The sequence below is a fragment of the Pinus tabuliformis genome, chromosome 7, assembly GCF_031772625.1.
Source record: "Pinus tabuliformis cultivar Carrire ecotype Pingquan chromosome 7, CPIR1, whole genome shotgun sequence".
Classification (NCBI taxonomy): domain Eukaryota; kingdom Viridiplantae; phylum Streptophyta; class Pinopsida; order Pinales; family Pinaceae; genus Pinus; species Pinus tabuliformis.
Window position 1 is genome coordinate 819,490,889 of NC_142293.1, and position 72,089 is coordinate 819,562,977.

The window sequence follows — 72,089 nt, forward strand, 5'->3', positions numbered from 1 at the left end:
ATACCTTCATAAGATATGAAGAAATGTCTTCATCAAATGATACCCTTGACTTGTACAATCGACTTCTCAAGGATATTTTATGTCTTGAGGTACTCACTACATACAAATTTGTCAATATATCATAGATGACATTTTCCTTGTCCAGTTCTGCCACAAATGGAATGATGTGATCCTTAATTGAATCAATAAGGATCCTTTGTGTACTTATCTCATACTTGAAGTAATTATTTCAATCCTTTGTACTTCTCTTATTTGGTTCTGCAACTTTTCCTTTGATATAGTCCATGACATCATTATTTATGAGAATGAGGTCTATCTTCTTCTTCCATGCTTAGAAGTTACATGCCCCATTGAGCTTACTTCTCTCCTAGCAAAATAAACTCATTGAATTAGATGATTGAGACATAAATATCAAAACAATACCTACTTTATTTTTATGACATATTCAATGTTCCTTCCATGGTAGGCTTGTTCTAAAGATGGTCTCAAGATGCTTGCCTTCATAAATGTCTTTAAGAATTATTGTAAAATGTTGATTCGAGATGCTTTTCCCAAGGATAGTTATTGCTCCTCTTGAAAGCCCTTATAATTCATCTTCTATTAGTGTTCCTTACTTCAAACAATACTTGGATATATTATCAAAGACTTTTCTTATTGTGGTGCCTTCAAAAATAGACTCGATACCAATTTCATGTATTTCATACTTGTGTTATCACTTTGTAAACTTGGCCCTCTAGTTAGTGTTTTTTATTTTCACTGTGATAGTCTTCCAAAACAGGCCTAATATGCTTCTTTGATTGCAGTATTGATCCTTCTTTAGGGTTCTTTCCTTCATTGGACTACTAGCCCACTGATAATCCTTATTCATACTATTTAGGATGAGGTAACAAGTCTTGGTCTTCCTTATAAAAGAGTACAAGACACTTGGCCTAGTATAGGCTTCTTGTTATACCTCTCAGACCTACCTTAAAGATGAGTTTTCTGACTGAAGTGTGTTATTTGGATTTTCTAAACGCCTCAAAACCCTCTATCCCTTAGCACAGGACTACAGTCTTATTCCATAGGTTTTGAATTACGGAAAAATTGTACAATGATAACCCAGAAATATCCCTCTCTTGCTTGGCTCTTGATCTAACTGACTTGTCCTTTAAGACAAATGAAAATAGTCCCTTTTTGCTTCTTTATGAATGTTTCAGAGATATATAAACCTTTGAGCAATACAAGTGTTCTTCAAGTTGACATACACTTTGACCTTAGCTTTGAAACCATGTTGGAAAATCAATTAGGTCAACATGAGATTTAGACTAAATTTTCCTTGAAAATTATTTATTATATTATGGTATTCTTCTTGATTATTCTTATGTTATTATCATCAAATAAATTCCAAAACAATGAATATCACAACTATACAAAGATTAACACAAGATATAGGCTCCAAGTTAGTGAAAAGCCCCTCCAAGGGGAAAACCCAGAATGAACTTATCTTCTTATAGAATCAATTCAAATGAGACTTCCAAGACCCAAAACAGAAGACTAATAATTCACCAAGAACCAATCCAACCACCATTACTTCTTCCCCAATAAAATATCAATGTCTTCCAAGAGAAATGAAACTAACTAAGGCTCTTCTAGCCTCTCGACTATCCATAAAGGAGTTATACCATATGAAATTTTTCAGACTTGAGGAGAACTCAAAAACCCTATACATTAGAGAAATTGTGACGTCTAAAATGGGCTCCAAAACAAAAATTTACAATCAAAAACAACTGTAAAAGAGCCAATAGGATTCAAGATGATGATGTCAACCATGGGGGGTGATTCACCATTTTTGGAGTAAAAAAGTAAAAATACTAAAAAATAAAAACTACTTTTTCAACTCATATCTTCAAATTATCTCCCTATGGTTTTACTCAAATTTTGAGCGATATCACTCCTCGGATGTAGAATTTAGTTCCTCATCCAAGGAGTACCCATGTTGCATACCTTCGATGGACCTTGCTAGACAAAAAAAAAGATAGAAATACATGAAAAATGTTATTGCAATCATGTTTTTCATGTTGTTCTCATTTTTCATGTAGTAAGGTCCATTGAAAGTATGCAACATGGGTACTCCTTAGATGAGGAATTAAATTATGCATCCAACATGTTCTCCCGGTCAAAATTTGAATAAAATCGTAGGGAGATAAGTTAAAAAGTAGTTTTTTCTTTTTTCCCTCTAAAATTTGATGATGTAATCTAATATTACTTTATTATTTCCACTATTATTTTATAATATTCCTTAGGCCATCCATTTTAGACCTCAAAAATTATCTAATGCATACTTCGCACGTATGAGTTGTAGCAAAGACATTTCAAAGATCTGAATTCTTCTAGGGTTTGTTTCTTTCTTTGCTGGGCTCTTCTAGCCTTCTAGGACCTTCGCATGCCAATTCCAATTGCAGATTGAAAACAAGAGATGTGTGCTTGTTGTGTCAAAATAATTTGAATCTCTTTCTTTATATAGCCTCTCTAAGAGGCTCGAATAGCCTTCTTAGGTTGACTTTGTGTAGGTTGTCCAACTTGATCTTTGGAGCCTTCTAGACACTTCCAATTACAAAAACATTTTTTCTTATTTTGATACAAATGCCCGAATTGGACTTTTACAATATGACAAGGACATTTTTACTCATGTAAACCCTTGGATCATTTAATGGATACTTGAGTACCTAATGAAAAATGACTTCAGCATGAAACCCATGATTTACATAAATAAATTTTCTTTTGATATTTATCATTACATCATTAAATGAATCAAATGATAATTATGAAGACTGAAGCTAGTTACATTCTCCAACAGATTCTAGTTATTGAAAATCCATGTATGTGGTTTGAATTGATAACTATAATCTATATCCTATAAGTATGGTTTTCCAAACAATACATCAACTATCAAGAGTGGTAGTATATCACAAAGAACTTATCCTTAAAAGGCTTGATAAAGCGGAAATATTTCACTATTGAGTGATTCCAAGTTCTCATTCATATTTTGTCCAACTAATGTTGTAACATTGTATATGTGGAGTGGTAACAAAACTCAGTTTCCTCATGATGTATTCATAGGCAAATTTATTTTGACCACCATTATGTGACAATCAAATGTAATGGGTTATCTTTCACCCATGTCTATGTATGGAATAGTCTTTTTCTTTCCTCTTTTTTGGCAATGATTGAGCTCAAGAGAGTAGTTGAAGTTGATGCAATTAGAGTCAAAGCTTCTAGATAAAAGTATGTGATAGATTTATTTATATCATCATTCTAATTTGTAACAAAAAATAAAATTAGATGTAGACATGCATGTGAGGAATGCATCCTGAGAATTGCATTCAGATGCACCTTTCTAAGTTGAACTATGGTAATCTCATTATTTTCCCATAAGAAGTTGGGTGCCATGTTTTCCCTAAAAACTACATTCCTTGGAAGGTTTCTTCCCACTATGTTTTCTTTGTTAGTTAGTCTAAGTAAATATTTGGGTTTTGTTGGGGTCAATGGTAAATTAAGTTTTTTTTATCAAAATATTGACTAACTATTTGTGTTGAGAAAAATTTGTATGCCTCAAGCTTGATACTGTAGTTGAATGTTTTCCAAAAAAGGCCCAATAATAAGGAATTCCATCTCCAGTTGTAAATAAGGAGCCAAGACACTTGTATACTTCAAAACATGTAAAATTTATTTCTCCCTAACACCAAAACCAATCCATTAGTTGATGGAATTCATCAATATAACTTTGTACATTTGATCTTTCCATTTCTCATATTGTTGTTCCATATTCTTGGGTAGACGAAATTCCGTTCTAGCATGTTTAGTGAAATATGTCCATGTATTGGCGGGGCCTTCCAACTCATCCTATTTTTTTAACAAGTTTTCCCACAAAATATGTATATAAGCATACATCTTCAAATATGTGATTATAAATTTATTAGCCTCAAAAATCTTATTCATAGAGAAGTAAGACTCCAATTGTTGTATTCATGTCTACAAATGTTGCATTAATCTTTCCCTCTCTACATTTGTACCTTGAGGGGGCTAACGTTATTGAAGGCAGTTCTTTATGTATCATTAATTGAATTTGTTGCACATAATGTTGTCATTGATGACAATCATTGTCATTGATTACAACCAGTGTCATTGATGTCAAATGGGATGTTTATGGAAGTAGTAGTATCTTAAAGGAAGTAGTATGATGACTTGATCTCTTGAATTCAAGCGAATTTAAAGAGGTTTGAACTTTATTGAGATTTTTTATATATTTAAAGAGGTTTGAACTTTATTGAGATTTTTTATATTTATCATATTCTAATGAATCTATGGATGGAGCTCTCTGATACCTTTCCAATGGTATATCCCACTTGGAAAAACTCCATCTGAATGAGAAGTTATGATCATTTGAAGTTGGAAGTTATAATGAGGCCTAAAAATACCAAATGTGTTAAATAATGATCATCTTTGGCATGGATCTATGGTTCTATGATGAAACCTACAATAGATGTTACTTATACGTTTAAATTATTTAATTGATTAAATTTTTTGTATTTTCGTCGACGCCTAACCATCAAAATTCTAGTGAATGATAGATGATATGTCAAACTAACAGAAGTTTAACATGGTACCACTCCTCCACAGTGGCCCAATCAGGCTACGACACATGGCCTTTTGTGATGACATGGCATAACAAGATGATGTGGGGTATTGCGGATGACATGGAGAACTATTAATGTGTCATGTGGCATGTTAGTACTAACTTTTCCAGCTGGCCAATAAGCATATTTTGTGTGACGGGTGGCCCACTCAAAATATGGGCCACTTGGCTAGTGTAACATCACGATGACATCGGCACACATATGCCTAAGTGAACCTTAGATCACAGAAATTTTACATGGTTGCATGGATTGTATCATCCCTAAAATGTGGCTCTCATCGTGTGTGTGTGTGTCTATATATATATATATATATATATATATATATATGAAGGCATGATTGTGACTAAGGGCATGGATCGTGAATAATAATCATATGTGAAGGCCTATCTTAACAGTGAGTATGAGGCACTTTTTTTCTTTGGTCGTAGGGTTGAAACTCTGTAGCTTGATGATTTGGAATTGTTGATTGCCTCGTATGGATCAAACTAGATCATTGTTTTTGGCACGATGACTAGGAATTGTTGATTGGCTCGCACGATGACTTCGCACTATTAATTGGCTTAGATTGGCTCATTTCTTTTGGAATGATCATTTTGCACTGTTGATTGGCTCATTTCTTTTGGAATGATCATTTTTCACTATTGATTGGCTCATACTTGCTCAATTTTGTTGGCATGATCACTTGGCATTGTCGATTGGATCAAACTAGCTCGTTGTTTTTGGCATGTTTACTTTGCACTGTTGATTGGCTCACACGATGACTTGGAATTATTGATTGGATCAGACTCGCTCATTTTTTTTGGAATAATGATTTGGCACTATTGAGGCTTGCACGATGACTTGGCACTGTTGATTGGCTCAAACCGGGCTCAGTGGCTTGGCAGTGTTGATTGGCTCATATTTGGGTCATTGTTTTTGGCATGATGACTTGGAAATGTTGATTGGATCATATGATGACTTAACACTATTGATTAGCCCATATTTGGCTCAGTTATGATGAGCTCAACCGAGTGATTGTCTTGCAAGTCATGATAGGGCATGGCCTCTCTGAATTGACTCAAATAAATTGGCAGCTCCACCCTTGCATGAGGTATTGTATAGCATAGTTGGTTGGCACATTGTTTGTTTTCTGTGAGGTCAGAGGTTCAAACCAATGGATGATTTTATTATTTTTATTTTCAATGTAAATAAACTTTGTTGAATAATTAAGCCACTAGTGCTATCCTTTATGTAGAATGTCTGTCAAACTTTTTCCTTTTGGTAGCACATGCCCGGATTGTGCCATTCTATGGAATAGTTAATTTAATTTTTTATTTTATATGGTTTTTGGGTCATTATGAAGCCAAATTTGATTTTGGAAGAAGCATGATGATCAGGATTCAACTATGAATAGTTCTAAAGGCATGAAAATCCTTGATGATATAATTTTTATGTTTGTAATTAGTTTTATGTATTTTGGGGGCATATGAACATGTTGCAACAAGTGTGATATATATGGCCAGAACAAGTTCCAAGAATAGTTTTATGTTACCAAATTTATGAACATGATGTAGCAAGGTATGAATAAGATATGACAACATTGTGACAGCAATAGGATCAATTTTGAAGATTTATATTGTTTGAAGAGCATGTGGATCCAGTTTGAAATATTATGAAAAGCAGTCCAAACAAATTCGATCAAGGAGGTGGGTGCATCCATTGAGGTTGGTTCCTAAATTGAATTGAAGCCTACAGCAAGTATAATCTTGCACATTTTTTTAGATTGTTACCTCAATTAGGTTGTAGCCTATTGCAAGTGGTTTCTTTCACATTTTCAAGGTTGGTTCCTCAATCAAGTTCTAGCCTATTGCAAGTAGTAGCTTGCACATATTGGGGGTGGGTGTCTCCAATAGTTCAATGCCTACAAATATATGTAATGAATTGAAGAAGAATAAGAAGAAAAATAATTTATGTTTTCTCCCAAAAGTGTTTCCACATAAAAGTTTGTGTCATGTTGTGTTGATGTGATGATGGCTTCTTGATGCATGGTTTCATTTATTGTTATGTTGAAAATTGTTATGGTACATTGCTACATGGTTGTTAATTGATGAAATGTTTTGAAATAATAAGATTTCCATTACACTAATTCACCCCCCCCCAAGTATGATCTTTGGTCTAACATAAGTTGATCCTAGGAAACTAGCGATTCATGCAAGTTTCTCATTAAAATGACCATACATTTCTTCTTTCTGCCAAGCAAGTACTTGTTCTATGTCTTCTTTAGTATCTTCTAGAAGAGTTTTATTATCACTTTTGTCTTCCATCTTGGGTATAAGGTTTCTAGAAAATAAATGCGTATATACCGAAGGAAAGGAATATTGAATAGTTATGTCTTATAATGTGTCTAAACAAGCATATATTTGCTAACTATACAAGTAGAGTTCTAGTAAAGGTAGAGTGTTGCACTCTACTAAGAGTTAATTATAAAAAATAGTGCTCTAATACCATTGATCTATGCCACCTGAGGATAGGGGAACAACAAAGTCAACTAAATGATTTTATCTTTATTATGGTTGAAGCATATAGAAACTAAACTATTTAAGAAAACCAAAATATAAACAACCAAACAATATCCATTGACAACAAATAACAATACCATTAGCATGAGAATTCAATCTAGGAATTGATAATGGAGAAAGACAAATGGAAAAACTTTGAGGCATTGATCAATCATATTGGGATGTTGGCTCTTAAAGCTTATAAGAAAAAACTAAACAAAAGTGTACTTTTTCAATAGACTCATTTAGTAATAGCAAAAGAAAGATATAACAGTCAAATAGAGTGAATATATTTGAACCCAATTGTATTCATGCTTACATACATTTATACATTTTCCAAATAATTTTTGGGTGCCCTATTTGTTTTGTATTAGTTACAAAATGGTTATAAAACTTATTTGGGAAAATAAAGTGACTTCTTGAGAGTTGTTGACTAAAAGAAGGTGAAAAGACACATGTTTCCATGTCATTGGTGTATATGCTAAGTCATAAAATTTTATTCAACATGTAGGATGACCAATCCTTGTAGAGGGATGCATAAATTGATGAAGCAGGTGGCCAACTAAGAGCTTAGACCAAGTGTCCAATAAGGCTATGTTCTAGTTGATGGATGTCTACGAAAAATAATTGTTGGGGACTATGCACTAGTTAATGGGTGTTATTTGAGTCATGGAGTGGATCAAGGACAATCACTAAGGACTTGGCGCAAGGATAATTGGGACCATGTGGCATATCTTAGAATGATAAGCACTTTACTTGAGGATGCTTAGGTTGAGGGCACATTATTTGGGGATGATTGTGGACCTAGGACACATATCTTAAGGAAGATCATTGGAGCATTGGATGTTTGTCTCAGAGTTTAAATGGTCATTGTGATGAGGATCAATTGGAAACATGGAGCCCATACTTAGAGAGTGCATAACTTAGAGTGAGGTAATGTCACTTAGAGACCTTCTCTTGTGGATTATATCAGGTTATTTGTGGATGTAGTCCACTTTACTATGTTGGCCTCCCTCACCTATTTTATATAAGTAGAGGTGATATATATTGGATTGCTATATAATTTTTCATCCATATCAATTATTTCAATGGAAAATTTGGAGGAATCATCTTACATTAGAAGTTTTATTTCCGGGGGCTAGTTTGGAGAATTAGGGCCTAAAATTTTCTAGAGCCATTTTGAGGCCTTAAATCACATTTTTGGGGGTAAAGAATTATCTCCAAAGTGTAGGAACCTATGGCATTATTTTACACTCATATACCTTTTCAAAAGTGCAATAAATATGTTAATCAAAGTTTGTATGTAAAATGTATGCCTCCTAAAAGTTGACCTATCATGACTGACCACCATAATTCGAGAGGATACCACATCAACCACCATTATTGATGGAAAAGGGGATAGCCATGTGAATACTATGAAGAAGAATCTTGAAGGGTCAAATTTGTAATTCTAGATGAGAGTTAAAGGAGTCAAACTTAACCCCTAGTTGACTACCAAGCTATGTTATAATTAGGCCACTAGGAGGAAAAGGGGTTTTATTTTTTTACGATTGTATATTGTTTCACAATAGAGAGTGTGAGTGAGAGAGCATAACAAAGATTTTTTAGTGTTTCTAGCATCATATCAAGCTATAGGTCTCAATGAACTCCACATACAGTGCCTTCTCTTTTGTCCTTGCATTATTTCCATTATAGAGAAAGAGAGTGCAAGGTAGCCTCGCCTTCCAGTTGGGTTTTCTCCCATAAGGGTTTCCTAGACCATAGCTTATGTTCATTATGGTTGGTGTGCGATTGTAATTTGTTTTTATATTTTCCTCATTTTTTCTGTTACGTTCATAAGAAGAAATACAATAAATTACAAATCTAGAATCTAAGTAAATTAACCCTCATATTATAGATTTCATTATATTTTTATGATATTTGTTGTGACGGAACTATCTAGTGGAATATCCATGCAAATTTATCAATCAAGAGGATAGTGTATTTCGTATCTAATGTACTCATTATTATATCTTTGTAATTATCTTGAAGAGTTCCCGGTGCTTATGTGATGTAAGAGAGGAAGACCTAGGATTTATGATGTAAACCATAGGAGACATAAGAATGAATGTTAGTGTGAGGGATGATCAATTCTTACTACTTTTGTGATGAAAGAGAGGGTTTATGTCATTTAAACCCTAGAGAAAGAACACACACACACACACACAAGTCATTAGATCATGGTATCTTGTTAATGAACTTGTCTTAAATATTTTGTACCTATGTTGTTGCAAGGGAGGAAGGCACTAGGGTATATTTTAGAGGAAAGAATAAATATGACATGATATGCTGAGGGTTAAATGTCCTTATATGAGAAGGTCTTAGGGTTTGTGGTAAAAAAACACTAAAGGAGACTCAAAGTGTTTTTCTTAGAGAGATTTTGTGATGCAAGTGAGAGATCAAGGGTGGTCTTGTTGGTGATGATGTTAGCTTGTTGTTAAGAATTTGGAGTAGTTACGAGTAGCTTGGTGTGTTGTATTAAAAGTATTAGTTTGTTGGTTAGGGTTTACCATGAATGGTGGATGCCTTAGTAAATCATTTATCCCAAATTGTGATAGGCTTGATGACATGGTGTACCAACTTGTAACTTTGTGTATTGCATCTATGAAGTGTACCTTGTAGTCCAAACTTTATGTACTTGTAGATCTGATTTCCAACTTGTATTCTCATGGTGATTGAGTAGATTCAACAGATGGTTATGTATGTTGATTTAACATAATGAGCATAAGTTGTTGAGCAAATTGATAAGTAAACATGGGCTAATTTAGGGCAAGTGAATCTTCTCATGTCGAAGTGCATTATCTTGGTGTTTATTTTCTTGGGATTATTGTTTTTTTGGTTGGGCATGTGTGAAATATATGTGATTGTAATTTATAGTTCAAATTCAGCCATAAGGCTAAAAAATTCACTAGAAATATATTTGAGGAACCTAAAGTTTTGAGGTGAAATTTGAGTTTGTCTTAGGCATGCATTTTTTGATATTACTAGTTTGATCTATAATTCACAAATATTTTGGCCTTTAATGGACATTGACTTGCTTCATCAAAAAAAACAAGTATCCTTTCCCTTAATGAGCATATGACTTGTTTTTCGTGAGCAAATGTTTTGGCCCTCAATTGTCATGTGATTTGAGCTAGCTAGCAATATCTCCAACAAACATCAAGGGGAAGTGTTGAGAGTATAACATTAGTATGGGTATGAAATAACCATATGGTTCTACTAAAAGATTAAAAGTTCATATCAAGTGAATGAATTAAAATGCCACATTGAAAGAAAATATATTAAAATGCCACTTTGGTGGGGATCAATGGCCAAATTTTAAATAACATTTAAGTGATAAAGGGACACTATTAAAATGAAAATTAAGTAAAGATCAATAGCTAAGATTACAAAATGTTTGAAAATATTAGTGGCCCCTAACTAGATGTCAACCAAATTGACTTGCTCAAAATTGAACTTTCCCAAATCTAGAAGTATCAATAACATTCACCTAGTCACTTAGAAAGATTTGATATACCATAAATTTATTTTAGAGAAAATTCAAAATATTCTTTGGTGGAGAAATGCATGCACTTATGTATTATTCAAATACTATTAAGAGAGATTTTCATGGTGGGGTTCATTATGCTCTAGGGTTTTCCACTTACAATTTGTGTATACATGTTGTATGATTAAGTTTATTTGCTTATTAATTAATGCATCCTCTCTCCGTATAATTTTAACATAATATCACAACTATTAGATTGGTTTTTAATAGAAATATCACACCTTGGAACCAATATTCATGGAATACTTTAACTATAAACAATGCACAAATTGTTCAATTGCATTTAACAAAGTTGAGTCAAGGTGGACACACTTGGAAAGTCATCCAATTTCCACTATCGTATCTATTACCTACGCAATTCCCCAAGGTTTTTCACTACAAAAAAATCCATCAACAATAGACTATTAATTTTAATAGGAACCTAACCCAAGTTGGCACACCACTACCAAGAATGTGATGTCCTAACATCCTTTTGGCTAGTGTTCATTCTAAGTTAACTTTGGTTTCGATTAGAGTGATTTAGTTTCATATCAATTTACTTATGTGCCCATCATCAAATTAAGCAGTGGTTAGCATCTCTTCCCTCCTTTTAATTGGTAAATCCATAAATTGACATAGTCATTGGAAATTGTCAGTTTGCGATGTCTAAAAGTTGTGAACTAAAAGGTTAATCTATGTGACAAAGTATTGTCACATTAATGTTAGTGTTTTATGATGTGTGTGGATGTTTTTAACATACTAACACATCTCCATTTTTCCTTTTCTTAATGTAATTGTATCTTGGCTAATATTGAAGAGATTTGGACAAGATTATGGTAGTTACATCATATTTATGGTATTCTTTGTGTTGAAGGGAATAAATTTATATAAATATCATAATAATGAATGTTAGAAGCTCTTAAGTGAGATTCAAGTGGTAGACCATTATAATTATTAAATTGTTATAAATTTTGTTGAGATGTTTCTTTATCCCAATTACCTATATATGTGCTTGCATGATTCTTTTATAGTAACCACCATTTCCTTTTGGTTGAGGTTTGGGTATATTTCTCAATGGGCCCAATATACTAATTTTTTAGTAGCCATTGTCAAACATTCTTAGCTAAAGTTGAAGCATCCTCCAACATATATCCAATATGTGTTTTCTCAATGTAATTGCATCTAAGCCAACATTTAAGATCTTTGGACATGAATATAGTAGTTAAGTCATATTTATTGTATTGTTTGTGCCTAAGGTAATAAACTTGTATAAATATTATAATAATTGATCTTAGAATTTAGTGAGTGAGAGTTGGGTGCTAGACCACTATAAGTATTCTCTTGTTGTATTTTTTGTTGAGAATTCCTCCACCTTGATTACTCTATCTATGGGTTAGCATGGTTCTTTTCTAATATTCACCACCCTTTCTTTTAAGCTAGAGTCTAGGTATATTTCTCATGGAGCATAATACCAATATTTATAAAAGCCATTGTTATGGTACTTGAATACTTATTTATTGTGTTTTTTTCGTTTAACATATTATTTATTGCATTATAACTAACTAATGAATTTCTCAATGTAAATTATGTTCTGTAAACTTTTACATAGCCCTATGCATTCTCATAGCAGTGGCCTCTCTTGTGTGTGCATTTCTTAGATTCTACACAGATTACAAGCAAGTGGTACAACTTACAAATAGTCAAGAAGTATATTCAACGAACAAGAAAAGCAGTTGTGTAAGCCCATAATTATTTGAATTGGTGTTAAGAAAGTTAAACATAAATATGTCCAAGCATGGACTTGTAGAATTAGCCATTGCTTCATGAATGTGAGTTGCATAGAATAAAATAGTATGGGTTGTGCATTATAGATGATGATGATGATGATAATAATAATAATAAGCCCTTGTGCAATTTTAGAGTAACAAGTAGCATTGTGTTGCAAGAAGCGTTAAAATCCAAGTCATGGAGTGAACTTTTGAAACCTGTTAGAGTCAGTCTTTGTAGCCTTCCACTAGCGATCAAACATGCTCTTACAAAGTGGTCTTAGGGTGTCAAAGTCAAATTTTGTCATTTCAGTGAGTCTTCAAGTAAAATTTGGTCACTAGGTATTAGGTCTAGGATTGTTTTCACTCCTTCCAAAATTTTCAAGTATTGGTCCATGTCAGCATTCGGTTGAGTGTACCATCATTCAAAGAGTGTTCATCATTATTTCAAGTTCCAATGGGTCATTTTAAACCTTTTTTTGTGCTTCAGTTGTGCATAGGTAAGGCTCATTTCCCTCTCCTAGGGTTTTGTAGGTAATTTTTCTTGGATGGTCAAATCATCAACAAAACTTGTATCTTTAAGCTAATACACCTTCCCCTATATTTAATATACCTTCTTAAACACTTCCCACCATTGATATCCCTCAAATTCATCATTTTCCCACAAACCCTAGCATATTGCTACAATTTGACACTTTTCTAGGTTAGCCCTGTGTTTTTCCCTTTAGGACCTCTTCCCATCACTCAATCCTTAAAATTAACTTTCCCTTACTTCCTAACATTCATCCCCACTTCCAAAAATTTTATCAAGAATTTATAAGCCCCACATCCCCTTCATTTCCCTTTATTTCTACAAATCCCATGTTCCACACATCGGAATAGGTTTTATTCAAATGATATTTTTGAGCCAGAAAATATGAATTTGACAAAAGTGAGAGAGGTTGTTTTCCATAATATACTCAAGAAAAAAAACCTCCTTCACTTTTTACACAAGTCTCATGGTTTGGGAGAAATGTCCAAAACAACATTTGCCTCAGGAGAGTTGTTGCACTTCTAGAGTGACTTTGGGAAAATCAATATTTCTCCTATCTGGAGTGACAAAATTACTTGCTCGATGAGTCAAATGATAACTAGACACAAGGATATTTCCAATGAGCTATCATGAGCTCAATTTTGAGTTGAGGAAGACCTCCAACAGTTGACTGCAACATCACTCTGCATTTTGGAAGCCTCATTCTTCACATTTTGAATAGCCTTGGGAAATTGGACTTATGATGGTTCAAATTAGCTCCAAATGAAGAAATTCCAGGTGTTTTAGAAAATAGACTTGAATACCTTTCCAATTAGCTATCATGAGCTCAAATTGGTTGCCGGGAAGGTCTCCAAAAGTGACCTTAAAGTGGCACTGTGCGTAGATAAAAGTTTTCTCAGGATGCCTATTTTTCCAATTTTTCACTATGATTGTGAATTTTCTCTCATGATGGATATTTTACCAATGTAAATGATGATTTGGAATTTAATTATGGTAGGTAAATAGTTATAGAGGGTAGATTCATTAGATTAAAGTTTTTTTTGAAGGAAATGAATCAGTTTCCCCTCTTTTAGAGGCAAGTTGTTAGGTGGCCTGGAACCCATTTCCTTGTTTAGAGTTTGTTGAAACAGCTCCTCTTCTCATGGATTCGACCCCTGAGGCTAGGATGAGCTGTTTTGATGTATATATCATGTGTTTTCTTAGTCATTTGTTGATTTTGGACTCACTTGGATGCTTAGAGCTTGATTGTACATCATTGTAAGCAGTTTGGCAAGGAAATTAATAGGATTTGCGGCTATTTTTATGGGATCCATGTGGTATGGAGTTTTAGCATAGTTTCTTCTTTTGTAATCATGTTTTTACATGTTTTGTGTATTCCATCATCCATTTCATTGCTTATTATTGAATTTTATCAAGTTTGATAGGTAGAATCCATTGTAACAGTGCTCTGCCTTGGGAAATCATTCAATATTTCATGTTTTCTACTGTTTGAGAAGGATCCATGATTGTCACATAACCTCCTCAAGCTCCACATCAGTATTAAACACCTCACACCATTAAGTTTGTAGTGCTAAAGCCTATGTCTACCTTACCCCATAGAACACCCTGCATTTCTAACCTAATTTCCCAGACCTAAACTGCCCAGCTCCATCTGACCTAGCGAAACACCAACAAAATTCAATCAAAACCTTCGAGCTACTATACCTAGCCTAAAATCCTTTACCTGATCTAGTCATCTTGACTGAGATCCTTAAGGAGAGAGCCCTCTCCCGGCCTAGTAGGGCTAGCTACTAGGCCAAGCTTGGTTCGTGGTTACTCTGGAATTGCCTCCCTTCAGCCTAAGGTCAATCTAAGTGATAACATAGTGGCGACCATACTGGAGAAGTAGTTTTATGTTCCTTAGTAAAATGTATCAAGTTTAGATCTGATTGTTGATGGTGGACAACGATCAGACACCAGAAGGCTGAAATCATTCACCTGGCAACTCCAGTGTCGAAAAATCCCAAGCTTCAGAATTTTTATGGAAACTCCACTCTTCAAGAATCAGTAGCCTGAAGAATTTCTTGGTGAATTAATTATTATCAAAATGGATTCGTTTGCTCGAAGGTATGCTCCCATGAGCCGAGATCACATTCCAGGTTTCCCAAATAAAATTCCTAAGGTAGATTGGCAAAGGAATTTGCCTATGTTTAAAGATGATGATAGGAATGATGCTTCTTTAAATCTAGTTATATTTCACATGCATACTCGCAAGTTGAAGGTTGATTTTCCTGAAGACTGCTTGATGAATATATTCATGGCCACTCTGGAAGGTGAAGCTTGATCTTGGTATGAAATTTTGCCGCCTGCTAGTATTTACTGTTTAAAGGAATTTCATACCATGTTCCTTGAAAGGTATAAAGAATCTTGTCCATCCTTAATATTAGTTGAGAACTGTTGTAAATATGTTTATAGTTTTATTGAAAATCTTGAGAAAGTTTATGAAGATGATGACTTCATGGACGATAAGATCATGGAAGCCCTATATGAAAATCCATTTCAGCAACATAAAGACAGCTTAGAGGATACTTATCAAGATGCTCGGGAAAATTTGCAGCAGGTTCAAGATGTTAGTACAATTGAGAATGATGGAAGCCAAGGTCTTATTTCAGATCTATTCGTAACAGATGACAATATGCAGGAAAATCAAGTTCCAATTTCAGATTGTGATAAAGTCAAGTTGGTTATTTCAGATCTAGATTCAGATCGTGATGATGAAGAGTACCTTGTTTTGAATCCCATGAAGGAGAGCTTTGTTGTTGAGATCATCTGGAATGAAGAAAACAAAGTTATTGACCCAAGTGTTCTCATTTCATTAGAACAAAGCCTTCACGAGGAGGTAATCCAGTCATTTTATGAAAAACAAGATGAGATCTTTGTTCAAGTAAGTGAAAAATCTTCTTTGGATAACTCAGTGGTAAATGATAGAAGTGTTAGTTTTGAGTTTCAAGAACTATCTGAAGTTTTCCCTCGTATGACTGATGAGTGTGATAAGAAACATGACAATCTAGTTGCCATGTCATATGAAGATGATCAACAATGTATTCAAATTGCAGAATACCAGGGAATTAAGGACTGTTATTCAGATTTTTCTTCTCATATTTCATATTTTGAATTGTTATTTCAAGAAGACAATTATCGTTTTAGCAAAAGAAAACAAAAGGTACTATCTCCTCTATCTGAAAATGAGATAGATCAACTCCTGAAAGGTCATGTTACAACCCAAGCTAATGCAGGTTTGTAGTGTTCACATCGTCAAGAAGGTGTTAGTGAAGCTTCTTCCACTTTTGAAATTGAGAAGTATGAGCCTGAGAGAGACAATAGGCCAAAAATCGAGTCAGAATTTCTCATACTAGAGGAATTTACAACCAACACTAAGATAACGGAAGCTTATACTTCTCTATGCCTTCCTATCAATCAGCAACCAACTGTTATTTCAGATCAGAATGAAGGGATTACTTGTATTTTTGCTGTTGGATCTCAAGACAAGCTAGTGTTTCAAGATTTTCAAGATCCCTTCGGCATTCTTTTGCAAGCATTAGAGAAGATGAAAGTTTCCTAGTTTGTTAGCATAATCCTTGGTTTCAATTGTTAATGTGAGTTTCCTACATGTACATCATTCTTCCTGCTTGAGGAAAGTGAGATCAAAATTTCAGTGAGTAGCCATCTGCTGGATTGGTTACATTGGAAGGTTCACTTCACATGATTGTACATATTTCTTCAGTAGGTAGGTGATTGTCATTGGTATTTGAAGCCCTCAAACATCGATGATCTGCTACCATTAATAAGTTTTATAAGTACTTGTTTCAACTAAGTAAGTCTTGAGTCATTTTTCAATCAATTTCGAGTTAGTTTTTAGTCTTCGAGTTGTTTGACCGTATTGCACAATGGATAAGGCTACTTGGTCTATGGTGTTCTTGGCACCTCCAAGGAGCTACCATCCCCAATGGAGCCAATGTTAGAGTTAGTCTTTGCATCCTTCCACCAACGATCAAACATGCTCTTACAAAGTGGTCTTAGGGTATCAAAGTCAAATTTTGTCATTTCAGTGAGTCTTCAAGTAAAATTTGGTCACTAAGTATTAAGTCTAGGATTGTTTTCACTCCTTCCAAAGTTTTCAAGTATTGGTCCATGTCACCATTCGGCTGAGTGTACCATCATTCAAAGAGTGGTCATCATTATTTCAAGTTCTAATGGGTCATTTTACACCTTGTTTTATGCTTCAGTTGTGCCTAGGTAAGGCTCATTTCCATCTCCTAGGGTATTGTAGGTAATTTTTCTTGGATGGTCAAATCATCAACAAAACTTGTATCCTGATGCTTATACACCTTCCCTTATCCTTAATATACCTTCTTAAACACTTCCCATCACTGAAATCCCTCAAAATCATCATTTTCCCACAAACCCTAGCCTATTGCTACAATTTGACACTTTTCTAGGTTAGGCCTGTGTTTTGCCCTTTTGAACCCCTTCCCCTCACTCAATACTTGAAATTCCACTTTCCCCTGCTTCCTAAAATTCCTCCCCGCTTCCAAAAATTTTCTCAAGAATTTATAAGCCCCTCATCCCCTTCATTTCCCTTTATTACTACAAATCCCATGTTCCACACATCGGAATAGGTTTTATTAAAATGATTCTTCTGAGCAAGAAAAAATGAACTTGACAAAAGTGAGAGAGGTTTTTGTCCATCATAGATTCAAGAATAAAAACCTCCTTCATTTTTTACACACGTCTCATGGTTTGGGAGAAATTTACAAAACAACATTTGCCTCAGGAGAGTTGCTACACTTCTGGAGTGACTTTGGGAAAATCAATATTTCTCATGGCTAGAATGACCAAATTACTTTATTGATGATTCAAATGATAACTAGACATGGATAAATTTCCAATGAGCTATCATGAGTTCAATTTGGAGTTGAGGAAGACCTCCAACAGTTGACTGCAAGATCACTCTACATTTTGGAAACCTCATTCTTCACATTTTTACCAGTCTTGGGAGATTGGACTTCTTAGGGGTCAAATGAGCTCCAAATGTAGAAATTCCAGGTGTTATAGAAAATAGACTTGAATATATTTCCAATGAGCTATCATGGCCTCAATTTGGATTCCAGAAAAGTCTCAAAAAGTGACTTGAAAGTGGCGCTACGCGTTGAGCCAGTGGTGCAGCGCATAGGGCAAAGTTTGCTCAAGATGCCTATTTTTCCAGTTTTTCACTATGATTGTGAATTTTCTCTCATGATGGATATTTTACCAATGTAAATGATGATTTGGCATGTAATTATGGTAGGTAAATAGTGATATAGGGTAGATTCATTAGATTAAAGGTTGTTTTGAGGGCAATGAATCAGTTTCCCCTCTTTTAGAGGCAAGTTGTTAGGTGGCCTGGAACCTAGTTCCTTGTTTAGAGTTTGTTGAAACAGCTCCTCTTCTCATGGATTCGACCCCTAAGGCTAAGATGATTTGTTTTTATGTCTATATCATGTGTTTTCTTAGTCATTTTTTGAGTTTGGACTCACTTGGATGCTCAGAGCTTGATTGTACATCATTGTAAGCAGTTTGGCAAGGATATTAATAGGATTTGCGGCTATTTTTATGGGATCCATGTGGTATGGAGTTTTAGCATAGTTTCTTCTTTTGTAATCATGTTTTTACATGTTTTGTGTATGCCATCATCCATTTCATTGCTTATTATTGAATGTTATCAAGTTTGATAGGTAGAATCCATTGTAACAGTGCTCTGCCTTGGGAAATCATTCAATATTTCATGTTTTCTACTGTTTGAGAAGGATCCATGATTGTCACGTGCCATCCTCAGCTCCTCATTAGTGTTAAACACCTCACACCATTAATCCTAAAGTGATAAATCCTTTTCCTACCTTGCTCCATAGAACACCCTGCATTTCTGACCTAATTTCCCAGACCTAAATTGCCCAGCTCCATCTGAACTAGCGAAACACCAACAAAATTCAATCAAAACCTTCGAGCTACTATACCTAGCCTAAAATCCTTTACCTGATCTAGTCATCTTGACTAAGAACCTTAAGGAGAGAGCCATCTCCCGGCCTAGTAGGGCTAGCTACTAGGCTAAGCTTGGTTTGTGGTTACCCTGGAATCGCCCCCCTTCAGCCTGAGGTCAATCTATGATAGGACCCTATAATACTAGTGATTACCCCATTACTATTGTAGTTGTATCCCTTATTAATATTTTTGTGCCCCTATTGTCCCCATATTTTTATTACTATGCCCCATAGAATCCCTCTATTGTTATTTTTGTGGCTTTATATTATTATTGTTAGGTCAGCTTGGTTATATTGTGACTCCTTAGACTCCTATATATAGAAAGGAGGTTTTGTCAATTGAATCATCCAAGAATTTCTCATTCATGTAATGTAAAGGAGGGTTCCCCTCAAAGACGCTGAATTCTAAGGCGTTGATCTATCTTTTCTATCTTTTTCTTGAGCTGGTTTCATGACATTTGGTATCAGAGCTTTGGATTCTAGGGTTTCGCTGTTCCAAATAGGTCATTGTGGCATTTTCGCTATAATTTTTTTCTGTGACGTTTCAGAAGCTAAAAAAAAACCCATTTGAGAAGAAATTGCGCTGAATCTCAGGTCCAAATTTCAGAGCTTTTCACCCTATATTCGCGGAGATATGATCGGAGGAAGTTGGTCTTTTTGCAGACTCCTGAATTACGTTCCAAACAGGTAACCTGGGGAAAATCGTCATAACTGTCTTTCTGAGCATTGAATTGAAATTTCGTAAGAAGGTATAGAAAGAGGACAGAGTGTAGTTTCTTTTATATATTTTTCAGAGCCAAAAGTTGAAACAGTGACTCGTGGCACGTCGTACAAGTTCGCTCTACTGAACTAGTCTATAATCAGGTCACTGTGGGAGATTGTGCATAACTCTTTCTTGGAGAATCCAATTTGGATCAGATTGGTGGCATTGGAAAGAGGACGCAGAGGGCTACTACAGATCACAATTTCAGAATTGGATGATCCGAAATTACAGAGATACATCAGATTCAATATCAGGCTCCTACAAAGTGAAAAAAGGTGTGTAGTTTTTTTTAAATTTTTGCATAAGCTTGGTTTGAAAAATTAGTTTGAAGGATTTTAAATGGCATAGTAAAGCATTATTATCAATAATTGATGCCCCGAGGAAAGAAAATTCAAACACCTAGTAAGAAACCTAAAAGCTCTAGCATGACTCATGAAGAAGAGGAAGAAATGCAACATGATATATCAAAATTACGAGACCAAGTGTAACAAGTGTCACTTGCACAAAAAGGAACAGAATCTAAGATGGATGGTTTAAAGAAAGATGTAGAAGCTAAGATGGATGGTTGAAAGAAAGGTGTAGAAGCTAAGATGGATTATTTAAAGAAAGGCGTAGAAGCTAAGATGAATGACGTGGAAGCTAAGATGGACGATTTGAAGATAGATTTGAAGACAGACATGGAAGAATTGAAGATAAATATGAATAAGGTGCTACAAGAAATGGTCACTAATGGTCAAAGGGGAGTAAGGGAAACTCATGATGAGAACAAAAGAAATTTTAATCATGATTCCATAGACTCTAATTTTGGATCAAAGACCCACCATATTCCAGAAATCGATATGAGGAAGTTTGATGACAAGGATCCCGCAACATGGATATTACAGATGGAGCAATTTTCGATCTCAATAATGTGAAAAGAACACGAAAGGTACGTATTGCAACTTTATATTTGGAACCAAATCAGTTTGTATGGTATCAATGGCTTTGCTCTTGTAAACAAATTATCACTTGAGCAATTTTTACGGAAGAATTGACAGCACATTATGAGGATACAAAAAGCAACACTCTTTTTAGCTAATTGATAAGTCTCAAACAAAAGGGTTCAATAATGGAGCACATTGAGGAGTTCCAAAAATTGAACATAAGGGTAAAAAATATTCCAGAGGAGCATAGGATTGATGTGTTCATAGGGACTTTAAAGGATAATATCCAACATTATGTTCGCCTTTGGAAACCTAATTCATTAGAGAATGCATTCAAGTTAGCAAGAAAAATGGAAAGCAAAATTATGGCAACTAGGAAGCATACTAGTCACAACTATAAAGATGGAAGTGTTGTTACCCCTAGCCTTCCACAACCTATAAGGTTGACACCACAATAATTGAAAGAAAAAAGAGAAAAAGGGCTTTGTTACAGTTGTGATAACAAATACACTAAAGGTCATAAGTGTGCTTAGAAGAAATTATTCTACATAGATTGTGAAGAGGAAGAAGAAAAGGAGCAAGAAAGGTCAAAGGAAGAGGATATACTCCAGGAACAGAGCCTAGATAAAGAAGAAATGAATCCGACCATATCTTGTAATGCATTGGCTGGAATTACCACTCCTCAACCCATCAAGATAGAAGGACAAATCAAGAAGAAAAAGGTAATAGTGTTGATTGATTCAGGAAGTACACATAATTTTATTCATTGTAAGGTAGCAAAGGAATTGAATTGCTTCCTATATCCAGCACCAGAGTGTCAAGTGATGATTGCAAATGGAGGAACGATAAATTGCTCTGGAAAGTGCCATAATATCAAGCTATCCATGGGAGAATATGTATTGACTAGCCCAATGCTTTCCATTCCAATGGGAGGTGTTGATGTTGTACTAGGAGTCCAATGGCTACAATCCTTGGGTACAATAGCTTTTAATTTTCAAGAACTTTTCATGAAATTTTCTGCGGAAGGAAAGGAAGTTGAATTAAGAGGTATTGCAGGGAAACCGGGAAAGATAATCAGCTCTAACGGGATGACAAAGCTTCTAAAAAAGGAACAAAGAGGTGTAATTTCACAATTATGTTCACTAGATGTTTCCACATCGGAATCATCTATTTCTCCAGATCTCCAAAAAGTCTTGGACAATCATTCCAAGGTATTTGAAACTCCCAAAGGTCTCCCACCTATTCATGATCATGATCATGCTATTCATCTGATTCCAGGAAGTGTTCCTCCAAACATCAGGCCGTATAGATATCCCTATGCCCAAAAGAGTGAAATTGAACGTATGGTTGCAGAAATGCTAGAGGCTGGTATAATTCAACCTACTCAAAGTTCTTTCTCTGCCCCTGTAGTATTGGTGTACAAGAAGGATGGATCATGGCACATGTGTCCGGATTATAGGGAGCTCAACAAGCTCATTATTAAATATAAGTTTCCCATTCCTGTCATTGATGAATTATTGGATGAATTGCATGGATCAATTTACTTCACCAAGTTGGATCTTCGTTCAGGATATCATCAAATCATAATGAAGACTGAAGACATTCCAAAAATAGCATTTACAACTCATGAGGGTCATTATGAATTTTTGGTCATGCCTTTTGGCCTTACCATTGCACCTTCTACATTTCAAGGTTTGATGAATTCCATTTTCAAACCCTTCCTTAGAAAATTTGTGTTAGTATTTTTTGATGATATACTAATCTACAGCAAGTCTTGGAAGGATCAGGTTGAACATGTTGACAGGGTGCTACAACTATTGGAGGAGAAACAATTATATGCAAAAAGATCCAAATGTTTCTTTGGAGTACAAGAGGTGGAATATCTAGGTCATATTGTATCTCATGAAGGAGTTAAGGTAGACCCTAGCAAAATTAAAGCCATTAAGGAATGGAAAATCCCCACATCCATAAAGCATCTGCGAGGATTTCTCGGGTTGACAGGGTATTATCGCAATTTTGTTAAGAATTATGGGAGAATAGCAGCACCTCTAACAACATTATTGAAGAAAGATGCATTTTCATGGACTTCGGAAGCAACAAAGGCCTTCGAACATCTTAAAGAAGCAATGTGCCAAGAACCGGTCTTAGCTACACCGGACTTCACAAAAACCTTTATTGTGGAATGTGATGCTTCAGGAAATGGAATTGGTGTTGTTTTAATGCAAGATGAAAGACCCATTGCTTTTGAAAGCCATCCAATCAAGGCAAAGTTTTTACACAAAGCTATTTATGAGAAGGAAATGTTGGCAATATTACATGCACTTAAGAAATGGCGACCCTACCTAATGGCAAGACACTTCAAGGTAAAAACGGATCATGATAGCCTTAAATACTTTTTAGAACAAATATTATCCTCTGAAGAGCAACAAAAGTGGGTCACAAAGATGTTGGGTTATGACTTTGAAATCATCTACAAAAAGGGGAAGCAAAATGTGGTGGCAGATGCACTCTCAAGAAAGGATGAGGATGTGGAAGCGTTGTTGTGCGCCATTTCTATTATCCAACTAGATTGGATAAATGAAGCAAGGGAGGAGTGGAAAAATGATGAATAAGTGTGGGCACTTATTCGAAAGTTACAACAATATTCCAGTACATCTGATACATTTAGCTGGAAAAATTATTCGTTATGGTACAAAGATCGCTTATACCTCTGTAAGAATTCGCAACTCAAACAAAATATTCTTATGGAATTGCACACTTCTCCCTTAGGAGGGCACTCAGGATTTTTAAAAACTTACCACAGGGTTAAGAAGGAATTTTTTTGGGATGGCCTTAAATCAGATATTCAAAAGTTTGTGGCAGAAAGTTTGGTTTTCCAACAAAATAAATTTGAAACAATTAAGACCCCAGGTCTATTACAACCTTTATCCATTCCAAGCCAACTTTGGGAGGAGGTTTCAATGGATTTTATCACATGTTTACCCAAGTCTGAGAGAAAGAGTGTCAGCATGGTGGTAGTTGACAGACTTACCAAGTATGCACACTTTTGTGCATTATCACATCCATTGAAAGACAGTACAGTTTCTACGGCATTTACGGAAACAATTCAAAAGCTACATGGAAACCCAAAGATTATTGTAAGTGACAGGGATCCCATTTTCACTGGAAATTTTTGGACAGAATTATTTTCTTGTCTTGGTACTCAGTTAGCTCATAGCTCATCTTATCATCCTCAATCTGATGGGAAAACTGAGATAGTAAACTAATGTTTGGAAGGATATCTTCATTGCTTTGTATCTGATAAACAGACACAATGGGTCAAATGGTTGCCTCTGGCTAAATGGTGGTATAACACTTCCTTCCATACAGCAACAAAAATGACCCCATTTATGGCACTTTATGGATATCAGCGACCATCCATCACATCATATTTAAGAGAAAATTCTAAGGTTCAAGTAGTGGAACATCACATTGAACATCAACAACAAGTCCTCCAACTCTTAAAGGATAACCTCGTGTTGGCATAGAATAGAATGAAACAACAGGCAGATCAACATCGTAGCGAAAGAAGTTTTGATGTAGGCGATTGGGTATTCCTACGGCTACAACCATACAAACAAATGTCCCTCAAGCAAGCTAAGAAGGATAATAAATTATCACCAAAGAATTATGGTCTGTATAAGGTGTTGCAAAGATTGGTACTATAGCATACAAATTGGAGCTTCCTGCAGCGTCTCGAGTGCACCCAGTTTTCCATGTTTCATGTTTAAAGAAGGTTATAGGTGATAAGCTCCCAGTTTAAACAATATTGCCAGAACTTGACGAGGAAGGAAAAATTATATTGGAACCGGAAGCAGTCACAGAAACAAGAACTCGACAGCTACGAAATCGATCAATCTCAGAGTATCTCATCAAGTGGAAGAACTTATCCGCTGAAGATTCCACATGGGAGGATGAGAATTTTATACAGAAGCATCCAGAACTACTCAAGCGTTGAGGACAACACTTTTTTTGAAGGAGAGGGGCATGATAGGACCCTATAATACTAGTGATTACCCCATTACTATTGTAGTTGTATCCCTTATTAATATTGTTGTGCCCCTATTGTCCCCATATTTTTATTACTGTGCCCCATAGAATCCCTCTATTGTTATTTTTGTGGCTTTATATTATTATTGTTAGGTCAGCTGGGTTATATTGTGACTCCTTAGACTCCTATATATAGAAATGAGGTTTTGTCATTTGAATCATCCAAGAATTGCTCATTCATGTAATGTAAAGGAGGTTGCCCCCTCGAAGAGGCTGAATTCTAAGGCGTTGATCTATCTTTTATATCTTTTTCTTGAACTGGTTTCATAACAATCTAGGTGATAACACAAACTTTTCATGCATAATGAAGATTGATCATGCAAAAGTTTCTTGCACATGATGAAATCAGGTTGTGCCAAACCTTGTCATAAATGCTAACACAATGGTATCATCACAAACAACCTAGAAGTATAATGTAATGCATGCTTGCATAGTGGGACAACTCAAGAGAAGTTCATACAAAATTTCAGCAAACACAGTGAATCATATCCCATTGACCATGTCTCTTCCTCTTCCCCCAATTATATTATAACACTATATGGAATACCAACAAAGGGGAGACAAAACACTTTGTGTTCCTTTCACTAGGTTAATTAAATATATTTTGCAATTGCACATGGATTATTGTCACTATGTTGCTTCATGTCATTCATATGTTGTACATTTTCTTGATTAATAAAAGTTAGAGGTGATTTCTTGTCCAAACTATTACGCTATTTGGATTTACCCCCTTTGTTAGGTTTAAATTAAGTCTATCGTTTGTGTTTGGTTGTGCATTTTGTAGCATTGCTATTAGTTTGAATCAAAACTATATTATGAATTGTAACAACAATTGATTAACACCCAACATTTTTTTTTGTAAGTCAAATTTGTATTCATAGTTTCAAAAGGAAATACATCAGAGGAAAAATGCAAGTAGTCTCACCCTGGCCAGATTTGTTGACTACCGCCAAAATCATATGACAATGAAACAAAAAAACAAAGAGAGACGCAATCCACAATTTCAAGGTCCATGTGCCCCAGTAAACATACAAAACATATGAAACACCTGTATCCATGCTAGTCGTCAGAGGTGATGGAGTCTGGGTTGTCCAGATTTGTACCAGGAGGTGGCGGAGGACAAAAGGAGCATTGGAAATGCTCTTCGAAATGGGCCATCTAGACCTCCAGTTTCTCAACCTTCTCTGATAGCAAATTCTGGCCGCACCAGACCAACACACCACTCTCCAAGGTATGACATTGGAAATAATGCATTTTGCTCAGAGTTTCTATCAATTCGGTGTGCTCCTCCTATCTAACCCACTCTAAATTCTCTAGACGATCCAAAATTGACTGAACCACATCTCGGCAATGCTCCATGTAGCAGCCTTGTCACTGACCGCGGCCACCCTGACGCACCGACACACAACGCCCAGAACCACCACGATGAACCGAACCGCCTCGCTGCAAAACAGGAAAAACAAGGCAGCCCTGAATCCTAGTTGAGCCCCCGTGTCTACCACCTCGAGATGTTGACCCCGCACATCCTAAATGCCCCGACCGGCCACCACCTCTGCCTCCTAAAATCGTGCGGCTCGAACCCTCTACACTTAGACCTTCCGGACTCCCTCCACCACTGTCAAACACTAGCTCGAGCTGAGGCCAGGACTTAGCCATGCCTAGCCTGCCCAAATTAGGCGACACCTGGGCTGAGGACTGCCTTGAGCGAGGAACCAGTCGCATGCTTGAAACCCTGACACCACCTAAGCGAGACAAAGACCACCCTTCCAATAGCTCCCAAACAATTCACACAGGGGTCAAGACCACCAGGATCAGTTGAACCTCCTCTCCCTTTAGCGTCGGGCACCCATAGCTTACAAAGTTCTTTCCCACCTCGAACCAAAAGCATACACCACCCCTGAAGTGACCCCTCACAATTCCAGCAAACCAAACCCACGACAGGCTCACCAATGGCACCACCTCGAAGCCCAGGGCCTTGTGAACTGGCTAGGGAGGCACACTTCAATAATCTCGCTCCACCAAAGGCAAATTCACAACTAGCCCAGACTTAAACTACACCAAACAAACCAAAATCCACAAAAAACCACCCCCGTTAGACGCACATACACCACATTCCTTGCAGATTTGCTCTTTCAAATCCAAATTCAGTAATTGACAACTACCCACGCCCACCAGCAAAGGCAAAACCTTCTATGAAAATGTCAACCCGGAATACCTCTGCAACACCCTCCTCTTCTCCCAGCGCTCCACACATGGTCATCAAAACTCTTTGTTGCAGAATGACCATCGAACACCCCCACTACCTTTCATAACATTAATGCGCTCACCACCCTCCGCAAGGCCCAATGTGACTTGAGGTTTCCCACGCCGGTATATACTATCTCTTGTTCTCAAGGTAATATGGGAGGGTCGTGAGGCCAGCCCACCATCCTATAGCCATGTTCTTACTATAGGCTCCCACGCATTCCCTCGGGAACATCCTCCTCTTCGTTTCTCACCCCCATCGGGGAGATTAAAACCCAAGATTTAAAATGACTAGGAAAGTAACCTTTAAAAATAAAATAGAACAATTGAATGGTAAAACCTGCTATTGATGTCAATTTGGAGCTTTTTGTTTTAGGACATGGGTAGACAACTGTCCTAAAGATGACAGGGCGGTAAACTAAATTTTTCATATAATAAACACTCCATTACTTGTCACAATTCACAACCAAATCAATGGGCTAAGTAAAATACTTACTACTAGATAACACGAAGAAAAAAAATTGTGTTCATTATAACAACATGCAAATAGCATATGTTTATTGAGTTTTGATCTAGCAATAACACCAATGTGTTGACGACCATGTTCTCAAACTTATTGAAAAATTATGCATCTCTTGTTACAATTTGGACAAATGAAGCTATGTGAGTCCCAAGTAGCTTTGACAAAATAAATACCCTATAATTGCAACATTTAAGCCTAGGATCACAGTGTCCCAAAAATGTGTAAGTTAATTACATAGATAAATAAAAATGAACATGAGGATGTGTAAGTTCAAAGTAAATTTGACAAAATGAATACCCTAAAATTTGTGTTTTAAAAACTAATTGACTGAACCAGAAACCAATCAAACTGGTTGGGCAGATCAGGCTTTGTAACAAACCATTCAAAGAATCATACCAGAGGGCCAGTTTGTATAGGTTAGGCACCAAACCATCCCTAGCAAGTGATTATCATGCTAATTGGCCCAGTTATCTCCTCAACCCACGTAGAACTAGAAGGGACCCACGACAATTTTCTCAAGCAATTTTGGAGGAAACGAATGGCTATTTCCCTCCAAAAATAGTCATAAAACTAGCCCTCCCCCTCTAATTTGCCTCACACCTCTCACTTTGGGTTTTTTGTGAGCATTTGTGAGCTTGGAGATTTTTACAACAACCCTAGGTTTCACAACAGCAATCTAACAATAGCAATTTTTTAGGTTATTTCTCATATCAACGTTGCTTTAGAGTTGTCCATTGGAGTTGGCGTCTTTGGGAGGAGGCTTTGGCAACTGATTTTCATTCCAAGGATAGTATCCTCTCCAAAAGCATTGCAGATTTCATTGTTGTCCCTATTTTTAATTTTTTCCCATGTTTCAATTTTCAAGTAAAAGTCAACCCCTCTTTTTAGGCTAAACCAACCCCCATTTTTGTTTTCAATCTATCATAAGTTTTGCATTGCACCTAGTTGCATTTTTTTCCAATTTTCATATTTATTTACCTTGAAATTTGAAAGTCAATCATCCACCAAGAGCCAAATATGATGCATGGATTCATTGTAATGTTGATGACAAAATGTTGTGCTAATATTGCAAGCACCTAATGGGGGTGGGGGTATTTATAGGTTGAAAGAAAACTTAGCTAGTATAAGATGCCAAGTAAGCCCATGTGAAGCACCAAATATAGTGATAGGGCCTATTAGGGTAGAATACAATGAAAAGCTTGAGAAGTTGAAATTGCAATAGAAGCAAAAATTGCAAAGAATCAGCAACTTACAAACGCTATGAGAGCAAGTCGTGTGATTATTTTGATCCTCTAGACTACTCATCTATCCCTTCCACCAATGTTCATGATTCCTTCCATTATGTTCCTACCCCCCTCTTGGGCCTCGTAGTCAAGCTAAAGGTAAAAAAAGGATGAACATTAAGAGTTATTTCACACCTTCCCCCTCTTTTGTGTTTGTGTCTACTTGTGCCACTTCCTCCCAACCAAGTCTAACTCAACCCACCTTAGATACCCATTGGTAAAAGCAATGCAAAAAAGTTTATTTTTAATAAAATTCCAAATGGTGGTATGACGTAGATATCTCATTTAATGTTGCGCACTCTCCTTATCACCAAGCTATGTGGAACTATAGTTGTAGGAAACTGCTTCAAATACCTTAGTATGTATGGTTTGAGAGAATCTCTCTTGCAAAGAGAGGTTTTTTCCATTGATGAATATTTGGAGTTTGAAGTCATAAACCAAAATATATTGTTCCATAGTGTCATAAGAATGGACTAATAGAAAGAACCATATTATCATAAATTTTTGTGTTTCTTGCCCTCAAGAAACCATGTTCTTGAACTCGATACATTTGATAGGGTGAAAGACACAACCTTGTTATTTGAGTTTTTTGGATGAGATCATTAAGATAGTGGGGGAGTAGAATATTGCGCAAGTCATCACAAATAATGTCTCAAACTATGTTCTTGCTAGAAAGATGCTAGAGTCCAAATATAGGACCACATTTTGGACCCCGTGTGCTACACATTACATAGACCTCATGCTTGAGAACATAGGCAAAGTGGATTTGGTAAAGAACATTGGAGCATGCCAAGTGTATGACTAAATACATTTACAAGCACTCATGGGTATTGAGCCCTCTAAAGAAAAACATTGGGGGCAAGGAGCTTGTTATGCCTACCATCACAATATTTGCAATTCACTTCATGTTGCAATCTCTCACTTCTCAGCAACAAAACTTGCAAAAAATGTTTTCCAATCATGATTGAAATGCATCTCGATGGGCTTGTAAACAAAATGGAAAAGACACCAAGAAGAAAAATTTGGACAATAATTTTTGGAAGTAAAAAAAACAAACATCAGAGCTTGTGAAAGTTGGCAAGCCCTTTATTAATATGTTGTGATAGTGGATTGGGAAAAATTTCTCACGGGCTACATCTATGTGGCTATGGATTAAGTGAAGGAGTAGATACGAGCAACCTACAATGATAAAGTTTGAAAATATGGGCCTATTTGAAAGATCATTGATAACAAATGGAAAAAACAATTCCATCATCTTATAGATGCAACCAGGGAATTCCTAAACCCCTAAGTATCATTTTAAAACTCACTTAAAAGAATATCAGAGTGCAAAGATCAAATATGGGTTGTACAAGTGCTTGGAGCGCATGGTCTTTGATGAGTTTGAGCAACTTGAAATACAATGACATATTAGTGCCTTCATTAGGGCCACGGATACCTTTGGAAAAAATATGCCAAAGATGGCAAGAGGTGTGTATCAACCAAGTAAGCAATTCCATTTCTTTTAAAGTTCATTAACTAACTTTAGTTTTTGCCTTTGTAGCGCATTGGTGGGAGTCATTTGGCAGCTAATGTCCTCAATTACAAAAGTTTGCAATTAGAGTCCTTAGTTAAATTTACAATGGGCCACAGATACCTTTCAAAAAAATATGCCAAAGATGGCAAGAGTTGTGTATCAACCAAGTAAGCAATTCTATTTCTTTTAAAGTTCATGAACTAACTTTAGTTTTTGCCTTTGTAGCACATTGGTGGGAGTCATTTGGCAGCGAATGTCCTCGATTACAAAAGTTTGCAATTAGAGTCCTCAGTTAAATTTACAATGCTTCTAGGTGTGAATACAATTGGCTTGTTTTTTAACAAATTCACACAAAGAAGAGAAACCATTTGGAACAAGAATAGTTAAATGATACCTTCTTCATGCAATGCAACCAATTGTTGAACAAATGACCTAATATGGATCCCATTGTGTTGAAAGATATTGATCCAACCTCGAAATGGATGGAGACTCAACCAGCTAAATTCAAGGTTGATTTTAATATTGATGCCATGGAGTTGGGGGGTTGATCACAACGCAAATCTAGTAATCTAACAAGGAGCTAAAGGAAGTGAACCATCAAGCATGGCACATGCAAGCACTAGCCATGCAACTTTTAATCCAACTAGTGCTTCTGTTAGGCCTAGCACTGCTACTACTACTACTAAGGTTGCAGATGTACCTCAAAAATCTGAGTCCTCAAATTTTGAGCTAGATGATGTTTATGTAGCAACTGGTGATGATATTATGTCTAGTAGTGGTCATGAGTTCGATGAGTGATCATGTTTATCAATGATCTATACTTGTAATAAGCTAGTGACCTAATAGCTTGTAGCCTTCTGTCATGGTTTTTAGACTCTGGAGGTCATTTAGAGCCTCATTGATTAAGTATTATGCTATTCATACATATTGCACCCAGTGCCACTTTGATATATTCACCCTTACAAAGTATATAGATGAACAAACTTCGCACATCATGTCTCTAATAATTTGGACTAATGGTTTGAAATCTTAAAAATATTTTTTCATTATATATTCCAATTCCAAATCCAAATCCAGTTTAATGAATACAATTCCAATTACGATTAGTTAAGATTTGTGCCCAAAACCACAACACCTAAGCCCAAATGTCATATTCCAACGATAATATGTTTGTTGACAAACGAAAAGAACATTCCCTTAAATTTTTATGTTGTTTTCAAAAATAGCACGTTTTCATGAATATTTCAAAGTAGTATTCCTTTATAAATTATTTATAGTATTCTTTGTAAATTATTTAGTATTTAATATTGAGGTTCATAGATATTTGAGAAACTTTCTGCAGTAACCAAAATATCATGGTTTCTTCAAATTTTTCTTTAAGGGAAGGTTAGGGTTGCTTAAAATTTTGAAGTGTAATATTAGGATACTTTTGAATCCATCGGCAATGCTTAGTCCAGATTTTAAATTAAAAAATACTAACAATTCTACCAGTGCCGTGACAAGTGATTTATATGACTGCGTTGCAATTTACTACCACTCGATGCAAAGCTTTTGGGCCCAATACTGTCATGTCTGCACCTATGCCTTGGCTCCAATACCGAGTGTCACGTCCGCACATATGCGTTCATAACAAATAAGAATGGACTTAAGAGAAATATAGAGTAGCGATTACTGTTAAGATGCCCGCATCTTAGATTGCTGCTGCCTATGATCAAACTCATTCATCCAATATTTGGAGGAAAATGGTTAAATCTTCTCAACGATAAATGTTAGGCAGCTTGAAACTTTATATCAGCAACTACTTCTCCCTCGTAAATTTTAGCTACAGTGTAGACGAAATTTGGAGTTAAAATGTCTGATGCGATGAGGAATTGTACATGAACCTTCGGCCAGTCTTTACAAGCTAATTCAGTGCAAGTAAAATTCCAGTACTTCTATTTCGCTACTCTTAAAGGAGCATGCAATCATTAAAGAGAAGCCTTTTCTAGCAAACTTGACCTTGGCACCCTCTCAGGTTGCAAAACTTTTCTATTTGCAGAAGCTTCTCCAGAACATTGTGGGGAGATATTTTGTGAATTAGGAAGTTCTACTTGCAGGAGCTTTTCCAAGATATTGCAGGGAAAGATTTTTTGAGATAGGAAGTTCATGCAATAACTATGAAAAACAAATCCATAAATCATGCGAAACTAACAAGAATGCAAAACTAAAAATAGTCTCCAGACTTCCATAATACAGACATAATGGCGACCTTGAAATTTTGAACAAACCTTTCAGTAATACTCTCCAATGTTGCTCAATACCATCTATGAAGTTCATGCAAAACAACCAAGAATCCTATTTTCAAAGAATATTATCTGCAGAAAACTATACGCTGATATTCCATAATACATAGACATGGTAGAGACCTTAAAATTTTGTATGAAGCGCCTTTAGTAGTATCCTCGAATGTTTCTCAAAACCATATGCAATTACACCAAAACCTTGAACACTTGCTCTGCCTGCTTTCCATCGTGTGCTTCCATTTTGCTTAAGGATGGAAGCTACTACACAATTCTTTGACAACGCCAAGATATGACAAATATCCTAAATTTGGGAAAATTGTGAATGAATTATAAAAAATATATCCCGGTTTGAAATTTGAACAACACACGCCTCCATGACATTTATGGTGACAGAATCTGTCCATTTCATATCTTTTAGATGCTCAAACAGTAGTTGTAAAAAATAAAAAATAAAGGGTCAAGAAAAGTCAAAATGTTTTGACAGAGCATGACCAACATGCTCTTATGAAAATTATGGGGCCATGAGTCCTTCAATTGTATAAGAAAGAGATTTGGCCCAATCATATCTATTTAGAACAGTATGCAAGGTGTTCATAACATTAAAATCAGGGTCCAACTTGCGCTGCCAGCCCTGCAAAAACCCAAATTAAATTCTCAGTATATTTGCAAGCAATACAAATCCCTTTCAGGAGCCCATCCAAACATCCTTTTAGTCATGCTGCTGACATTCTGTTTGTTATCATTTTTTGACATGTATCACATACCTCAAGAACCAATGTTGTCACCATTACAGTGCAGACATTCCCATCAATGTTCACTTTGTGGCGTCTCACATGTTCAAGCAACTCTTGCATACACTCTGATGGATGTACTACATCACCTTCGGCTGAACCCCAAAATTTGAATGAAGACTCAACTTCCTAATATAAGAGCCAAGTCAGTGTAAACGACAAATCACCTCACTTGCCAAACAAAATAAAAAAATATATTGCTAAAATGCACAAGAACAACCAGACGTAATATAAACATCCATTGATATCCTGCATCCCTAATGAAGCAATGAGGGAATTTATGGTAAGTTAAGATGCTTTTGTGACCAAAAGTGAAGAAGAATAACCAGTTTTAATCAGGACTTCCCTGCAGTAGTTTTGTACATACTCAAACTCTAGAAGCTGAACTATAAGAAAATCACCAACTTAAACTAGTACTATATATTTCTGCATGCCTGCATTAAAGCGGTATTCTGCAAAATTATGTAAACGCCCACAAAATTATGTACCTAATGAGTTACAACATGTGTAAACAATAACAAAGGTTAGCATGTGACATTATCAACTACTGGCACAAGTTAAAACACCTGAACCAAAGGATGATTATACCTAAGCCTCTATATGGAAGTACTAAATACTCAACTGTTAGGCTAGCCAATGGTTGCATATAGACCAAAATTTTGGTATATCTGCAAATATAAAATACCTGCTCTAAATGCAGCAAATTAATGTAAGAATTTTGAAGCCATAGAAAATATATTTTAATTTTTTTATTTTATTATTTAGTTTCAAGCCAGAGTGCACAATATTGTAAAATTAAAGAGGTCACTCAAGGGCCAAATTATATATTTCACAATGCATTAAATAAGCTCAAATGGAGACGTAGTTTCAGGATAATTACGACTAAAGAAAGCTTTGAAAATGCTACGGGAGGATTTATTATTTAGTGTACCAAATACCTGACCAAAAAGGTTAAAAAGAGGGTACAAAAAATGGAAGGCAAACAAGATTTAACCAAAAAAAGAAAAAAATCAATAGTGTAATTTAGGATTCTAATTAAAGTAACAAATCTCCATGGAAGAAAGTAGTTACCCTGGCATCCAATATGTCAACTTTGTGACAGAAAGCAATAAGTACCAGATATTAAAGGAGGCAAAATCTACCTGTATGAAGGCATTTGGATCTGGACAGCTCTGGTATCTTGAAAATTTCAGTGTACACTCTGCAGCTGTCCGGCCATCCCTCCGTGCAACAGATTTAAAGAACTCCAAAATATTCAGCCGATCATTCCTGGAAAGTTCTGCTGTCATGCCCACATCAAGGAAACTACATGAGGTTTCGATCGAAAAATCCGCTTGCTTGAAGGATTACTTTGTCCCATTCGAACCAGAATATTTCCAGGATGCATATCTGCATGGATGAAATTATCCACCTAAAAAAACGCAAAATATATATAAGAATGACAGTACAATTACTTCAAATATTTTCCTTTGACATGTTCAACAAGACCGTTCCATTGATTCTTCAGTTTACATGAAAAACTACGTTAATAATTTACAGTCAAGTTGCATATCTGGCTTTGTAAACATAAATGACTTAGCATAGAAACATAAGACTCATCCATATCTAGAATTTTGGATGCAATAATAAAAAATGTCCACGTTTTCCTATACAGGTGATTGATTTTTCTAAGCCTCTTCTGCTACAAGAAATGTAGGAATATATAACTTGACTGAAAAATCTTGCATATGCCCTACACATGACACTCCAATATCTCCCATCCTATTTTACTCAATTTGTAAATATAAAAGACAACATTGTTTAGATAGTGTTGAAACTGAGAAAATGTATTAATTTCATTCAGCAAGCTAACCAACAAGGTAGCATGATTTACATTTCTCTAGTATTGAAACTAGTAAATCAGAAGAATTTTACTTCAGCCAGTAATCAATGATGAGCCGGAGACCTGTTATGTGGGCAGCTCACTCGTTAACTGGCACCTACAGCTTCATCAAAACTATGTCTCAATAAACATTCTCGTTACAATAGATGCAGTTATGTGATTTGAGTTTGCCAAATAAACTGAAAAGTGGGTTCCAATATGGCGAAGCAAAAGCATACATGTTTTTCCTGTTTTTCAAACTAAGAAGATACAAGTATTATTTTGAGCAGGGAAACCGAAACTTCCAGTGTCTAAGTAATCTCAGCTTATTAGTAGTGAGTCACAATAATCTCAGCTTATTGGTAGGGGCACTGTTTACCCGTTCACTTACATGCATCAACTTGTATTCCTGTCAGTTTACACCCAGCTTACATACTTTTAGATTGACCAACTAAATTCTAGCATGTTCTATACTTTCAGTTCTTGCAATTTGGAGATAAATGTGCCAGTGTTCCCTCTCTTTAATGCCCTGAAAGTGAATTTAACAACACAGATTATGTCATGCTAGAAGTGCAAGTGCAAGACTGATTTTATTGGTCAAGGCACGCCACTACATCAGCACATAAGAAAAATGAATGGGCTGTTAAATTTTCAATTCATGGTAAGCAGCTCTGCAACCTAAAACCCTAGAAAGCAATAAAATATAAAAGTCACAGAATTGCTGGTTAATATGCCAGATCTACAAACCAGTGTTATTGGAACCAGACCGAAACCGGTGGAACTGGCCGTTTCGGTACCAAACTAGCCTTTTTTCACCAAACTGGTTGGTGTTGTACCAAACCAGCCAGTTCCGTAAAATGTGACCAAGGATGTTCCAAACGCAGTTTAAAAAAAACAAGAATTTTTTAGTGGGACAACCTAATATTCAAGCCTATGACCTTACTATTGCTATGCAATTAATGGTAATGCTAAAATAACTTTCTCATTTATCTTTCATTTTCATTCTTTTACTTAAATTTAAGTAAAAGGTGTTAAATTTCCATAAAACTCTACAACTACTTGGATGAATAACTGAAACTAATTAACTTTCACCAAGATACAGAGTTTCTTAATAATTCATATGCAGCAGAATAAAAACACAGAGATAAAAACACATCACACAAATTGACACACTTTTCTCAGGAAACCCAACAGGGAAAACCTGCTTGCTTGATGTGGCTATTTTATTGATTGTTCTTGGAGCAATTGAATCTATTACAAAGCAATCTGTCTCTCTTGAGAAAGTGTTTTGCTTCTCACACAAATCTCAGCTAATACAATTGATCTTGGCCTTCCTTGATCACAACTTGATCTTGGTTCCTACACACAATTGACCCTCTGTTGCCTCCTTGAATTGTTCAGCAAATCCTGCTGTCTTGCTTCAATTTTGCTCATCCTTCCTTGCACACTTGGCCTCCTTATTCCTCGTGTTATTCTCCTATTTCTTAGTACACTTGAGCTCCAAGTTGTTAGGAACCCAGCTCCATACAACCTATGCACAACCAATTCTCCTAAATTCTAGCGCACATGTGCTCCTATTCTTTAGGACACAATTCATGTGCTCCACAATCAAGGCTCTCTCTCTCACAATCTCATGAGCTTGCTTTGTCTCACAACCTTGTGCACAAAAAATTGAAATTACTTGTGCCTTTGTCCTTCCTTTATAGATTCGAATCATGCTAAATAGGCAAGTACAAACCTAGAACTCGAGTTGTGATTGACAAGTTAACTAAGTCGAACTGGTTCTCTCTCCAATCATCAGTGGAGTCATAACTCGTCCTTCTTGCACTCAATAACTAAAGTCCCAACTCACTCTATCTGAACTTGTCACTGCCACTCGATCGTATAGTCAAATTGATGAAGACTTCCACTTAACTGGACCTCCAATACTACACATGAACTTTTCATGATTATTCTCATAAACTGGAAATAAACTCACCGTAACTGAAGTCTAACTCATGAGGACAGTTTGAGGTCTTCACTAGCTAAAGCACAAGCCAAAAGACCTTGCTCGCTACATTTTCAACAAAATGATGAAAATGAAAGATAAAGGAAAATGTCACTTTAACATTACCATTAATTGGCTCAGGATGTTTGAGAGTTAATATGACTTCATTGGATTTCATATGGAGAAAGTAGAATTTTAGATCTCATTCAAAATCCAATGGCCTTAACAATTTTCAAGATTGCAAAATTGGGGGAATTGCAACTTATCCATTGGATTTTGTCGTATACAAGGGTGTGGAACGAGCATTTAATCAAGCGTACCAAACCCTTTATGTACCTTGGTGTCAGTGCCATTGGCTGTTGAACTCCTCTATCATGTACCCGTCACTCAAAACAAAATCTCAATTTGACATGTGAAACTTTTTCCCTTATTTTAATGCTTAAAGGGTGATATTGATGATGAAGATCCCAATATGGGCAATGATTTTGATGATATGCTGGTAATTTTTGTTGCGTGAATTTTTTTTACACTAGAGACCATCTAGAGCTTCTTTGTTGATGTATTTTTTATTTAGAAATGTATTGCACTAAGTGCTATTTTGGTTTATGCACTCTTATTTGCTATATAAATGAGAACTTTTGCATATTTGTGTATAAATGGTTTGAATTCATATGGATGCACATGAACATACGTTTTTCTTTAAAATTTGAATATTTTATGTGTTTTTGGTCTACTAGTTTTTTGGTCTGGTTTTTTTTACCAGTTCCGGTCCAGTTCGGGCCGGTTCCTGGTTTAGACTGCTTTCCGGTTCGATCACCAGTTCGGTTCCGATAACATTGCTACATAGTACAAACACATTGTTAACTGAAAATACAAACAGAAAACAGTAGAATACACAGCACTCAAGAACACGTCTCTTTTTCTTATTAACTCAGAAAAAAACTACAACAGCTCACTCAAAACTGCCATTGATTGATCTCTCGCAATCCTGCCTTTCTTTTACAGAAAAGAAGGCTAGGAGAAAATATAGAATAACCCATCTCTCTGGGTGCCTATATAAGAAAAGAAAATATACCTATACTCCTGATCTATACTTCTATGGTTTTAATCTTTGCAAATAATGCTTGTGTGATGCATGTTTCTTGGATTTCCTTGGTATGAGCTAAGGTTTTCTTGGTTTTCCCTAGATAGGGTTTGAGGAGCTAGAGGATGTACTGGTATGCACATGAAATTTATCTTTTGCATATTAATGAAGTTTCCAGCTGTCCAATATTTGTGTAAATTGCAGATTTGGTCTTCAGCCATATGTTTTATTCATGGTTTGCAATTTCCAGCACTATGTATCTTGCTAATTTGACATAAGTTAAGGGTGATTGCATTAGGTAATTTCAAAGTTATAATCGAGGAATATAAGAACAGATTTGCTGCTGTTTTTACTGCTTTCACAGAGTTTTCAGATCTGTTTTATGCATGATAAGATTGCCTTAGGGGGCTGAAACTTATTGGAACACTTTCATATATTTTCTCTTTGATTGAGTAGATGATTGGGGTTGTTAAGAGTTGAAATACTGTCCACTGTTGCTGCTGTTTTATCTGTATTTAATAACAGCCCTAGGGCTGACAATTCACTGGGTTAACATCCAGGAAACCTTTTGTTAAGATGTCAAATTTATTGTTTCATTAATTGTTGGTTGTGAGGAAATTTCTACAAGGGGGGTGGCATCCTGTATCTCTAATCATAGTTACTTGTAAAAACATGGCCAAGGCATTGGCTTTGCAGAATCCAGATCCATTCAGTTGCAGGGTATGTGGTGTGCCAAGATCAAATTTGGATTTTGTTTAAAGGAGATTTATCCTTGACACACTGTTTTCAGCATGGGAGGCTATGAAGTGGACCCCTAAGACTACCTAGTAGCCCTTGTCATCAAAATTGACTTTGACAAAGCTTATAAACAGGTACGTTTGTGGTTCATTACAAAGATGAGGGCTTGCCTTGGTTTTGGCCCGCATTGTTTGGCTACACTTAATACCCTCTTCACCAATGCTTGCCTTTGTCTCAATCAATAATGCTTTGTCCCCACGGATTTTGTTGCATTAGTCCATTTGTCAAAGATGCACCCTAGCTCCTTATCTATATTTGTTCACCATTGATGCTCTAAGCCACTTGTTGGAGTCTACTAATCTTGCAGGGCGAATTCTGATATTAGGCTCTTGGATGGTCCTCAGATGGTTAACAACTATTTTGTTAATGATTTTTTTCTCTCTACGAGTGTTGAGCAAGGCTTAGTGGATGGACCCATTGCTTGCTTGGCCTTGTACACATTCTGCACTACTTTAGGCTCTCTTGTCAATGCCCACAAGATAGGCTAATGGTTGGTTGGGTTGGATGCACCACCAAATTGGATTTCTATAGCTTGTACTCATATCCAGCCTAGGGCATGTTACCCCTTATGTTGACACGAGTGGTAAACGGTCTTGTGCAGATTAAGGGAACTATTTTAGCCTTCAAAATCTTGGAATGTTGGTGGAGGTTGCTTCAGGGGTGTATCTTTTTCTTCATAAGCCTTCATCATGGTAGTCATCTAGTCACATCTATTCATTGTCACTAAGTGTTGCATGTTTGTAAACACAATGATGCATCTACCTAATTCCATTCAAATTCATATAATTGTAATAGTTTTACCTAGGAAAATTCTCTATTGCAAGCATGCCATCACTTTTGCCAAGGTGAAATCCAACTTCACATATACATTATCACCACTTTCCACCATTTTTCCTAGGTGATTTGTGTATCACAACACATCTTAATGTTTCACCTAAGTAAAATTCACTTTTATACCCACATACCACTTCACTCCATCTTCTCGTAGGCACATGGTACCTTTTGTTTATAATTCACTAAGTTTTGAACCATATTAACCCTTAAATATTTCCACTTTTTCCTATGTAAACGCGCGCCCAACTGTTTTAGGATAATTTAATTAAAATTTAAAATCCTTAACCTTAGGTTGAGTACCTAATATGAGCCTACTAGTAATTCATTGTTCCAATCCTTCAGCAAGGCCTTTTTCCCAAAGTTTCACTTTTTAACTGGTCACTAGGATTGTATCTTGAAGTCCATGTGGTACACATGAGATTAGGCACTCCCCCTTTTGACACATATTGAAGTGATACACTAATTCCTAATTATTCACTAGGGAACTTAGTTTTATATCCATGGCATACACAATTTAAGTTAGTATTCTCCCTTCGGCACATATGTTGAGGCAAAAATACATGACATAAAGCCAATTTGCCATAGTCTCAACTTAGCCTTGTTCACGAGAGCTAAACCTCGTTCATGCTTTATCCTTGTCCATTAGCATGAGGTTTGAGTAGTTAGTTGAGCCTTAAGTTGAATAGGGAAGACGAATACCCATGTGCCCTAGGGTTTTAACATTCCAACTCATCCATCCACCTCATCCACTCATGCACCTAGACTCAATTTAGCCTTGTTCACATGTGCTAAACCTCATTCATGATTTATCTCTATCCATTAGCATGAGTTTTAAGGAGATAGTTATGCCTTAAGCTGAATAGGAAGACCAATACCATGTGCCCCAAGGTTTTGACCTTCCATCTCATCCATCCAACTCATCCACTCACACACACATCCCTAGATGGTGCACTCCACTAAAAGCATATATCCACTTCCTACATAAACTTGTTCACACCTTGCACACATGTGAAATGACTATTGATGGTTTGGCTTGGTCAAAAGGTGTCTCTATGCACACATTTTGAGGAGATATCATGGATTTGATGAAGACCAATTTGCACAACCATCAAAGGCAACCCTTGTAGAATGAGAATTTCAAGTTGACTTGGTCAAAGTCTGCAAAAATGCACATTCTTCTAGGGAAGACTCATACTAGGTGAACATAAAGCATATTCTTGGGCAAAGGGTTTCTAGAAAGATCACTCAAGCATTACACTTGGCATTGGCATACATTTCTCAAGCAACACCCTCATAAATGATTCTTTACAAATGGAAAACCACTCATTTTCTAGCAATTCCATCCTCCTAAATAATATTATTGTTTGGGGGTAGTTATTTCTAGGGAAATGTCTTCATCATTGAGTATTACACTTGCATTCAAACACATCTTTTGAAAATTCGCCCTACCTATTTGACCAAGCCTTCTATTATTATTTTTTCAGATAAGGAGGACAAATGGCACCTAGGTTTTGCCTTTGTATGAAGACAAGGATGGAAGAAGGAGACATGTGACACTACAATCATCGAAAACATTGCATTCAAACATTTTTCTATGGTCTTTTCATCTAATTTGCTCACTTAGGTAGCTGTAAATATTTTTATTATTTTCCTCGAAGAGGTTCATGAGGAAAATAATATTTTATCGTTAAGGGAGAGTTGAGCTAAATTTTATATAAAGGTTTGCTCTCTCCATTATTCACTGGGAAATTTTTGGTGTAAATAAAAGAAGCTCAAGGCTATTGGAGTATTTTGTCTATATTTTGCCTAAATAATAGAGTGATGTATAGTTAATTTCTTATGTGTGGCTTTTAGTTCTATGTGGTACAATTGGGAATTTGTTTGCAGGGTGTATGGATGACAATGGCAAATCAAGGACCAAAGAGAAGCACATGTGTTATAATGGAAAGGGCTAGGCTAATGGTTTCCTTCCCATTATCTCCCTTTTGTATCCTTTACCTTCAAGATGAAAACATTACACATTCTATATCACTAGATTAGATGTGTTTGTAGATAGGCTTTGGTAGGAGCCACCTCTGCAATTTGCTTTGAGTAGTTGATCTTTTGTAAGAACCTCCCCACCATCACATTTATAGAATAAACACCCAAGTTAGGTGTACAGTTGTGCATATCAAGCAATTGCTTTCTACCTCTTAATATTCCTTTAGGACTGCTCTGTAGGATTACTTGCATGACTCCATTGTCCAACCAATGGAAGGCACTAGTCTCCCTTTTATCCATCACTCCCCAACTATCTAAATTCATTTTTATATTTTGTTTATGATGCTAAACTTTCTCATGCTCCCACTACATACTACATGCACATAAAGCTTAGTAACCCATAGGGAAACCCCCCTGGTTAGGATTCCAATTACCCTAGCCTAAAGTGCATAGGAGAGTTGGTGAGGTAACAATGGCCAAACTCCTAGTTCCAAAATGTTGGAAAATTGGGAGGCTTTACAATTAGATTAGATTTTTATTGAATTTAGATAATGATAGTATGTTATATGCTTCGCACAATTTACTTCAATCTTCCTTTAGCAGCCCAATGACGATTTCCAATTATTTCCAGTAGCAATCACATTAACGTAATCGAATTGACAGTAAATGCAAATAGAACACAAAAACATATGCAGAAAACAAGCCAAGACAAGAGGATACCAAATTTGGCGGATGCCAGGTAAAAACCCCAATGTGGGGAAAACCCTTTGATTAAATCTTCTTATTATTATTCAATATTTCAACAAATAGAGTACATCTAAGTTGCACGAAACAGGGAAACGGGTACGAGTTTCCGAAACAGGCACAAGTAGGAAACGTGACCCCCCCAAATTTTGGAAATGGGGAAACGTGATATATATATATTAGGACATTTAAGAAATGTTATGTGCAATCATAAAGCATACATGATACATTATAATTTATTACATTTAAAGTTTAAACATTATGATTAAATTTACATTACATTTACTCATGAATGATCACATAATAAAAATAGCAATATCGGAATATCCAAAATCAACCTTTATTATATATCCAAATCTCAAAATCGACCTTTATTATATATATGAGGCTGCAAGTACAATAAAGACTATGAGGCTGCAAGATAAAAACAAAAGACTAATCCTCATCATCATAATCCTCATAAAAAACAGAAGCAGAAGCATGCTCAACAGTGGATGGTGGTGCTGAAGAAAATGTTGGGCAAATTCCACTTCCAAGCTGGACCTCAATATTCAGGGCAGCAAGAGAGAGATCCAAATCACGACTTTTTGGATCCACATCCCATTCTTTAGAAGGACCATTGTTGTATTCTGGACCCCTACGAGATGTAAGGTGAAGGTTGGAGTGCAAATAAACAAGATCCTTTGCCTTCTGTGAGCCCAACCTATTGCGCTTCACAGAATGAATAAAACCATAGGTGCTCCAATTCCTTTATGTTGATGAAGAGCTTGCCGCTTGTGAAAAAACACAAATGGCAAGGTTTTGCAAATGTACACCATTTGCTCCATGACAAATCCACCACCTAACTGGATTCATGGTGCTTCTCTTCTCCAAAGTTGATATATCTGCATTATCATCTAATCCTGCAGCAAAGCTGGCAAACTCTTCCTTTACCTTCCTGTGTAGATGAGATGGAAATATTCTCATAAGGGCTTTTTTCACCCCATTAGCCACCTCTCTATCCTTATGGGGTGTCTTCCTCTTGCCATTGCTTCGAGCAATAAGTTCCTCATCATAGAATTTGGGGTACAAGGCATGTGCTAAAGTGTGCAATGGAGTGTTGAAATTGTTCCACCTATCAACAATGATTTTCTTGACTAAATCAGCAAAATGATCATCAACAAACAAAAGTCGTGGAGACTCTTGTGAAATGATTTCCATAGTATTTTCAACCATGGAATCCATGCCATCATATAACTCTCCTAAGAAAGGTTGGTCAATGTCATCATTCTGAAGAAGCTCAAATGTAGGGGTTGCGAACTTTAGCAAGAAATCTATCTTGCTCCACCAATCCTCGTCAAGGCACAATCTATGCACCATATATCCCCGCTCTGAATCTGCTTGTCTCCACTCAACCCAAAGTTGACTCACCACCATAGAAACTAATGCATGCTTAAACTCAACAAGGCGGCGCAACATCAAGAAATTTAGGCATAACTTGTCTCAGCAACCTTTAAGAACTCCAATTTGGAGTACTCTCGAAATATTGCCTGAGATTGGTGGTGGTTGGTGAAGAATTTAACAATCTCCCTTGCTTCCCCTGTGATTTCCTTTATCCATGGAACTTTGTTTTCGATCTCCTCTAAGATCAGATTCAGATTATGGACAATGCAGGGTGTCCAAAAGATGTGGTCATACCTCCCCTCAATAATTAAACCTGCAGCTTTGCAAACTGTTGCATCATCCATGATAACTTGCACCACCCTATTAGGCCCTATTTGTTCAATAGATTTTATAATAACTGTTAGGATTCCAAGAAACGCTCATAGGTTGTAGCTCGGAGATGCCTGGTTACATATAAATTAAACTATTGTTGCAGGTTTAATGGAAGGAATGATGGTTTGCTTCAAGCCAGATAACCACTTCTAGTCTCTTTCACTCCAGACATGCATGAACACCCTCAGACTACAAGGCTTTAGACCACCAGTGCTCACAGTTTAGATATTAGGTGAATATGGAGAATACTAACCACACTAGCAGATGCACAAGACCATGTGATGGCCGGCTGCAACTAATACAGAAACCTGCAAATCTAATCTATTAATGCAAAGACAAGATGACAGCACTCCTGCATTAGATAGAAAGAAACCTGAGCAACCTATTCAGTGATGCATTCAAGATTCTAACACAGAGATAAGATAACAGTTATCTAGTGCTAAACATCTAGAGATCAGGAACACAACGTATCAAGCACAAGCTTAGAACAGAAGAAAATGGACAGTGAGCAGTTAACAGCAAAAGAAGCTTGTATTTGCTGAAAATGAAGATGAGACGCTGCAAGTGACAAAATCTCTACAATCTCCAGAAGTTGAACCTTACATCAAATGCCAACCCTGATTACATCTTTCTTCTAGATATTTATAGGTCTACATTACAATGACACCTAGTCGTTTAAGTATGGAGGGGTCTTAATTGACCACCAACTGCATTTAACTACCTGATGGAGTCTCTGAACGAGGTTGCTTGCTTCACTGTGTAAAACCGATCTGTACAACTGATGTGCTGTCCTTTAGGCGATTGGAATGCTCGCGGCAGTGAAGTCCATGACTGATAAATTCTGTTATAGGGTCGTGCTATGTCCTTTCCTCCCTTCGGCCATGCTTTCTGTTTAATGTGGTTGTTGAGGATCCAACTGTTATCAGTCAAGCAGAGCTGGTCATCTCCTTCCTTGGGCAACAAAATGGACGTAGGACGTAGGGTGCATGGGTAGGTGGACAGTTGGGATGAGCGAGAGGGATGACTGTCGGATCGGGGAGATGAATGGTGGAGATGGCTCGGTGAAGGCTATCGGCCGAAGTGGGAGCGGGGTGTGTCAGGGCCGTTGGATCTTTAGTGGACAGATCGGGCGGTCATCGAGCAATGGAGCTGCACGGGCACTAACAGGTGAGGGTGGTTTACTTGGGCGGTAACAATTTTCATCGCACCGCTTTCGGGCGCTAAGTGGTAATTGCTTGGGGCAATGCGATTCCACACAATGAACGACACGTAGCAGCGGATGAGAGAGAAAAACCGCCCTCATCGTGTGTTATCGTTCGATCTAGTTGCCCGCGCGATATGTGTGAAGGCCGTCAAATCTCAGTGGAGATGATCTAATGGTGGAAAGTGGTCGAGCGGGTCACCTTTATCGGGCGCGATGTGAGCTGTTGGATTGGCAGGGGCTGATCAATGGTGGGGATGCAGCGTGATGGGCTACGAGCACGTGAGGCATATGGATAAGGTTTTATGGTTAGTTTAGCTTTGCGCTTAGGGCTGAGGCAAAAGGGAATTTTGTCGGATTTGGAAGGTTCGTTTAGGAAATGGGGAAGGTTAAAGGTAAGAGGGGTGAGGGAAGAAAGGGAAAAGTGACCAGTGTAAGCCCCTTTTGGGACACAACCAAACAGACCAGGCCTCTCTCTGACATTAGAAAGTCAGCGCTGCATAGCAGAGCTAACACTAGCTCCTTCTGGGGATGAAATCCTCCCTGTGAGGTTTCAAGAACTGTAGACCACTGCCTTTCATATAGAAACAAGATCAGCAAGATTTCCTAGTATTCCATTGGGCATGGAGTCTAATTAAGCCTACACTAAAAACTGTAAAAGAACATATTTACAATGTTGGGGCCTAAAGGCCTTAAACAACATAAACCTTCAAAAACCGCCCATTAACTTAGCCATCAAAATTGTTTCTCCTTCCAAACTCTGCAGCATGAAAGTATTGTTCCACTGGACCTAAGCGATGACGAATGATCCTATCCATAGAGCATCGAATTTACAAGGATCTCCCTGCCTTTCCTTCAGTGCATTCCATTGGAGAAAACAGTCACCACACTGAGAATTGACCCTTTTTACCTTTATATGAAAGGTTTCTTTCTCTTGGTCAATGTGCATGTCAGCCAATTCATCAAAGACTTGCAAAAACTTGCTAATTTGATCACCTACCTCAAAAAGTTTAGGGCATTTGACCTTATCAGGTAGAGATGGTTTATATTTCACCCCCTCTCTATATGCTCTCATCCTTGGATGTTTTTCGTGGAAGCTTTTGTACGCCTGCTGAATAATAAGGGCTGCTGTGTACTTGGCTGTGTCATTTGTGGCCTGAACAATTAATATAAATGGTGAATCAATGTATTCTTGTGTGGGGGACACAAAGACTTCACCTGCTCCTGTAGCTTTCTTAGAACAAGCCCCATCAAAGAAGGTGTCCCAAATCTGTGGGCCTTCTTCCTTTGTGATCTGGCAAACTGCCTTTTCAGGCTATGTGGAGGCCAACTGGGCAGGCTTCGTAATATCAAGACTGAGCTTATCCATGTCAACCTTGGGCATTGAATTATGGCTGGCTCCAGTGCCTAGGGGGCAATTATGAGGGATTTTATCTTGAACAAACAAAGGAACATAAGATGATGGGGAGCTGATTTCACCTTTTTTTATCACTGGGCTGAGAATAACAGTTGGTTGGTCATTTTGCAAATTCACATAGTCAATGGAAGCTTAGATGGTTTTAGGCTCAAGATCCTCAAGGATAGATTTCTTGAGGGACTCATTCTTCACTGGTTCAAGCAGAGGCATGGGTATTCTTGGCTTCTGAATTTCTGATTGAAAACTGAAAGAAGAAGGGGAATTTTCAAGGCCTCTTACCTCTATGCCTGGAACTTTGAGGATGGTGGGATTAACCGCTGGTTGCTTCTGCTTGCTGACTGCTGCTCTGAGGGGACTGCAGTCCTTTGAACAGGATTCTCTTTGACATTACTCGTTCTTGACCTCAAGTTATATCTTTTTTGATCTTCAGTCTGTAGAACAGCTTCTCTGTCCCACTCTTGATTGGTCTGGTCCCTGAATAATGACTCCTCGTAGGCAGCTAATGTCAAAAAGGCAGTATTGCCCTTGTCTTCCATGCAGTGAATCTCATCCTCTTCATTAAACTGCTCCTCCTCCATGACTACGTTCTGGAAAGGAGTCTTAACCCTTTGTTCCTCATTGGCCTCTTTGCCCCTCTGAATGATCTGCAATTGTTCATTTGCTCTTCTGAACGGATTTGGATTTCTAGGAGCAAATGTATTAGGAAGCCTAGCTTTCCCAGGACTCTGCTCAAGCTTTAGTTTGGATATTTCAGCAGCCAATGACTATATCATTTTAGTCATTTTGTCTATTTTGGGTTCTGAAGATGAAGAAGAGGAGGAAGACTCACCTCCCTGCCTCCTATCAACGTGTCCTTTGAGTTTCTCTGCAGCCATGATATTGGATTCCACCTCCAAGGCTGCATCTTGCATTTCAGCTAGAGAAGCACATCTTCTCTCTCTTAATAGCAGGCAGAAATCAGAATCAAAGGCATTGGCATAGGTGAGTTTGGCAGAGGTGGGGGTAGGCTTCACTTTAGTTGGTATCTTGCTATACATACGATTGAATCTTTTATTAAAGTCAGACAATGACTCCCCATTTTCCCTTTTCAGGTTTCAAACTCAGTATGGTAGTATAGCAGGTCTTTCTTATCTCCCTAATGCTTTAAAAACACATCATCTAATGCTTCAATGTCTGTTATAGACCTAGGGGTCAGCTCTCTGAACCACTTTCTAGCCTCTCCATCAAGGCTTTGGACAAATACTCTCATCCACACATCATCTTCACCGATATCTAGGTTATCAGCATAGCTATAAAAAGACTCAAGGTGTTCTTCAGATATTACTCCCTCTGTCCTAGTGAACTTAGGCATGTATTTCTAATATTCTCCTGCAAGCATGGCATTCAAAGGAATAGGCAGGACCAGTGGTCCATACCTAGCAGCTATGATTCTTTCCATCTTGGTGGGTGCTTGTGGGCCTGCCATGACTGGGGTGGATGGGAGGGTACTGGCAGTTTGGAAGGTAGGGAGTTGAGAAATGAATGACAGGGCCGAAGGAAACTGATGGACTAGAAGGGAGGGTTCCTTTGGACTGAGATCCAAAGGGGAACTTATTGAACAAGGAGCTTTATGAATCTCTGAGAGTATTTCTTTACTTATAGTGCTAGAGGCTATATTCTCAGTATGTATGTGCTCTGTTACGAGCCTTTCTTGCAGAGATGCATAAGATTGTTTAGGTTTACCTGATCTTGATGCTTCCTTTTGTGATGTCTTTCTTTGCCTGACAATCTTCTCAGGGTCAGGCACTGGGTCAGCTAGTGAATTCTGAGGATTTCTCCGAGTATGCCTCACAAACTGAGCCAAAACTGTGACGTGGAGTTCACAAGAGGTTCGTCCTTCAGTAGAGTTGCCAGATAGATGATTGCAACCAAAAAATGTGTCCAGACTTTGTCTATCATCAAAGTTGGATCTATGTCGTTCTCCCAGGGAAGCTGAGCTTCAATCTCCTCTCCCCGGCAACGGCACCAATTATGTTAGGATTCCACGAAACTCTCTTAGGTTGTAGCTCAGAGATGCTTGGTAACATATAAATTAAACTATTGTTGCAGATTTAATCGAAGGAATGATGCCTTCGTTCAAGCCAGATAACCACTTCTACTCTGTTTCACTCCAGACATGCATGAACACCCTCAGACTACAAGGCTTTAGACCACCAATGCTCACAGTTTAGATATTAGGTGAATATGGCCGGCTGCAACTAGTACAGAAACCTGCAAATCTAATCTATTAATGCAAAAACAGGATGACAGCTCTCCTGCATTAGATAGAAAGAAACCTGAGCAACCTATTCAATGATACATTCAAATTTGAAGATAAACTAATCCCATATTTTTAAATCTCTAGCCCGGTATTGGCTCTATTATTAGTTTACAAGCCAAATTTAAGTATCATGGAGTGAAGGTTGTGGGAGCACTTTTAATCGATAGGTTTTACGCTTGGAGTTTTTTCAACACGGACCTGTCAACAGCCAGGGTCTACCATGTAGTTTGGGTTTTGTTTTATTTCCATCAGATTCTCATTTCTTCACTGCAAAGGCTAATCTGGGAAAAAGGAACAAATAATGTTGGGGAATTTAACGCTTTACTTTCCTTATGAAATCTGCACTTAACAAAGGGATTGTCAGGCTTCAGATTTTAGGGGATCCAGTTCTCACTATATATATTGGAACAAATAATGTTGGGGAATTTAAAGCTTTACTTTCCTTATGAAATCTGCACTGAACAAAGGGAGTGTCAGGCTTCAGATTTTAGGGGATCCAGCTCTCACTATATATTCGATGTCAGTTCAGCTTCAAGTCCATAGTACTGGTTTATCCATATTGGCTAAGCAATTGAAGGAGATTTCAAGGCAATTTCAGGAGGTATCTTTCAAGCATGTCTACAAGGATCTGGCCAATACCCTTTCTAAAGATGGTTTACAATTTGTGGAAAATGAAATCATTGAAGATGAATATCATGAGGGGCTTTTACTCTCCTCTAGGTACACAGATGTTTTTTGAGCTAAAAAAAATTTTTGGTGGGTGGATTTCAAATCTAATTTTTTTACAGGCTTTAATCTGGTTACTCAATAAGTGTTTCGATGAAATGTAATGGAAGTCATTTGGACATGTCAAGTTCAGGATTATCCTTCTGATGACTATTTGGTAGAACTATAAGCAGTTCAGTGATATCTATACAGAAAGTAGCACAAACTTTGACAATTGTACATCACACACCATGTGGAATGTATTTTTAATTCTTCTTGAAAAAGGATACCTTTTTTCTTGGAAAGACATTTCTAGTTCACTCTGACAAGCATCTCAGGTTAGGTCATCAGCATTCTTTTATTGATATATTTGGTTTTTGAAATCTCTACTCAAAAGATATGTCATCAGCAGTCAAGCCACCGATTTAATTTGCCATCAAAAACCTCTTGGTTCAACACAACTTACAGCTAGCCTAACTATGATCTAATTAATTCATCATGGAGATAGAGTGCAATGACCTCATGTAAACACGTGAAAGTCAAGGATGACATTGACATGATGGATTCAATGAGCCTTAAGAATTTACCATCCAAATTGAGGCATATATAGTCATGACAGGTTCATCCATAATAATCACGATTCACTAGATTTATAGCCTCCATATACAATCAGCCATGCATATACCCATTCACTTAACCTCACACCAAATTTTGTCAGCTGGATTCGGGAGACTGAATCCTCAAGAATATAACATCCGTGTTCATTGGACATGAAGCTGACTTTTTCTAGTCAATCTCTTCCTGTAAAACGTGCCTGTGCATAATTACATCCAAAGTAATGAACTTATTCAGAAGAGAAAGGAAAAAAATATGGATGCCACTGGACTCCTTCCCAGAAAATCAACAGCGTCTCCTTCTGGGAAGGAGGATATGATATGATAGTGTCACCTCTTCTCATTCTTACAGAGTCTTTGATCACTGACATTGAATGCCCATCTAAGAAAAAAAATTATGGGAAGTTCATTCAAGACCTTCGGTACATGCATAATAATGTCTACAATTATTTAGTAAGTCAAAGAATTGATATAATTCATAGCAGGCAGATTGGATGGCATACCAGTAGCATCTTGAGGAGAGTATGCGTGCCAGTGTGAGCAAGTGATCTATTAAACTTATGGTTTGCTTCTGGCTGATCAACATAGCGTGCCACACTCTCGCCTTGTTCATAAGTCTCCACCAAAACTGCCGGGTGTACAAGTGGGTACAAGGGCTTAGGAAAAGACACATCTTTCCACCTGCGAAAATTGTAAAGAAAACGGTTCAAGTGTGCAGCTTCTCTTGAAAGATCGACTTGAGACAACATAAAGACAGCAAATTGTTGTACACTTTCTTCAAGTCTCAGCCACCTCAATGCTGGCAAACAACTGGAAAGCTTTGCAACCCAATTTATTATGACAAAATCCCTCCGAATCACTTCACTAACTCCAGGGTGTCTGACTTTTACCGCAACAATCATAGGCTTTACCTTCTGACCAGGATACTGAAATTTCAGAGTAGCCTTATGCACTTGGGCAATACTGCCAGAAGCAACGGGCTCCTCTTCAAAGTTCTCAAAAACTTCATCAATTCTACGACCAAAAGCCCTTTCAATAGTTTCCTGTGTGTATGAAAATTTATGTGCCGGTGCCTTTGTGTGCAGTTTTGCGAGCTCCTTACACAAATCTCTGGGGAAAAGATCTGGACGTGTGGCTGCCCACTGACCCCACTTAATGAAGGCAGCCCCTGCCTTCTCCAGAGATCCATGAACAAGCTGCAGCCATCTTTCTCTATACCTTCCCTCAAACATAGATGCAAACGGAGCCATCACAATTGCTGGTGTGAATAGTGTCATCAAATAAAGTGCCCTTATCACCAAAATAAGGCCCTCCACAATTGACCAGATAGATGATGTGAAAATGGCATGTCTATTAATTACTTGACTGTTCAGAGGGACACTAGAATACAATTCTTGTGATTCAGCCAACCTATTATGTGCCCATGAAGCCTCCCCAATAATAACAGCCAATATTCGAGGGGTGAGATGTGATCTAACACAAGCCAAGCTCACAGCACGAGCAATCTTACTAATTGCTGGAAATGTGGGACCACCATAGCAGCATAACAGCGAGAGTCTCCTCCATGCCGCTTGAGCATGGTACGTCATGCCAACACTTGCTGGCATCGCAGAAAAACCTTTGGAATTATGTGGCCTACAAAGATTATACCTGAGTTTGGAGAATCCTGAAAGGATTGGGATAGAATGTGCCCTTCTAGCACTTTCCTGGACAGAACCATACCTGTCATCTATCCTACTCCAGTAGGACTTCTTGTTCTGTGAATGATGAAATCTGACATGGTTCCACAATATTCTAGGTACACCGGGCGAAGATGGGCTCCCATGTGTGCTGCTTCCTATATCTTGCAACTTTCGAATGGCCAAAGCACAACCTACTTTCTTGATAGGTCCACGTCCTACTTTCTTAATGTGTTCATATGCTAAAAACCTGCAAAAGATTATAGGGTGAGCATCAGAGATCAAATTGACAGCCTGCGGTGCCCTTGAGAGACTATTTAACCTTGAAAATCCAAATGGGATATATAAGATATATTTCCCTGATAAGAAGAAATCTCCTAAAAAGGGGGAGCCAGCTTAATGTCCCCTTCAGGTGAAAAAAAGGTAAATAAAATGAAGAACCCTTGAGTCATTGCTTTATTGTAAAAAAGCTGGGCGTTGTTCAATATGAAATTTCTCGACACCGAAATCGTAACAAAAAAACAGGATTGTGGTCACTTACATTGTTACATATTTATCATCCTTCTTGTTGTTAACGGAGGTGTTTGATCTGAATTCAGTTGAATGTAACTGATCGGCCTTGGTCTGAAGATCCCATTAGAACATAATTGCTGGGGAAGGAAGGAAGATCAAAAATTGTTTCTTTTCTTTTGTACAAGATCCTGCAAGCAATACAAACCTTCAGAAAAAATCCGCCAGGCGAAAGTCTTCCAAATCCCCGAATTGTTTGATAGAAATGGCGGTGACTACCACAAGAGTTCGAAGCCTGTGAAAGCCACAACAATAGATTTAAGATTTAAGATTTCAGTCTCAGATTTGAGAATCGCCAGAATCCTATTCGCCATGAAATGGTAAGAGCAACCAATAGGAAAGTCTTATTAAGGAATCCAGGAATATGTGGTTGCCTTTCGCCTTGGCCTCTCGCGTGCAAATTTAGTGAAGTCGTGTGGAGGAACGCAAGTCGCACCCCACAACAGTTAATTGAAACCAGATCGTCCTCCGCCTATTCTGTATTTAATTTAAAGTTTATGAATATGATAGGCAATGGAGGTCCCTGGTCCAGAATAAGAGGATTTCCGCATAACAATGAAGTAATAAAATACCTTTCAATGCTAAAGAATTGTGAACCCTAAGAGCTTCGAAATTTGAATCGTGTTAAACTTAAAACTCATAAAATATTCTAAATTTTTAACACCATACAAATTTATTTTGGCACCTTTCCATACGGCATGGGAAAGGGGTGAAGGGTCATTTATACCTTCGAAGGACTTTAGAAACTAATCTTCTTCTAAGCTATAGATAACTCCGCGAAGATTTTAAATTCTGAATTTAGGCTTCTAACCCATATTATGCATGTTGAGATATTTTCAAGGTAAAAATTATATTTTATTTTTCTAGTATAGTTCATGGTGGTATAAGGTTTTCAAAAAACTTTATTGAGAAAGAGGTGTGATAGTTCATCATGGTATAAGGTTTTAAAAAATTCAAAATTTAACATGGTATAAGGTTTTAAAAAATTCAAAATTTAATATAGAAGCTTGAAAGAGTGATTATTAGAATTTTGTAAATGGAAACTTTTTATTTTTTAATAACATTTTTTTAAGCATTTAACAAAGTAATCCTAATAACAATTCAATAAAGTAATTTTATTTTATATTATAAAACATTTTAACTATCTAAAAGTGAATATGGGTACATAAAAATGCTTTACAGTGAAATCTATCTACATTGTTTATATGTTTATATGATGTTTGGATGGCACTCAAAATTTTGAGATGGAAAGAATCTTTCCTTTTCAATTTAGATATTATTGAAGGGGTAAAATATCTTGGTTTCACTTTAAAACTCAATTATTATACTTTGTTTCTTTTTTATATGACGTTTGATAACACTCAAAATTTTAAGAGGGAAAGAATCTTTCATTTTCAACATTTAGATATTAATGAAGGGGTAAAATATCTTGGTTTCACTCTAAAACTCAATTATTATGGTAATGTTTGTGAAGATATCCTCTTAAAAAGCACATTGTAGGATATTCTTAATGGTCACCTTAGTGTCGTTGTGCACTTTGATCCTTGTCATTTTGTTACATCATCTAACCACATAGGCACGCCATGTGAGCTCCATGTCAATGCCACATCAGTGCCATGTTTGCACCTTGTCTTCTCCTTGTCATCACCTTGTCATTTCCATGTCAAGTGCAACATCTTACCATGTCATCTCCACATCAATGCCACATCAAGGTCCTTATTAGGTAAGCCTAGTAGTGTTGGGAGAGCAGTCCAATTCCAAAGTTTCCCAAAATTTTGATTTCCAAAAGCCAACAGACCAATAAGCGGACACACCCATCATATCACAATAATTCAACTCTTAACAAATAACAAACTTTTCGAGTTCTATCAATATCAAAGGCACAAACGGGTTAGCTCTCCACGAAATGTCCAACATACCGATGCTTGATCCCTCGATAGTTGATGCCGCTACCTCTGAACCACCTCCAATATACTCAAGGGTTACACTCTGCCTTCTAGGTTAACGAACCACTAGGAGATTTACACCAAAATCATTGTTGCTTACGTCCTTCCCCGATCTGATAAGCGTCAACCAACGAGGATCAATCATGTTACCCAGTGGACTTGTTAGGTATGTTGGTATTCAAATTTCACTTCACATACACCTTGAGAATTTATCAATACCTAGTATCTCGATAAGCTAGTATCCATGACCCCAATAACATAGTTCCGCCACTAAATAGTACTAAAGGAAAAGTTGTGAAACGTTGAAATCCGATAGTCAATCCTTCAGCGTTTGAGGATTGATACTCTATTAATTGATAGGAAAAATCCCAGGGACTTGTTGATGGAATGGGACATCGGTGTTAAGGAAAATTTATAGCGGCTTTAAAATGCCTAACACCTTAAGGCCCAATACTTCGAGACCTAATATCTCGATAACCTGGGACTCCCACAGTCTTCCTTCATAGAGGTTAGGCCTCCTTCTAACATATGCACCGAGTCATAGCCCCATGACAAACATGTGTCCAATGGTTGAGGCTAAGGTTCCAAACTACAAAATTCTAAACATTTCAAAGACATAACAGGGGAGGGGGGGGGGGTGAAGTGTTAAACCTCGAATTTCTCCCAAGTAAGATGTATGCAAAGGGGATCCTTACAATGCCCTGAAAGTTGAAAAGGATACCTTGCGTTAGGATATTTAGACACTTCAGAGTTGGTTACATTAAAATTAGTCTAATGTGTCCATTAGGTAAAAGTGTGTTTCTTTAGTATACATTAATTGCATTGTGATCTAACAGTCACGATGGGTTTTAGACATAAAGTGATATGATTGTTCATATTCTCCTTTATACTAACAGATATTTGTGAAAATTCCAAACGGGAATCCTATTGCAGCAACTAGAAATTATTCTCCTAATTGTTAATTTAATTTAACAATTTATTTACTGTTTGCTACAACAAATACTAAATAAATCATACTGCAATCTACACAAATAAAACTGTGGAAGAATAAATGTTGGAAGAAATGCTAGCACACACGTAAAATAACACAATTATTTTTGGACAAAAGTCCCCGGAAAAAAACCCCAACTTGGGAAAATCGGTGCAGAAACTGAGGGTTTTATTATTAAGCAACAGTGAAATAATCTTAGTACAACTGGATGCCAAAACTGGCAATCCTGCAGAGAAAATACTGCCAAAAATCTAGTGAGGAATTTTCCTCATCCCATAGGCAATCTCCTGGCACAACTTGCCTTCATAATTTCAGCCCTCTGAGCCTCTACGTCAGCCTTTTCATAGCTGGCTAGACGTCTAGCCTCAAACTAGACTCTGATGAAGCCATTATGCCTTCTACTGACTAGAAAGGCGCTTCTCCGACACTCTAGGACTCCTTCCCAACCTCTGGAACTGAAAACGTCAAACTCTCATAGCAAATTACTTTGCCCCTAGAGTTGCGCTGCCCCAACATCAGCCTCTCTATGGCTCTTCTGCCTCTCTGCAAATGCACTCACCGGATCTGGAATCCTTCCTCCAACTTCAATGTATTTTCCCCTCTCTCATTGCCTCGATCTCACTAGCTCTCTCTCCAGCAACTAGTAGTTGCCACTTTGGAAATCGATCTGCTCATGAAATCAAATTGCTCAAGTGTCTCAAGTGATTTCTCCATCACCACATCAACCTCCTCTTATAATCCTCTATTGGAGCACCAACGACCAATATTAAAACATAATAGATGGCTAGGATCATCTTGGAGTCGATTTGTGTGAGTTTCTAGATGATTCATGCCTAGACTTAATTAATATTGATTAATTAACCATATTCCCCAAGTTTAGACTTAGGATATATTTAAAACTTGGTTAATAATATAATTAAGTCATTTCTAGGTGGAATTCTAGAAACGCTTTATGGGTTTTGGAGATATCATGTATTCTAGCCTCTCCACAAAATTTCGTGGTTAGAACACATCTGATGCTACAAAAACTTACGATATTGATCCATGGATTAACACCTAGTTGGTCCATGACCTCTATTTAAAGGGCAAGTGGGTCATGGCTAATGATTGTTTGTGAGAACTCTCATGTGTAAAATATTTTCTTTTGCGCTATTAAAAATTCTTTAAGTGGTCGCATTGGTTAGGGTCGTGGATTGTTTCCCTCTCAAATGGTTTTAACCATGTAAAAATATTGGCATTGTGCTCTTAGATCTTGTTGTGCGAGTGATTAGTGATAGTGGTCATCCTATATGGAATACCCTATTTACTTGAATATGGTATCAGAGGTTGTTTGAAGAATTACTCATGTTGATGATCAAGATCTTGAAACCTATGTTGTTGTGTTTCTAAGATCTATTATTTCTATATAGTGTTGACCTAAACACATTGTTTCATTGCATTTAGAATGTTGTTTTCATCTAAGAACACCTTTTGTTTCATCCAAAAAGGTATTTATTGTAACACCCTCCTCCCACATCTACCCAAGCAATCAGCCAGTTGAGGTAAACATGTGACGAGAGGCCACTATGATATGATTTGACCTCCTAAGTCACACTAAGGAAGTGGAATAAACAGAAACACACCATGCAAGCATCCAACATCATCAACATAACCCTCAGAGGACAAGTCAGCCACTCATACAGCATGTCCCTGGGTCCCACTGTCGTTTTAGGTCTCTTGGGCCATAGTCGCTCTCATGCTATGGGTAAGGGAGCGACTAGAAACCCAAAGTCGCTCTCATAGGCTTGCATGCCAGTGACTATGGACCAATCTTGCCAGTTTTGTGCTAGTGACCCCGAGATTTAAGCCACTTTTTCAAGTCCGGAACCCAGGCCACTACCCATAATGGAATGATAGCTTGAAATCAAGTAAAGTACAGGGAAACAATGAAGCAAAAGAAATAAACTCAACAAGACCTTAACCATACCCCCACTAGCCATGATAGACATTTTGTCAAACACTTAGTGAATATGCAACCTATAAGGGTAAATAACATTTCTGAGCATAGGGGTCTCATAATTATTTGAGATTCGCCATGAAGCATTGTCTCTTTATCACATTAGTTGTCATTCCATCCATTAGGTCATAGATACATTGATCATTCAATAACAAGTAAGAACATGATGAGAGCCACTCATGGTTGTTGTCATAAAACATGTAAATAACCAGCATAATAGGGACAAAAATACCAATGAAATCACAACCATATAAACCACATATAATCCATCATAATTCTCATAGAGATACAAGGAGAAATAACCTTTCATTAATGATGCAAAATCCAAACCTGGGATGGGACTTCCATGTTCCACCCGACCATAGAATGGTTGAGCCAAATCTCTCTTCAACCATTCACCCTCATGCCATATTCCAAGCATGAATGTGGAATCTCATAGAACACATCAATCAAAACTCATACAGGGCTTCCAGAGGCCATCCACCTCAACCCATCAAACTGTGATTCCACCTCATGGTTGAACATCACAAAACCATCATTAGATCAGTCTTTGTCCCAACCTTCCAAGGCTCCAGAGTGTTTGTTCAAACCCGTCTCCCAAGACTAGTAACTCCACCCACGACTGTCGTCAGGCTCTAGATCATTTGTCCAACCAAGGCTTCCAGAACTAGTAACTCAACCCACAACTTTTACTCGGCCTCTAGAGTGTTTTTTCAACCAAGGCTTCCAAGACTAGTAACTCAACCCACCAAGGGCTTCCAGAGTGCTTTTCCAACCAAGGCTTCTAAGACTAGTAACTCAACCCAAGCTGTTACAGGGCTTCCAGAGCATTTGTCCAACCAAGGCTATGGGACTAGTAATTCAACCCAAGTCGTTACAGGGCTTCCAGAGTGTTTGTCCAACCATGGCTTCTAGGAACTAATAACTCAACCCAAGCTAAGGAAACATGAGAACCAACTAGAAAACAAGAAAATAAACCCACAACACCATGGTTATCCAGAAAATGGCAAGGCTAGGCAAATCCACTGTCAATCTAGGCAATCTTCCATGCCAATGACATATCATGACCAAGAAACCACATGCATGTGTCATGCATGCCAAAACTAGTGAGGAAAACATACATGCAACTTGATACGTTCAAGCAAAACTCATTGTAGCTACTGATATCGATGCCCTCTTGCACTTTCATGTTCTTCCTTTGCCTTCTTGCTCCAAGAATCCAAGTATAGCACACCCACTAAGAGTGCTCCAAGAAAACTCTAAGTCTCCAAGTATATGAGAGAGAGAGAGAATAGAAGGAGAGCTCCAAAACTGAATTGATCAAGTCTTACCCACTGATCCTTAGAAGCCTTTTTATTAAAGAGGCCTATATTTTCTTCATTTTCCATTATTTTCCTCCTCACATGCAACCTGTGACCTTTCACCTTCCTTTTCTCCTAATTTCCATTATTTTCATAAATAAATGTGTCAAAATACCTTTTTGCCTCTTTAATGCCTTAGCCATTGCCTTTGTCAATTTCCTTAGCCATAAACAACCAAATGAACACACACTAGGATGTCCTACCCACCATTCAGCTCGGAATACGTGTCCCATCATCTGTGGTATTTATATATTTTTACATGGAATTTTCACCAAGGCTATTACAAAACCCTCCCCCTTGGGGGAACACTGTCCTCGGTGTTCAATGACACCTATAACCAACAAGACCACTGAAAACAAAACATACTTCCCATGGAGCTTTATAGCATAGCTCGTTGCAGTATTTACAATGACCATCTGCTAAAACATGACAAACATAGCGTTTACTGGAGCTTTATAACACAACTCTTTATGGTATTTATAATCCACATATACACATACACATTTGCTTCAACCAGCAAATAACCATATTTTCTATGGAGCTTTATAAATCTAACTCGATACGATATTTACAATAATACACACATATGCACATTTTCTCAACCAGCAAATAAAAAGATATGATGTCTGCATCCGCGATAAGGGAATCTAGAGGCTCACACCTCCACCGTCAAAGTAATACCAGGATTCACCTCCTTCTCAGGAAGTCCATAATCCACTGCAAAGTCAAATCTAGATCCAATGTCCAGCGCCACAATCCTATGCCACTTGTCCCCTCGGTGAATAGTTACTGGCTCATTGTTTCAGGGCACTCTCCCAACGTGCATCTGATTCCATCTGTCAACGTTAATGACTAAAACAAATCTGTCTGTGACCTTACTGTCTCTGCTACACAGTCCCTTGGGAAATCTGGTTACCCCTTCTGTGCAGCCACTCACCTTCCAAGTTTTGTTGGCACCCTCATCTCGGGCAGTCCATCCCTTGGCAAGGCTTCCTCGCATCAGAAGATACAAAAACCAAGGCATATCCCTACCTTAAAATCATCATACTGGTCATAGCATGCTCATGGAAATCAATGGACACAATTGGGTACCAGTGTCCCACAATGGCCCTGTTCCTGAATGCTTTACTAGCATACTACTACATTTTCCATTTCCTTTTCTTGTTGCAAATTCTTACAGTCAATTTCAATCACCCAACCAGGCATTTCATGCATTCATGTACCAAGCACATAACTTCCATTAGATTTAAAATAAATTGAAATAACTTCAAGTTATACCTCATTGGTATCTCGTCAATAAGGTACATTTGCAATCATGTTTACTTCCTGTCACAACAAGTCAAACTAGCATATTTGACCAAATCAACATGTATAAAAATATCTCATCAGGTTGGCTCAAAACATAACCATCATAGATCAAAATCATAAATCACATGTAATCATCATAAACCAAAATCATAATTCACATGTAATCATCATATACCAGAATCATAGATCACATGTATAATAAAGATTAAATAACATACTGATACTTATCCTTTAATCCATCCTTAGCTTCTACCTTTTCTTTATTACGTACACACTCTGGATCGGTTGCCAGACCCGACAAACACCAAGTGCCTTCTCCTCAACCATGTGCACATATACATAGTGTGCATCACACACGTACAACCACACACGACATACAACACCATGCAATACATGCACCTACACCTGACATACAACAAATACACCTACACTTGGCGTACAACACAACACAATACATCTATACCCGATGTACAACACCACATAATACATGCACATACATAGTACCACATGCCCTCAACACAGCATGTATGACATGCACACAATACCACACGTGCACCAGTACCATATGTACAACATGTACATAGTACCACCTGTACATCGCACCACATGCACAATGTGTGCACAACATCACATGTACACGGCACCACCTACACAACATGTACACAATGCCACATGTACACTACACCACTTGTACAATGTGTACACAATACCACATGTACATAGTACCACATGCACGACATGTACGCGACACCACATGTACACAACACCACCTACACACAACGCCACTTGTACAACATGTACACAACACCACATGCACACAACACCACTTGTACAATCATGCACACCACACCATATGTACATAGCACCACATGTACAACATGCACGCAACACCACATGTACATAACACTGCATATCCAACATGTACATAACATCATTTGTACACAGCACCGCATATCCAACATGTGCAGAGCACCATATGCATACAACACCGCATATCCATCATGCACACAGTACAATATGTACATAGCATCGTATATCCAACATGTACATAGCACCATCTATACCCAACACTGAATATGCAACATTCATACAACACTATCTATACTACACCATGTACATAACATTACATAATCAACATGTACACACACTAAATATACACCACACTGCATGCACACAACATCACAGGTGCAACAAGTACAACATATACAACATATGTACAACAGTTGTACCACACATCCAAAACCACACTAACTCTTTACCAAACAACCTTGCTTCCAGTGTCTTATCCATGCTTTTCCCAACATGTCGCAGACCACACTGCTTTCACTTTGTTGATGTATCCCTCAGTATAACTTGTCCATAACATAAGCATAGGCATAATACAAGCATACAATATAAATTCATATTCACATGATATTGACCTCATATATTTTTCATGGCTACTCTTCCCACTTGATTCCTCATAGCCAGGAACTTCTTCATACCATTCGCCTACATAAGCAATCATTCCTCCACAAGAATGATTCATGATGACCCTGTCAAACAGTGACATAGATACATGTACACATAAATATGTCCTAAAATAATAATGATCTCGTCAGTCAATGTCATGCATACATACATATGTACATATAATATTAGCATAAAATAACCATGATCATAACATAATTACCAGATAACATAAGGTCTAGGTTAAGGTAACTTCCTTATTGTACACAACATGCGGAACATTGAGGACCACAATTCCCAACTTAGCCAAGGAATCTGACTTCTCATATCCATTTACTCTACCTTTTGGTTACCTTTCTCATATTTGTACAACCACCGTCCATTTACCACAATGGACCCAACCAGTCCAATCCAACTGTCATAATTTTACCTTTCGTTGCGCTTACTCATGCACCGAGCTTCATTTGTGTCTCACATTGCCTATTGGATTTCATTCATCTCTCCCATGAGCTCCATTAACTTTTCCTCTTTCCTAACCAATTCCCCAGACTCAAAACATAAAAGGCAAGAACGGAAACAACAATAAGAAAAAAACCATAAAAACTAATAACAAAACCACAATCCAAGTGGCATGGCCATGCATAAGACGCAAACAAAACTGCAATCAAGCACAACAAAGCACCAAAATACCAAAAGCAAAAGATGTAAGAAAAACTGCAATTAAGCACAACAAAGCACCAAAACACCAAAAGCACAAGACTAGCAACAAACACCATGACTCAATCCCCATGGTTCCCAAGGAAAGCTCAACTTGAGCCTTCTTCAAGATTTCATGGAAATCTCTTTGCCATGCAATCCCCTGCATCATATTGTCATCTACACATAATTGTCAGTGCATAAATAAATATAACAATACATTGGTTACCTTACCTTGTCATGCCAAGCACATTTCTTGTAACTGAACACATCAATGCCATCTCTTAAGGGACTCCAATTCCCTTTACAGATCCACCTGCAACTAGAGACTAGCTAATATACCTGTCAAGTACATGTTCATGACTATGGCACATATCCACATAATTTTAGACAAAATAAAGTTTAAGAAGACTTCCTATATGTGAGGCACTCGTTCATTTGGAATTAGGGTTTCCAAACATAGCCAAAGGAATTCTTGTCCAATTCCTTTCTTTTTACCCTTTTTACCTTGCTGCAGCTGAGTCTTACTATATATTGTCACGTCACCCAACTATTAGTTATATAAACACATCAATTACTACCTTGTCATGCTAATACCAAGCATGTTTCATGCAACTACTCATGCATGTCAATCACATGTTCAAATATTGAGACAATAATATCTATCAATTTGAAATAAACCTTTACCAAGACTAACAATCATGTCATAATCCATAATCAACTCATAGTCATTAGACATAATGCTACACCTATCACCTACTACACTCAAGTACATATCAACTGTCTCAACACATATGTGTTAGTAAAATCCTCTTCAAACAAGATCATTTCGGCAAGAAACCTTATAAAGTCTGTAAGTCAGATCATTAGTTTGTGATTGGTGGAGTGAGTAGGGTATGATAGCTGCTGTACTTCTATCTGTATCGGTATTGGCAGAACAACCCAAAGTTTCTACGTTTTCGCATTCAAAATCTCTGGGATTACGAAGGGGGCAACCGATCTATATTGTAATGCTTTTAAGGCAAAACTGGGATAAAGTTGAGCCAAAAGATCGTGATTGAAAATAAATTCATGAGGAAGTGGTATCTCTTTAGGATCCACTCCAGCGTCTAGAAGTTGGTTAATGGGCAGAGAGACGTGTATTTGGTGTCACATACTCATATTATGTAATTCATCAAACGTCCATCCAACTTGCAAATATACCATGTGAAATAAATCAACTAAACGACATAATAGTCACCAAACACTCAACATCAAATAGACGACATAATCAAGAACGAAGCACCAAGTATACTACAGAAGCAAACTCATACCTTAGTGTACCTCAGGGGAGACTATATTGTCTGCACAATCAATCTAGTTAGCAAGATATAACTTTACAACATGTCAACTCAAACATAAATAATATCACGACATACATGTCACTAACTAGCTAAGCATTTATCGTTTATGCATAACAATCACACATGTACGTTCGGTCTAGATTAGTAACACACAATGCAACATAATAAGTCGACTCATACCTGAATTTCATAACCCTAAGCATTTGCATAGGTCAAACTAGGTTAACACAATACATATAACATCAAGACCTTCAATGCAATGAACATAACCATCACGCATATGACCAATCCAAATTACAACATCATTATCTCAATAAAATAACCCTAATCATCAAGTTAATAACATATAACAACAATAAGTTGTATATCATGCTGTTGACGGTGCTGGACCCGCCAACATGTAGGGGATCTCCCTGGTAAGAAGTCCCAATAAGACCTCAGACCATTTGGTGGAGGAGTCCCTGCAGTGGGTCGTACGGTAATGCCTTGACGTGATTTCGCACAGAGGCAAGTAAGAAAACTCTGTTGGTAGCAAGGGTGTGACAACTGCAGTAAGACAAGGAAGGTGCATGAGAGGTTCTAACACATTGAGGGTGAGGTGAGTGCGACTCTTGGAAACCTGTGATAGCACTTGACTTGGAAGGGAACACACGAGTGAAGATACATCACAACATGGAAGGCAAGATAGCAAGCAATCCAAAGTGATGGTTAAATCAACAACACATTTTAGAAAGATTCATACATACTTATACAGAATCATCTATACATGCATGCGTAAGAAAACCACTACCTATATCATTTAGAGTAAACTAGATAGCATAGAATACAACACAACATATGCATCAAACGTGACGGCTCTTATTATATTAAGAAGTGTAAGTTCCAGTCATACAATACATCCATGTTGAACCACTAGTTCCAATAGTGGAATGTTACAACCACAACCGCCTACTCCTCCAAAGAGATGTACTAGCTCTGCATAGTGGAGAAGCCAAGGCTCGTGAAAATACTGTCCAAGCTCTCTCCAAGATAGTCTTATCGGAAGCTTGGCTGACCAAAAACCTTTACAATCAGTTATGAGGTTCTATTTATAGCAAAGGGTGGGGTTACCCTTGACATTCCCCTTTGTGACAGTTCATCTACCCTCATGACTCTTCATCTACTCTATGATTGTTACATCCAACTATTGACACTTGAACTTCCACTTGACATGACGTTACATTACAATGCACATGTGCTCATGTGAGATGAAATGGCTTGAGCAAGTAATGCAAGAAATCACTAACACTCGGTCCGTTGTGGTGAGACCAACTCTTTGACATGCTTGTGATGGTGAAGGTGGTGAGTTGATGCCAAGCTTGGTCATTTGTGATGGTGTGCATGCACCCCATGGTGACATCTTGCTGAAGCGAACTCTTGCCTCCGTTGCATCCAGATGCATTGGTGTGGCTCCTTGATCCAACTCGTATGCTAGCATGTGCATGGTCTTCTTGGTGCAACCGAACCAGCAACACACTAATGTATAGTGTCCGTGCTGATCTCTTAGTGTGTGTTGGTGGTCATGCACATCAGCTATCAACTACATGCTCAGCTCTAGTCGGACTTTCTTCTTGTCTTCACCTTGGTGAGTGTGTTGAATGGGTTGGATCGCATGCGTGCACACAATGACATGCATGTTCCTGAATCCCTTGCATGTGATCAACAACACTGCCAACCATGTATGCTTTGTGCGAGCTGCTGGGATAGATCTATAACTTGTACAGACGTAGTTTCATTCATGAGTGCATGTTGCGCCCCCTACTATTCCTGTTACTATTGCAACTCATTCGCTTGTCTGTGCAGCTCATGTTCTTCCTTGAGTTGCTGCTTCAGCACATGCAACTCCTTCTTTGTTCCATTCTCTGACTTCGTGCAATCATGCCATCACCTCATAGCCTGAGTCCCCAAAGCTTCTTTCATCATCAGTGGATCTGCTTGAGCTTGCAACTTTGTTCCGCCTCCGTGTTGTCAACAACCTTCCTCTTGCATTCGTTGCATCTGATATGTTTCCTTCAACTGTTGTTCATGATGCTGCTCAATGTGATGTTGTTGTCGTCATATCTTGATGTCTTTGTCTACGAACAACTTGATGTCTTCATGAATAGGAAAGCTCATAGACACTTGATCGACTGCATCCCCAATTGTGCTCTGAACGGTGTCTTCGACTCTACTGTCATAGAAACCATTGTACCTATGGTGCTGAGAGGTAGACGAACACCTGCGATACCTGGAGACATGGCAACACTCATGGTAAGCAATCTGTCAATCGAAAACCAAAATGAACTTGAGAACTGACTTGCAACATACCAGTGTGACTGATCATGAAGGTTGTGTAATTTCCGCTGGGAGGTCGGGATACTGACTGCCAAGACTACGCAAGGCACTGTCTGGGTTGTTGGGAGACTGGCTAACTACTGGAACTGCACAATGCACAGTCCAGTCTGGCTGTTGACTGTTGGAATTGCGCAATGCGCAATCTCAGCTGGCAATGGTTGCAGGCTCAGTGACTGCATTGCACAATTTTTTGGGCCAGCAGTCATTGTCCCTCATAATTGCGCAATGCAAGACTAGAGGACAGTCACTAGGCATAAATTTTCCTGAGAGTAAGACAGAGCCTTCCCTCTCAGGATTGCGCAACGCTGTCTTGGCGAGGCTCTTGGTGAGGCAGAGTCCAGGCCAAGGCTGCCCAGACTCGCTGACGGGAAACTGAAAGTGAATGTGAATGTGAATGCATGGTGATACTGAGTGTAAGCATAAGTGAATGATCGTGCATGCAAACGGTGAATGACATATTCAAAAAATGGAACAACATGCATGTGGGTGAGGCGAGTCGCCGAATCGACGACCGTTCGTGAAAAACAGTTTCATGCATGCGACAACAGTGAGATGTTAACGAAAACTGAAACGATGTTATTACAAGCTAGTATGCATCAAAACGATAGCAGGCACTCACTGAAATCAAGCAGGCAATGCTCATACGAAGCGAAACACAAAAAGCGCCAGAAATGCAACACAAGACATGGAAAGTGAGCTTACCCCAAAACAGTTGAGTTGAATGTGCCAATAGCTCCTAGATGCAATGTGGGATGTCAGAGTTGCAAGGTTGATGTGAGGAATGAGCTCTGCAACGTCTGGTTGATGAGTTTTGATAAAATCGAGGTTGTGGCATGCATGCCACAAATCTAGGGAAAGAGACACTTGGTGGGAGGTTTCTGAAATGATCCTTGCATGTAACCTCAAATTGCCAAAAATAGATCCCTGAAACAAGGGATGCCTTTGCATGTTGCCTTAGGAGAAGCAACCCAAGCATGCAAGTCTATTTTTCTCGGTCCTAGAGGGAACTGGTCAAGTCAGCTGCACATGCAAGAGGCTGCTCAACTGTTGTGAGAAAATGTGCATTTTTGGCCGAGAGATGGGTTGGCTGCTCAAAATATTTGCGCAATTTCTGGGCAAAGCAGCTGACTATTGCCCATATTTGTGCAAATTTTGGGCTTAGTAGCCCAGCTGGGAAGGATTGTGCAATTTTATGGGTGAAGCTTGCTCAACAGAATTGCGCAATTCTGGGGCCCAGCAGGCTGCCAATCAGGATTGCATAATTTTTGGAGGGAAGGCTAGTTTCCCTCCAGATTTGCTTAAATTCTTGAATGATCTGATAATGAGATCTAAGATAATTAATAAGGTTTTACAGACTCATGTGCATGGATTTGTCTATGTTATTTTATGGATTGATAAGATTGCGAAACACATAAACAATGAAGCAATAAAGGAACATAATAGACAACACATAACACATCAAATTTAATAAGGAGTTCACCCAATACTCCTGGGCTACATCTCCTGGTCCATCCTTCAGTGGTGGCCTCCCTATTATGTCTTGAAGCATTTTTCTTTTAACAACAGTGAGCTCAATTTGAGCCTCACACACAACAGAATACAATAAGAGCTTTACTTGAACCTCTCAAGTTTTCTATGAGTACACAGACTCCCTTAGTGCTCTATGTCTTTGTGCTAACTCTGTCTCAGCATTTTCCTGCACTACTGCCTCCTTTGTTGTGCTCTCTGTCTGTGGCTTTAAAGCCAATGTTGCCTGTTCGCTTCAGGTTCCCGTCTCTCGGTCTCCTAGGCCTCTTCACACTTTGAATCCCTTTGCCAGCGTTATACAATCATTGCTTAACGCATGGAGAGGAGGTGGCCACCCATTCTGTAACACAAGAGTGCCTCGGGCCTCTGAAACCCCTGAAATAGTCGTGCTTTGTTTTCGCAGTGAAATGTATTTTCATAGAGAAAATCCTGCAAAACTCAATATATCAGACTTAAAAAGTCCTTAAATCCTCCCTATTCTCCTATTAGGTTCGCCTATTGTTGATGTGACAAATCACAATGGCTTTGTCCCTTTGTGTTTCATAAATATTTAAAAACTGCGAAAAATACATTATAGATGGCTTTCTCCCGGACTTAAAACTATATCGAATAGCCTTAAGGTACCCTTTCGGGTCTGGCGCATCGCATCGACACTTTCCCCTTCGCATTTCGTTTAACAAATGAAACTGCGAAATACATTAAAAATTATTCTTGGTGGATCTCAAGATCCATGTAATATGGCTTATAATATTCATTGGGTCCAGTCCATCGGATCGCATGTATGCATGTACCATAAACCCTGCTCCGTTATGCTGCTCCGATTGCGATATCACAATCTCTCATTGCAATAACCCCTTGGCCATTGTAAGCGATTCTGCAATCCCTCAATAGCGATCCGACGATGTAATATGGGTCATCGATCTACGCGCTTGATCGACGGTCCATATTGACTCCGCCAATCGTCGTCACCATATATATGTGTTAAGCGCCGATATCGTTGTTCACCATCACAATTCTTAAGTAGATCCCGTCGATCTTTGCCGAAGGTTACCACCAATTGCGATTGCCAATCTGATCTAGACCGTTGATCGGCCAGATCGGACGACTACTGTGCATTACTTGTTTCCGCCTCCAATACTTTGTTTTTTCATTGATTTCACGGGTTTTTCCCTCCCGATAGTGTTTTAAAAGGCTTCCTTATGCGATTTTCTTTGGTCTTTTGCATGATTTTTGAGTTTTTGAAGACATAGAGAGTGTTTCTTGGATCCATTTGGATCACGCCTTCCCACTGAAAAGGCTTTTGGACCACTAAAAGTTGGTTTTCAAACATTGTTTAAGTGAGGATACAACTGCCTCACTTGCTCAATCTTTATCCATTTTGCACGGCTGGGTTTTGAACCTTTGAGTCCAATTCTAAGGTACTCCATGTCCCCTCTACAACTAGTCCTCACCTTGATGTCCAGAACTGTATCTTCCTGCAGCTCATTGAGGTATTCAGGCAACAGATCATCAATGGAAGGCAATTGACTTTGCTCTTTAGGATATTCAATTAAAGAAGGTTCAAAAAGTCTTAAATTTTCTGCATTTACTACTAAATAGATGTGCATGTATGCTGGTAGATCAAGGTGGAAAGCGTTCTCACCAATTTTCTTAAGTACCTTAAAATGCCCATACCTTATTGGATTCAGCTTCCTTCCTTCACCTTGCATTTTGTCCTTGTTGATATACAGCCAGACTTGATCGCCAACTTGGAAGTTGTGCTCCACCCGGTGTTTATCATGCCTTGCCTTGTATTTGGCTTGGCTCTTTTCCAACTGTTCCTGCATTGCCTGGTGAATTTCTTGGATCTGTTCAATGAATCTGGTTGCTTTGTCCACATCACTGTGTCCAGCAACTGCTATGTCTTTTTCAAAGACAAAATCCAAGGGAGACCTTGGTATGAAACCAAAATAGGTCTCAAAAGGAGATCTCTGTGTAGAAGAATGTTTAGCACGGTTGTAAGCATGTTGCACATAACATAAGTGTTCATCCCAAAGCTTGGGATGCTTGCTGCAATAACCCCTAAGCAACTAGATCACTGTCTTGTTGACTACCTCTGTTTGGCCATTTGTTTGTGGATGAAAGGCTGTGCTTTTCTTCAGTCTGGTGTCCATTAATTCCCACAGACTTGACCAAAACTTCCCAACAAATCGGGAGTCTCGATCAGATACTATGGAAGTGGGTAACCCAAAATGCACCCAGACATGCTGAAAGAACAATTTCGCTGTTTGTTCAACTGTAATCTTCTTATTACAAGGTATTAAAATACACATTTTGCTGAACCTGTCCACAATAACATATAAATAGTCATGTCCCTTTCTAGATTTTGGCAATCCCCCAACAAAGTCCATGGAAACACTTTCCCAAGGACGGGAAGGAACTGGTAGTGGAGTGTATAAGCCTAGTTTTCTATTGCTGGGCTTTCTTTTAGCACACATGGTACACCCTCTTACATATTTAGAAACTGTTTCATGCATTTTTGGCCAATAACAGTATCTTTGTAGCTGTGCAACTATTTTACTTACACCAAAATGACCTGATATCAGGGAAGTGTGTGCCTCCCTAATTATGTTAATTCTCTTTGTTTGTGGAATTCACAGCTTTCCCAAATGATACAAGAGTCGGTCCTTACTATAGTAATCCAATTCTTCTACCTTTTTTCCATTACTTAAAGCTGCATATACATCTTTAAAGTCTATATCTTGAGCATATTGTTCAATGTAGCTTTCATGCATTACTGAGTTATGCTTAAGTATAGTAGATGCATTTATGATTGGTCTGGACAACATATCTGCAACTTTATTGTGTATGCCCTTTTTATATTTGATGACTAAATGAAATTGTTGTAGGAAACCCATCCACCTATAGTGTCTTGACTGCTGTAGTTTAGTTTGTGAGTGCAAGTACTGAAGTGGCTGATGATCAGTATGTATTATTGTTTCTTTTCCCATTAAGTAATGTTTCCACTTCTTCACACTTTGAACTAATGCATACAGTTCTTTATCATATGTAGGATAATTAACTACTGCAGAATTAAAAGTCTCAGAATGGTAGCATATGGGTTTACCATGTTGAATCAACACTGCTCCCATGGCATAATCACTGGCATCTGTTTCGATCTCAAATGGTTGTTGAAGATTTGGCAATGCTAGTACTGGTGCTGTACTAATTTTTTCTTTCAAGGTGTCGAAGGCTTTCTGCTGTTTGCCTCCCCACTGAAACACCTTGTTCAATCTTGTCAAAGCATGTAAGGGAGCTACAATTAAGGAAAAGTTAGCAATAAACTTTCTCCAATATTGTGCTACCCCTAGGAAGCTTCTAACTTCTGTAGCAGACTTGGGTTTAGGCCAGTTTACAATGACTGCAACCTTAGAGGGATCTATCTTCAGTTCACCACCCCCTACAATATGACCCAAATAATTCAAAGATGTTTTACCAAATTCACATTTTGATAATTTAACATAGAGATTTTCTTGCTTCAAAACATCTAGAGTCTGCTTTACATGCTTTAAATGTTCTTCCCTTGTTTTATTGAATACAAGAATGTCATATATATATACAATTACAAATTCATCAATAAAAGGCCTGAGTACATCATTCATTACTCTCATGAAAGTGGCAGGAGCATTAGTTAAACCAAAGGGCATAACTAGCCATTCATACAACCCTTGCTTTGTTTCGAAATCAGTCTTCCATGCATCTTGCTCTACTACTCTGACCTGATGGTAACAACTACGTAGGTCCAACTTGGAAAATTAAACAGCCTCTTTCAACTAATCCAATAGATCATCAATGCGAGGAAGGGGATAACGATTCTTGATCGTTATTTTATTTAGTGCTCGGTAATCAATGCACATCTTCCACGAACCATCATTCTTTCTCACCAACACTATTGGGGATCCGCATGGCGATGTGCTAGGTCTTATGAACCCTTTCTCGAGCAGCTCCTATACCTGCTTCTTGATTTCTACATTCTCTAAAGCAGA

General features: G+C 37.8%; 1 protein-coding gene across 1 annotated transcript; it reads right to left on the reverse strand.

Moving 5' to 3' along the window:
- Positions 1 to 33,043: 33,043 nt before the first annotated feature.
- LOC149250121 (uncharacterized) lies at positions 33,044 to 53,678 on the reverse strand. Its single transcript, XM_089458916.1, is given in 6 exon segments — positions 33,044 to 33,386; positions 33,520 to 33,675; positions 34,689 to 34,849; positions 34,852 to 34,957; positions 51,329 to 52,754; positions 53,046 to 53,678. Coding segments are annotated over 6 exon segments (1,971 nt in total). The 5' UTR covers positions 53,048 to 53,678; the 3' UTR covers positions 33,044 to 33,266.
- Positions 53,679 to 72,089: the final 18,411 nt, after the last annotated feature.